This window comes from Canis lupus, chromosome 9, assembly GCF_048164855.1.
Source record: "Canis lupus baileyi chromosome 9, mCanLup2.hap1, whole genome shotgun sequence".
Taxonomy (NCBI): Eukaryota; Metazoa; Chordata; class Mammalia; order Carnivora; family Canidae; genus Canis; species Canis lupus.
Window position 1 is genome coordinate 76,780,503 of NC_132846.1, and position 72,089 is coordinate 76,852,591.

A 72,089-nucleotide genomic window follows, 5' to 3' on the forward strand; every position below is an offset into this window, starting at 1 on the left:
TTTTGTATTTCTTGGCGATATCACAGCCAAAATGTGGAACTTCGGTGTCCATCAAAAGATGAATGGATAAGGAAGATATGGTATATGAATACAATGGAATATTACTCAGCCATTAAAATGACAAATATGGGGATCTCTGGGTGGCTCAGCAGTTTGGCGCCTATCTTTGGCCTAGGGCGTGATCCTGGAGTCCCAGGATTAGTCCAATGTCGGGCTCTTCACATGGAGCCTGCTTCTCTCTCCTCCTGTGTCTCTGCCTCTCTCTCTCTCTATCATAAATAAATAAATATTTTTTTTTAAATTTTTTTTTATTTATTTATGATAGAGAGAGAGAGAGAGAGAGAGAGGCGGAGACACAGGCAGAGGGAGAAGCAGGCTCCATGCACCGGGAGCCCGACATGGGATTCGATCCCGGGTCTCCAGGATCGCGCCCTGGGCCAAAGGCAGGCGCCAAACCGCTGCGCCACCCAGGGATCCCAATAAATATTTTTTTAAGAAAATTTTTAAAAAGTGACAAATGCCCACCATTTGCTTCGACGTGGATGGAACTGGAGGGTATTATGCTGAGTGAAATAAGTCAATTGGGGAAGGACAAACATTATATGGTCTCATTCATTTGGGAGATATAAAAAATACTGAAAGGGAATAAAGGGGAAAGGAAAGAAAATGAGTGGGAAATATCAGAGATGGAGACAGAACATGAGAGACTCCTAGCTCCAGGAAACGAACAAGGCATGGTGGAAGGGGAGGAGGGCGGGGGTGGGGGTGAATGGGTGACGGGCACTGAAGGGGGCACTTGATGGGATGAGCACTGGGTGTTATTCTGTATGTTGGCAAATTGAACACTAATAAATATAAATTTATTATTTAAAAAAACAGAATCAAAACTAACAAAAATATATATAAATAAAATAAAGTAAAATAAAATAAAATAAATAAAATAATTGGCTGAAGCAGAATATTTATGTAATCTCAGAGCATCTCTCCAAATATAGTTATTGGTTACAAAGGGAAGAATAGTAAATGTACAGTGGAAAGACCCAACACACATTACCTTGATCAAGAATATCCTGAGAGAAAAAAAAATCATGTATACCCTGATATGATACATTGTCAAGAACACAATGTCACTTCTGTGATATTGCCAAGACAGAGATTCTTACAGTTGCTTACTATTTTCCCTAAATGCCAGTTAATTGCAAATATCTCCATGTACATTAACTAAGCATTTCCCTGATCCGCACTTGCAATCATTGTGCATTACAGGACCACTCAGCTCAGGGAGAAATTTGGTAGAAGCAGCATAAACTCCATGTTGGACATGAGGCTGCAAATGCATCAAATATCTAAAGCAAACGAAGACCTACCCCTAATGGGGTCAATATCATGATCCACACACACAGGATCCATGTCAGTGACAGCCTGGGAAGGAAGCAGGATTCACACCAGGAGGTTCTGTGGATGTGGAGTCTGAGCATCAACACACACACACACACACACACACGAGTATTAAAATGTTTTCAGCTTCATCATTGTTTCAATTAAGAGCAGGCAGGTCTCTCAGCAATCAGATATGTTTGGATGGAGCCAGGGAAAGACACTGGCTCAGGGTGTGTGTTGAGGGAAAGTGGTGATGATGAGGTCTTGATCCAGGAGGGGATTATATGGAGTCAGTTTCCTACCAGTATCTGGGAGACAGAACTCAAGGGCGCTTGCTGGATTTCCCATTGGTGGGGCAGGAGTAGAAGAGGGAGGATTGGAGATCAAGGAGACAGCAGGTAATACTCAAAAATATGGTGTGATGACAAATTCCACTAAACAATTATGAAAACTGAGAGAACAAAAGTGGAGGAGGACCTTCCACCTGCAGGGAATAACTCATGAATCCTTCAGATGCTCTTATCAGCTCACTGTTGAGTCCTCTAACAGCCACATGTTGGAACCTAATGTCCATGTGATGGGAGGAGGAGATGGGGCCTCAGGGGACCACTTAGGTCAGGAGATGCAGCCTCATTATGGGATCAGGGCCCTTATACACCAGGACTGGGAATGCTTCCTGCCCTCTGGCCCCATGTGAGGCCATCTGTCTGGGTGTATGTCATACAATTGTTATTAATATTGCAGTAGAAATGGTTGAGTTTTGTGTTCCATGAAAATCACCTCACTGATGGGTGACAAAGAGAGAAAACACTTATCACCATGTGACATGGGCTTCAGGCAGGAGTTCAGGCAACCTCCCCAAGGACAAGAAATGCAGGAATATAATTGTAATGAGTTATATGTCTCCCTACAGTCGATGTGCTTGCATTTTGGATGGGACGGGCTGCTGGCAGTCTCTGTGATGCACACGACCCATTCAAGGATGGAAACTGCTGGATCTGGAGGCAGAAAAGAAGTCTTGTCTCATTTGGCAGGGTCAAAGGGACTGACTTGAGAAAACCAAATTGAGCTGGTTCCAGGCAGCAAACTGGAATTGAATTCCTTAGTCTTGGATTTTTATCTAAGTCTTTATCTTCCTCTGTGTGTACAAATGCCAGTTATACATCCCGCTACAACTATAACAGTTTTATGAAGAAGAGGTCACATAGGGTGCTGGGTCTGGGTCTTCAGAGAGTGTCTGTGGTGTGTGCTGCGTGCACTGTGCTGTACTGTTTTGGTGCCTCTTTCCTTCAGGTCTGGCATCTATGCATGCTCTCCCTGCCTGCAGGGGACAGTGTGGGGTCCTTGGGAAGAATGTGATGAGTTTTAACTGGGTGTGCTCTGCTCAGCTCGTTAAATGAGCCATGAAACCACCTCCACTAGAACCGGGGCCCTGCAGAATTCTCTGATCAGGAGATGTGGGTGGGCAGGGGTGCAGCCGCTCAGAGAAACCGTATGGTGTTGCATCAAATAGGTAAATGTAGACCTCCCCTGTGATCCAGCAACTTCCCTACTGGGTATTTACACTAAGATTACACAAGTGCTGATTCAAAGGGATACACGCACCTCGATGTTTACAGCAGCATTATCTACATTAGCCAAACTATGGAAACAATCCCAGTATCTGTCAACTGATGAATGGATAAAGAACATGTGAGATAGATAGATAGAGTTAGATACATAGGGATTTTACTAATCAATGCAGTGGAATTAAATCTAACAATTTAGAAGTATGAGGATGGAGGTAGTATGCATAATGCTAATTGACATGCCAGTGAGAAAAAGAAAATACTGTATACTTTCAGTCATAGTTTGAATTTAAGAAACAGAACAAATGAGCAAAGAGATTGATGCATAGCTCAGGAAATAGTCCCTTCAATACAGAGATAAGACTGATAGTTACCAGGTGGGAGGAGAGTGGGGGATGGATGACCTGTCAGATGGGGCTTAGGGAGTGCACTTGTCCTGATGAACACTGGATGATGTATGGAAGTGTTCAATCAGCATGTTGGATCATGAAACGGATGTTACACTGGAAGTAACCTGTACTGCAAGTCATTTTTTTGAATGTTCATAGCAGCTTTATTTGTAACAGCTGAAACTCAGAATCAGCCCAGATATCCTTCAGCCAATGAATGGTTAAACCAACAGTTTACATCTACATCATGGGATACAACTCAGCTATGAAAAGAAACAAATTATTGATACACACAACAACTTGGATGAACCAAGAGGGAATTATGCTGAATGAAAAAAATGCAATCCATAAGGTACATTGTGTATGATTCCAATTTTATAACATTTTTGACATGAAAACTTTATAAAGATTAATGGTTTCCAACAGTTAGAGAAGTGACTGGTATTGTGGTGACTGACTATAAAAGGATTGCATGTGGGATACTTTCTATAAAACAGTTCTACGGCTTAGTTGTGGTGCTGATTACACAAATATCAAATATATACACATGTGTATAATTGAATAATACTTAATTACCACACATGTGTACACACACAGCTGTGTTTACTGCAATTCAAATAAAAATTTTAAAAAGAACTACTACTGGAAATTTTATTCATTGTCCTATGTTTCATGCATAATTCAGGCAGTTTTTTTCTATTAAGCAAAGCTGATAGTATTCAGGGATTTACTAATTACCACTTATGTGAAAATGAAATTTAATAATCTATAAAAAATGGAAATTCTGGACTTTATAATCTAACAATTGGTGTAGTGAAAAGTAGGATAAAATTAGATTATTGTGCAGCCAGGGTAGCTCAGCAGATTAGCAACCCCTTCAGCCCAGGGTGTGATCCTGGAGACCTGGGATCGAGTCCCACATCAGGTTCCCTGCATGGAGCCTGCTTCTCCCTCTGCCTGTGTCTCTGCCTCTGTGTTTGTGTGTGTGTGTGTGTGTGTGATGAATAAATAAATAAATTCTTTTTTAAAAAATGTTGATTATTAAGTCTTCTTTTAGCCCAGCTCCTCGCTGGGGCCCCTCCACATTGGATGCTGTTTTATTTATTTTTTCCCATCTTCCTCCCTTGGTAGAAGCATGAGCTCTTCTCAGTGTAGCATTCCAGCTCTTCTCTCTTTAAATCTCAGGCCGAATTTTAGGTGTTCAGGAGGATTTGAAAGTGATCTAGGTAATTTGGTGGGAACAGGTGACTAAGAGACCCTACTCTTCTGCCATCTTGCCCCTCAGAATCTTGTATGACCTGGGAGTAGATGACTTATTCTTAAATTTTTGCTCTGGAATATGCTTGTGCTTTTACTCCTGCCTAATTATCCTGATGTTATTTGCTTCCTACATGAGGGATGAAGAGGATATACCTTGAAAACATTAGCATATTATCTGTATCTTTACTCAACTCAAGTATATCAATAACCATGGGAGCTCTTGCAAAGGCCAGATGATATGCGACCAGCGGTAGGACTCTGGTTGGTTCCTGAGCCTCTGAGCCTGGAAGGGCTGACCCACATATCAGGTGTTGTGGAATCAATGAGGTTCTGTTGTAGGTGCTTCAGGGTGACAATTTCCAGTACATATGCCTAACAGTACTGTGCTTTACACCTCAAGAATTTTAAGATTCACTCTGTGTACTATTTCTAAAATAAATATAAAGCGGTTTAACTGACAGAAAATCTACCGTATATTTATAAATGTCTTTTTAAAGTTTTCAGAATAATTTTATGATCATTCTACTTTCAGGAATAACGAGAATTTTGCCTCAAAGGACGTAGCCAAAGGAATCTAATTAAATAAGTCTCTCTTTTTGCATTTTATAATTTTATTAATAACAGATAAAGGACATTGGTTAACTAAACTATAGGGACTATCAGTGTGGTGTCCCATGGGCTAGACATCGATCCAAAGCTGCCCATCCTAGATCATCTGTGCCCACACCTCACGGGCAGCTGATCCAGGCATGGTCTCCCACAACCTGCCTGCTTGGGGTCATACTGAACTCCTGGACCAGACTGGTTCACACAGGCTGCTGCTGGATCTGCAGAAGTCACAGACAAGTGTCAGCTGGCATTCCCATTCACCTCCCTTTCCTCTGTTGGAAACAATACTGAGCTTGGGGATGCCTGTTTACCAGGAGTGTACCCTGGTCTTCACCCCCTGACACCACGGATGCATCCCAGCACTGGCTCCTAGGGAGAATTATCAGACCAATGGCAATCTCATTAGTGATTCACACTGAGAATGGTGGGGAACAAGTGTGGAAACCATATCAGGTCTTATCTTTAAGGGAAGAGGACATTCACTTTCACTATCAGAACACAGATCAGAGGTTTATACCAGGGACAAGATCCCAGGAATGAGTCCTTCCAGGATAAGCAGGGCCCCTGAACTTACTGAGAGAGGCTACATTTCCATCCAATAGAACCTATGGCAATGAAACACTTGGAGAGAAACAACTTAGAGGCTCGATGGCTCCACAAAAATATCAGGGACCTAATGATTGCTGGTAAGAGACACGCTGTGGACACCCCTGCGTCTAATCACATTCACACTGAGGATGGTCATGGGTTCTGGCAGACATCCCAGAGCTATGTTTTTAGGTATAGCTCCCTCCTCCACTGACAAGTGTCCTGCATCATCCCATCAGGCCTGCAGAGAACCAGGTGCACACCAGATTCAGGCGCAATGACAAATTTAGGGACCTTTTTTTGTTTATATGGCAAAGTCTCTCTCTGACTCATGGAGTTTTCCATCCATCCATGTACACGTATCTGAGTTCAGTTAGACACACAAAACCAGAAAGAGACCTGGAGTTTATAAAGGAAAGTGGCTTCACCTGGTTATGAGGTTTCCCTGCCCAATTCACAGATTGAAGCCACTCATGGATGTTGAGTCCTCAGTCCCCCGCATCTGGATACATGAGATGGACAGAAGGTGAATGTCACTCAATCCTCCAATGTCCAGATCGAAACTTGCCATCATGGTGATAATATCAAGATCTCTGAAATTATCAACCATGACAATCCGTTGGGCCACAAAGTTATCAACCAAAGATTCAACAATGACCTAGATAAATACAGCCCATACTCAGACATGCAAATGTTCACCTTATTCTCACATGGCATTCACAGTGACACACATTGGCATCACCCTAAATGGCAACCCATAACAGTAATGACCCAAGGCCAAATTTTACCTACATATAATTTATATCGCCCCAAATCTAATCATCTAACTCATGTATCATGATATTTGGGTTCCTTCTTCTGGTGTAAATTCTTTTCTAGGAGGTGATAGATCTATGAATCTAACAGACACACACACAAACTGGAAACAGGGCTGCCCCGGTGGCCCAGTGGTTTAGCGTCGCCTTCAGGCGGGGTGATCCTGGAGTCCCCAGATAGAGTCCCAAATGGGCTCCCTGCATGGAGCCTGCTTCTCCCTCTGCCTGTGTCTCTGTCTCTCTCTCTCTCTCTATCATGAATAAATAAATAAAATCTTATAAAAACACTGGAAAAAAACAAACAAAATGCAAAAGCAAACAAAAAATAAATTAAAAAAATAAAATAAAACACAGATCACCTCCTTATGAACACAATTCCCCACAAACATAAAAATGTTCTCATTCATTTGGGGAATATAAATAATAGTGAAAGGGAAAATAAGGGAAGGGAGAAGAAATGTGTGGGAAATATCAGAAAGGGAGACAGAACGTAAAGACTGCTAACTCTGGGAAACGAACTAGGGGTGGTAGAAGGGGAGGAGGGCGGGGGGTGGGAGTGAATGGGTGACGGGCACTGGGTGTTATTCTGTATGTTAGTAAATTGAACACCAATAAAAAAATAAATTAAAAAAAAAAAAAAAAAAAAAAAAAAAAAAAAAAAAACAGGTGCTGACATTCTTGTTCCAGAGGAGGTAAAATATAAGTTCAAAAGGCATCGCCAACACTAAGCAATGAACATCCATTTGGGCAACATTCCATTAGGATCAAGGCTTCAGAATGTTCTGAATCTCAGACTCCAACTACTGTGCTGTTTTGTTTTTTTTTAAATCTGGTTCAACCCTTCCTTTTCCTTGAAGTTGGTACATGTTTGAGGCAGAGCACTTTATCTGCCTGTTTCAGTATAATTTTTGAGTCCTGAAAGCGTCTTTCATTTTCTTCTCACTTTTATCAAAGAAAAAATGCTTCTGTCTCTTAAATGTGCTAAGGAATACTTGATACAAGATTCCTGGACACCTCTGAATACAGTAAGGGTAGCTGGATATTTGTAGGCCAGGAGCAGAGTGAGGAGGCAAAGATGGGAAATAAGTAAGGGGAGACATTCTCTGAACAGGAGGCTCCATGGTGCTCATGCTGCAAAGTTCTCTATGTTGATTGTGGATACAGGAGAAGGGAGGAAAACAGGTCCGTGAATGTCTGCTGGGATCCTGGGATCCAGCATGTGCACTTGGACCATCAGAGGACACTCACCCTCACCAGAGAACACAAGATCTAGGGATTTCTTAATCCAGGGAAGGAGGTCAGTTGAACAGTCGTCTCCTCTTAGGGTCTTAGCATCATGCTCTGAAAACTTCTTCCATGACATAAACACTGTGAAGAGATTCTAAAGGTGATAAGGTTCCTCTTACACTGCTGGTGGGAGTGACATTGGTGTAGACACTGTGAAAACAGTATAGATATTCCTACTACAGTTAAATATAGAACTACTGTATGAGCAAATAGTTGTGGTATAGTGTATTTACCCCCAAAAAATAAAGCATTAATTCAAAGAGAAATTTGCATCCCTTTATTTATAGGAACTTTTTGTGCTATAGGCAAATGAGGTAAGCATTCCAACTGTCCATTACTGATGAAAGGATGCAGAAATGCGGATATACACAAAGAAGAATGAATCCTTGCAATTTGCAGCAGAGTGTGGAACTAGTGCGTGTAATGTTAACTAAGTCACAGCAAGACAAATACCGTATGACTCACTCATATGCAAAATTCAATTAAAAAACACAAATTAGCCAAGAGGTAAAATATATTGAGACAAACCAGTTTCATCAAGATGGAAACATATTGTTGGTTATTAAAGGGGGGGTGGGAGGTCCCGAGTGACATAGCAGATCAGGATAAGGGAGAACACTGGTCCTAAGGAGCCATGGGGGATGGATAGAAGTGTCATCACTATATTGTACACTCAATATCACATGGCGTGTTATCTACACGGGGGAACATGGTAGATGGATTGGGATTGCATTGATGTGTAGACTGCTCTGGGTAGCAAAGGCATCTTAAAAATATTTATTCTTCCATTTTATGGGCATGGAATTTTTTCCCTTTCTTTGCGTCTTCTTCAGTTACTTTGCTGAGCATTCTACACTATTTATTGATAAGCCTATGTGTTTTCCATTGCGCATTCACTCTTGATTCTGGAGGATTAGTTGATCATAGAGTTGATTGTCCATTTCTGGCTTCTCTATTCTGTTCCATTCATCTATGTGTTGTTTTGTGCAGGTACCAGGTTGTATTGATGATAACGACTAAGTAATACAGCTTGACCACCAACATTGTGATGCCCCCTCCTGTCGTTCTTCGAATTTTTCAACACTTTTCTACTTATACAGTGTTTCAAGAAGTAAACTGAGGAAAACACAACGAGATAGAAAACTATTGCATGCTTATGTATTAGAAGAATAACTATTGTTGGGACACCTGGGTTGCTCAGTGATTGTCTTCCTTTGGCTCTCATCAAACTCAAGGTCCTTGGATGGATTCCACAATGGGCTCCCTGTAGGGATCCTGCTTCTCCCTCTGACTATGTCTCTGCATCACTCTAGGTGTCTCTCATGAATAAGAAAGTTATGAAATAATTTTAAAAACAAGAATGTTTTAAAAATATATGCTACCCAGAACATTCTATGCAGTCAGTGCAATCCTTATCAAAACATCACAGACTTTCTTTACAGAGTTGAGACAGACATTACTAACTTCTGTAGGCACAGGCAAAGATACTAGTGACACATGAATCCAACGCTGATACTCTGGCATTTTCAGACTGCATTTGTTGTATAAAGAACCGTTTAGGCTCCCTCAGCCAGTTAAATAAATATTTGGTGGGATTCACACTTTCTCCGTTTCAAGAGAGGAAAACCTGCCTCCAAATCATGGTAACAGGGCTCAGAAGGCTCTGCAAACAACCCTTGTCATCCGCTCACTCATTCACTAACCCAAACCCAAATCCTGGCCTTAAATATCTACAAACGGAACATCATATTTTCTAAGAACAGAAGTGCTGCCTGCTGTAGTCATGGTCCAGGTGTCGTATTTTACATAGCTCATGCACGTGGAAAATGAAATGCATCTCCCCTTAGTTGTCTTATGTCTACTTAGCTATTAGATGAGGCAATGAATTCAGAAGAAAAGCAGAGCAATTTTTCTGCTCCAACAAGGTGAAGATCTACCCAGGGAAAGTAGGCAATAAAAAATTAATCAGTAGAGAGGAAGAAATATTATTCATTTCCATATGACATGATCTGCTACAGGGGCAATGCCTACAAACTCTACAAATTCTAAGAATCGGTTAAGGATTTCAGGGAAAATTCAGGATATAAAATAAATACAGCTATGATTCCACACACTAACAAAAACTATCTATATAAAATTAACAAAAATATCACTTTAACTTGCATCAAAAATAAAAATTTAGAAATAAAATAAAAAAATTATTTAGAAATATTTTCTAAATTTTATTTAGAAATAAATTTGAATAAAAGATAAAATACTATACTAAAAATGGCCTATTTTGATGAAAGACTTTTTAGAAAGCAAACAGAAATGAAAAGATTACACCACTCACAGATGAGAACTTGATATTTCCTGAGTGACATCATCACAAAATGATCTGCAAAGGTAATGCAATCCTTGCTATAAACTCGTTAGAATCGAATTGTAGTCAAGAGCTGAAGATATAGTTAGAGGACATACAAATATGGACCTCCCTCCACTAATTAAAGCAAGCCAGCCCCGACCTCGAGCTGGGAGAGTAGACCAAGCCCCAGTATCCTCAGGTGACCATATTCAGTGATCAGGACGGAACACAGACAACTCACCATGGAGTCCGTGCTTGCCTGGGTTTTCCTAATCGCTATTTTAAAAGGTAATTCATGAAGTATAAGAGACCTTTAGTATGTGAATGGAGGTGAATGAGAGAAACAGAAGATGTGGGATAATTTTCTGACCAGGATGCCTTGTGTCTGCAGGTGTCCAGGGTGAAGTGCAGCTGGTGGAGTCTGGGGGAGACCTGGTGAAGCCTGGGGGGTCCCTGAGACTGTCCTGTGTGGCCTCTGGATTCACCTTCAGTATCTACTACATGCACTGGGTCCACCAGGCTCCAGGGAAGGGGCTGCAGTGGTTCGCATGAATTAGGAGTGATGGAAGTAGCACATACTACACTGATGCTGTGAAGGGCCGATTCACCATCTCCAGAGACAATTCCAAGAACACTCTGTATCTGCAGATGACCAGCCTGAGAGCCGAGGACACGGCCCTATATTACTGTGCGATGGACACAGTGACAGGACCTCAGTGTGAGCCCAGACACAAACCTCCCTGTAGAAGGGGATCGGGACCACCAGGGGGCGCACACTACTCAACACTTCTGAATTGAAGGCCCAGGAGCAGGTGCAGATTGAGGTTATCAGCAGATTTCCTGTCAGGGTCTGGGCTTCCTCTCCAAGGAGTAGTTTTCCCTAAGGAGTCTCTCTGGACATAGGATTTTGTGTTAAAGTATTCATTCTCTGTCTTAGAAACTTGGGAAATCAACTCTAGCATCTGTATACTTTTGTTTTTTTTTAATTTTTATTTATTCATGATAGGCACACAGTGAAAGAGAGAGGCAGAGACACAGGCAGAGGGAGAAGCAGGCTCCATGCACCGGGAGCCCGACGTGGGATTCGATCCCGGATCTCCAGGATCGCGCCCTGGGCCAAAGGCAGGCGCCAAACCGTTGCGCCACCCAGGGATCCCACATCTGCATACTTTTGTAAACAACTCTACTACTTTCACTTCTTGAACTTAAATTTCCCTGACCTGGACTATAGATCAATTACAAATACCTCCATACTCATCAACTGAACATTTTCCTGAATCACAACAGCACTCCCTGTGCACCAGGGAGGAAGACACAAAGAGATGGAAAAATATTCCATGCTCATGGATTGGAAGATTTAGTATTGTGAAAATGTCAATGTTACGCAGGGCAGTTTACACAGTCAATGCAATCCCTATCAAATACCATGGACTTTTTTGAGACAGGTGGTACAAATCATCTTAAGATTTGTGTGGAATCAGAAAAGACTCCAAAAACCCAGGGGAATACTGAAAAAGAAAACCAGAGCCAGGGCTTCACAATGTCGGATTTCACGTGGCACTACAAATCTGTGATCCTGAATACAGTGCGTTACTGGCACAAAAACAGACACATAGATCAATGGAACAGAATAGAAGACCCAGAAATGGGCCTTCAACTCCATGGTCAACTCTTATCTGACAAAGCAGGTAAGACTCTCCAGTGGAAAAATGACAGTGTCTTCAATAAATGGTACTGGGAAAATTGGACAGCCACGTGCAGAAGAATGAAACTAGACCATTCTCTTACACCGTACACAAAGATAAAATCAAAATGTGAGACAAGATTCCATCAAAATTGTAGATGAGAACACATGAAATACCCTTTTTGAACTTGGCCACAGCAACTTCTTGCAAGATACATCCATGAGGGCAAAGGAAACAAAAGCAAAAATGAATTATTGGAACTTCTTCAAGATAAATAACTTCTGCACAGCAAAAGAAACAGTCAACAGAAGGCAAGATGATATTATCAAATAACATATAAGGCAAAGGGCTTGTATCCAACATGTGTAAGTAATTTATCAAACCCAACACCCAAGAAACAAGGAATCCTGTTAAGAAATGGGGAGAAAACATGAACAGGAATTTCTCCAAATAAGACCTACATATGGCCAACAAGTCCATGAAAAAATTCTCCACATCACTTTCTGTCAGAGAAAAGCACATCCAAACACAATCAGTTGCTACTTTACACAAGAGAATGGCAAAAAATAATAAAAAATAAAACAACAATGTTTGAGAGGATGTAGAGGAAGAGAAAGCCTCTTTCACTGTTGGTGGGAATATGAACTGGTACAGCCACTCTGGAAAACAGTGTGGAGGTTCCTAAAGGGTTAAAAATAGATCTGTCCTACGACCCAGGAATTGCACTGCTGGGGATTTACCCCAAAGATACTGATGCAGTGAAATGGCAGGATACCTGCACCCCAATGTTTATAGCAGCAGTATGCACAATAGCCAAATTCTGGGAGAAGCCATGATGTCCTTTGAGAGACAAATTGATAAAAATGATATGGTTTATATATACAAAGGGATATTTCTAAGTCATTAGAAAGGATCAATAGCTACCATTTGTATCAACGTGTTTGGAACTACACAGTATTAAGTCAATGAAATAAGTCAGTCCCAGAAGGACAATCCTCATACTTTCTCTCATACAACAAAAGGGAACATAAGGGAAGGAGGTAAAATGAGAGGGGATAAATCAGAGAGGAAGACAAAACATGAGAGTCTCCTATCCCTGGGAGTCAGACAAAGGGCTGGGGAAGAGAGGTGGGTGGTGGGACTTGGTACCTGGGTGATGGGCACTACGGAGGGCACGTGATGAGATGAGCACTTGGTGTTACTCTATGTTGGGAAATTGAGCTTAAATAAATATTGAATAAATACATGAAAAACAAACTATTAAAGAGAGAGAACATTATGAGCAATAACATGCCAACAAATTCAACAATCAGAGAAAAAAATGAATGCCTTCAGGTAAATGTAGAAACAACCCAGTTGGAAACAGGAATGAATAGAAAATATGTAAAGGCTCCAAACCAAGGAATGAAAATCAAACATATTTAAAAGTCTTCTGACAATCAAAAGTCCTGGGATAGATGGCTACCCCTGGGAATGAAGAAGTATTGAAATAGAATTAATACCTACCCTGAAAATTTTCCAAAAAATAGAAATTAAAGGAAACTTCCAAGCTCATTTTCAGAGGGTAGCAGTGCCTTGACCTCAAAAGCAGACAAAGATCCAACCTAAAAGGAGAATTACAGACTAATATCCTTGATGGATATGGATGCAAAATGTCGCCAAGATCCTAAACCAACATGATCCACCAATACGTTAATAGGATAATTCGCCATGACAAAATGGGCCTAATTTCTTGTCTGTAGGGGTGGATCAGCATCTGCAAATCCAACAATGGGATTTGGATCATTAATAAAACAAAGGATAAGGACCATTTTATAATCTCAACTCATGCCCAGAAAGCTTTTGGCAAGAGCGCTTGTATATTCATGTTAAACATTTCTTGCTGTGTAGCACAGGGGAACATATTCAACAAAGAAGCCATCTACAGAAGACACTTGGAGAATGTCTTCCTCAACAGGGAAAAGTTGAGAGCTTTTCCCCTAAGATCAGGAACAGGACAGGGATACCCTCCGTCACCACTGTTCTTCACCATTGTGGTAGAAGGCCTAGCCTTGTCAATCAGACAGCAAACAGAAGGAAATGTCCTCCAACTCAGCAAAGAAAAAAATCAAACTTTCACTCTTCACAGGTAAGTTATTTTAAGTTCAAATCCCAAAGATTCCTTAGAAAAAAAATTCTAGTACTGACACCGGAGTTCAGCAAGATTGGAGCATGTAAAATGAATAGAAGGAAGTCAATGGTTTTCTATATAGTGCAAATGAAATATAAAAAAGAAAAACAAGGACTGGATGCAATTTATAATTGCACCAGAAATCATCAGATAATGAGGGAAAATCCTAACCAAAGAGGGATAGATGTATAGTCTAAACATTACAGAACACTTATGAAAGACAGTATGGAAGACGCAAGTAGATAGAAAATATTTATTCTCATAGATTAGAAGAATAAATATTGAAAAAATAACTATGCTACCAAGAGCAAGTTATCCCTTCAAAGCCAGGTTGATGAAATATCACCAGCATTTGTTGCAGAGCTTGAGGAAACGATCTAAAAACCTTTAGAAATCCACGAAGACCTCCACTAACAAAAGCAATCCTGAAAAAGTAAAGCAAAGCTGGAGACATCGTGATTCTGGTTGCAAGGTAAATTATGACGTTGTGATCACTAGAATAGTATGGCCCTGAAAAAAATACAGACTTATAGATAAATAGAAAACTCTAAGAACCCAGAAATGGACCCAGAATAATATGGGCAAAAAATCTTGACAAAGCAGGAAAGAATATCCAATGGAATAAAAGAAAATCTCTTCAATAAATGCCATTGGCAATATTGGAGAGCCACATGCAGAAGAATGAAAGTGGACACGTTTTACATCATTCACAAAAATGGACTCAAAGTTGATGAAAGACCTAAATGTGAGTCAGGAAACCATCAGAATCCTCAGGAGAACACAGGCAGCACCTTTTCTACCTCAGCTGCAACCACTTCTAGACGTTTCTCCAGAGGCAAGGGAAAACAAAGGAAAATGAACTATGGCGACTTCATCAAGGAAAGAGCATTTTCACAGGAAAGGAATCATTCAAAGTAACTAAAAGGCCACCTAGAGAATGCGAGAAGACATTTGGAAATGTCTTATCAGATTAAAGGCTCGAATCCAAATCTAAAATGAACTTATCAATCTCAACACACACCAAAGATATATATCTCCAATCAGAATTGGGCAGAAGTTGTGAACAGACTTCCTGTCCTTCGTGAGGTCCCGCACCACACCATATATTAGGCAGCTGATCCACATGCAAAAAGAAATTGATTTGCTCTCCTAGATCTGCTATATATCAGACAAAATATTAAAGAATCTGACAAATAACAGGGAAAATATTTATGCACCTAAATCTAAGATTCCCCTTGAAATTAGGCAATAATAAAATAAAAGATATTAAAATCAGTCAACAGGAAGTTAAATAATTTGTTTGCATATACATAGTCAAAGAGGAAAATTATTTCAAACACCAATTACAAGTAACTAATGAGCTCAAAGAAAATTCAGGATATAAAATCAACATAGACAATAAAGTTAAATCCTGCACACTAACAACAAATTTCCTGTATCAAATTTACAAAACAATCACCTTTATACTGGTACCAAAAATAAATATTTATGATTAAACTTCATTAAGCAGAGAAAATACTGTTTAAAAATGAGCTTTTCTAATGAAAGACATTTAAAAAGGAACAGAAATGCAAAGATAAATACGTTGATGTATTAGAACATCATAAATCCACAGTGAAACCAAAAAAACTGATTTGGGGTTGTGAAGCAATCTTTGTATATAAATTATTAAGAATTGAATCTAAGTTGGTAGGTGAGTATATAGTCCGGGACATGCAAATAGGGCCCTCCCTCCACTGATTAAACAAGCCCAGCCCCGACTCTGCAGCTGGGAGAGGAGCTCCAGCCCCAGGATCTCCAGGTGACCCCATTCAGTGCTCAGGGCACAACACAGACAAACCACCATGGAGTCTGCTCTGCTGGGTTTTCCTTGTCGCTATTTTAAAAGGTAATTCATGGAGAACCAGATACCCTGAGTTGGTGTGTGGAGGTGAATGAGAGAAGCAGGATGTGGGACAGTTTCCTGACCAGGATGTCTTGTGTCTGCAGGTGTCCAGGGTGAGGTGCAGCTGGAGGAGTCTGGGGGAGACCTGGTGAAGCCTGGGGTTCCCTAAGACTGTCCTGTGTGGCCTCCGGATTCACTTTCAGTAGCTATGCCATGCACTGGGTCCGCCAGGCTCCAGGGAAGGGGCTGCAGTGGGTCGCAGTTATTAGCAGGGATGGAAGTAGCACAAACTACGCAGACGCTGTGAAGGGCCGATTCACCATCTCCAGAGACAACGCCAAGAACATGCTGTATCTACAGATGAACAGCCTGAGAGCTGAGGACACGGCCATGTATTACTGTGCGAAGGACACAGTGAGTCGACCTCAGTGTGAGCCCAGACACAAACCTCCCTGTAGAAGGGGATCAGGACCACCAGGGGGTGCACACTCCTCACCACTTCTGTCTTGAAGGCCCAGGAGCAGGTGCAGATGGAGGTTCTGGGCAGGTTTCCTGTCAGGGTCTGGGCTTCCTCTCAATGGAGCAGTTTTACCCAAGGAGTCTCTATGAACACTTGGTTATGTGTTTACCTCTTCAGTCTCTTTCTTAGAGACTTAGAAATTCAACTATAGCACTTGCACTTACTTGTACTTAACTTTTCCTGACCTGAAATATTAATCAATTACAAATAACTCCATTCACATCATCTGAACATTTTCATGAGTCCTAGTGGCACTTCCTGTGGATCACAGGAGCCCAAACTAACATGCTGTCTGCACATGATGGGATAGCGGAATCCTCAATCAACCTCAATCCTCAATCAGTGGAAAGAGACATTCTATAAAAATGGTAATAACGTCTGCGGAGTGAGAAAGATTCCCAGCATGAAATGGTAAGGAGGTGGACTCAGAGGTCATTCACACACACACACACACACACACACACACACACAATCACGAGAGTATAAGCTTTTATCACCTTCAACTTCATGTCTGATGAGATCTAATCTGGCCTCTCATCACATAATGCCAGGAAGGTGCCAGGAAAGACACTGACCCTAGCTCTGGGAGTGCTGTGAGTCAGTGGTGGGAACAGGATCCTTCTCCATGCATTTTGGGAGGAACTGGGGGCCTTAGGGGAGCACTTAGGTCAGGAGGTGCAGCCTCATGATTGCATCAGAGCCTTTATACACAAGGGCTGAGAATGCTCCCTGCACCCTGAACCCATGTGAGGTGATGGGGAAAAGACGGGCAAGGTGTGGGTGCTCTCCAGACAGCATATCTACCTGCACCTGGACCTCAGTCTTCCCAGACTCCAGAATTGTGAGAATGAGTGTCTGTTTTTTAGTCCACCCAGTCCATGATGGATGTTCCAGCAGGGGGCACAGGCTAGTCTCAATTATTTTTCTCTGATTAAATTGAATTTACCACATTTACTATGAACTCAATGCTCATCACATCATATACTCCCCTTAACTTCCATCTCTCAGTTATCCCATACTCCACCCTCTCCTTTCTAGTGACCCTGTTTATTTTTTCCCAGTTAAGTGTCTCTCAAAATTTGTTTTCCTCTGTAGTGTTATCCCACTAAGTTTTACTCCCTCACTTATGGTCTCTTTCAATATTTCTTATATTTCACATATGAGTGAGGCCATATCATTGCATTTTGGTGATTGATTTATTTCTGTCAATATAGTGCCTCCAGTTACATCCATGGTTAAGGAAATATTATTTTATGACATCCATCACTTCTGACGGTTGTGCAATATTCCACTGTATATATAGACCACATCTTCTTTATGCATTCATCTGCCAATGAACACCGAGGCGCCTTCTACATCTTCTTCATCACTCTTCTGTAGAAGGGCATCATGACTCCTCCCAGAGTTTTGCTATTGTGGCCTTTGCTGCTGTGAACTTTGGGCTACAATTGTCCCTTCACTTCATTAAAATGAACATCCTGAGAGGCTGACTGATTCTCACCAGGAAATGATATGAATATGGAACCCGAAGGACACACACACATAAACACTCTCTCACACGCACACCACACACACACACACAAGTGTATAAAACCTTTATCAGCTTCCACCTGAGGGTATTATTTATTTCCCTTAACCTTTTCTCATGATCTTTTAATAGTTTTTCTCTTTTTTCCTCAGCTTCCTTCCTTAAAATCAACTTATGTTCTATGTTGCTCATTCTTTCTTCCACCACATTAACCCTCATTGTTAGGAACTCCAGTTCGGATTGCATCTCATCTAATTGATTTTTAATTTCAGCCTGATAGATCTAAATTCTGCAGTCATGAAGTCTCTTGAATCTTTTATGATTTTTTTCTAGAGTCACAAGTAGCCTTATAATAAAAGATGAATGGATAAAGAAGATGTGGTTTATGGATACAAAGGAATATTTCTCAGGAATTAGAAACGACAAATACCCACTATTTGATTCGATGTGGAGGGACCTGAAGGGTATTGTGCTGAGTGAAATAAGTCAAACAGAGAAGGACAAACATTATATGGTCTCATTCATCTGGGGAATATAAAAAATAGTGAAAGGGAATAAAGGGAAAGGAGAAAAATAAGTGAAAATATTAGTGAGGGTGACAAAACATGACAGACACCTAACTCTGGGAAATGAAGAAGGGGTAGTGGAAGGGGAGGTGGGCGGAGGATGAGGGTGACTGGGTGATGGACACTGAGGGGTGCATTTGGCAGGATGAGCACTGGGTGTTGGGCTATATGTTGGCAAATTGAACTCCAATAAAAAATAGTAAAAAATAAAATAAAACAAAGCCTGTAATAAAGGATGAAGAATACTATATCATAAACATGGCTTATCCAAAAGATCTTTTTTTCTAAAGTTTCCTACCGCTAACTTTGGAGAAGACAAGTGCACAAACCAATTAACCCTAATTTTAATGACACTCATGGCTACTATTATGTTAACAGTGGGGAGTTCAATGTCCCCCTAACATCAGTGAGAATCATCCAAGCAGAAGCTTAACAAGTAAACAAGGGATTTGAGAGGCATACAGGATGGGACATATGTAACAAATGTATTGGAGCATTTTTCATAAAGCAGAATACACGTTCTCAATTGTTTATGGAAATACTGCAGACTTGATCATATACAGGTCACAAGTCATCTACCAAGTGGTACAGAATGGTTGAATTCAGTCCATGCATATTTTCAGACAAATATGCTATGAAACCAGACGGCAAACTCAATAGAACAAGGAATGGCCCGAAGCAAGTTATAAACCACATTACACCAGTGAGAATGGTGAAAATCAACAAGACAGGAAACAAGTGTTGGAGAGGATGTGGAGAAAGGGGAACCTTCTTGCACTGTAGGTGAGAATGTGAACAGGTGCGGCCACTCTGAAAAACCGAGTAGAGTTTCCTCAAAGAGTTAAAAATAGATCTGCCATAAGACCCAGCAATTGCACTGCTGAGGATTTTCCACAAAGATACAGATGCAGTGAAACACCGGGCCACGTGCACCCCGATGTTCATAGCAGCAATTTCTAAAATAGCCAAACTGTGGAAGGAGCCTCGGTGTTCATCAACAGATGAATGGATAAAGAAGATGTGGTCTATGTATACAATGGAATATTACTCGGCCATCAGCGAGGAGGAATACTCACCATTTGCCTCAACATAAGTGGAACTGGAGGGTAATATGCTGAGTGAAGTAGGTCAATCACAGAGGACAAACATTATACGGTTTCATTCATTCGGGTAATATAAAAATTGTGTAAAGGATTATAGAGGAAATCAGGGAAAATAAGTGGGAATAATTAGAGAGGGTGACAAAACACGAGAGACTCCTAACTCTAGGAAATGAAAAAGAAGTAGTGGGAGGGGAAGTAGGTTCTTGGGACTCGAATCTCCAAAGGGAAGTAAAACAAAGTCAAAATAACTCTATGGATTACATCAAGGGAGGAGCTGTCGTACAGCTATGGAAACACTCAACATTATTAAAAGGCAACCTAACGAATGGGAAAAGTTAGGGACGCTGGTGGATCTTGAGCATCTATTTTTGGCTGAGGGAATGAGCCCAGGGCCCTGGGATTGAGACCAACATCAGGCTCCCTGTGGGGAATCCACTTCTCCCTCTGCCTATGTCTCTGCATCTCTGTCTCTCATGAATAAATAAATAGCATCTTCCAAAAAAATGAATGGGAGAAGATATTTGCAAGTCTTTTTTTAAATTTATTTTTTATTGGTGTTCAATTTACTAACATACAGAATAATCCCCAGTGCCCGTCACCCATTCACTCCCACCCCCCGCCCTCCTCCCCTTCCAACACCCCTAGTTCGTTTCCCAGAGTTAGCAGTCTTTACGTTCTGTCTCCCTTTCTGATATTTCCCACACATTTCTTCTCCCTTCCCTTATATTCCCTTTCACTATTATTTATATTCCCCAAATGAATGAGAACATATAATGTTTGTCCTTCTCCGACTGACTTACTTCACTCAGCATAATACCCTCCAGTTCCATCCACGTTGAAGCAAATGGTGGGTATTTGTCATTTCTAATAGCTGAGTAATATTCCATTGTATACATAAACCACATCTTCTTTATCCATTCATCTTTCGTTGGACACCGAGGCTCCTTCCACAGTTTGGCTATTGCGGCCATTGCTGCTATAAACATTGGGGGTGCAGGTGTCCCGGCGTTTCATTGCATTTGTATCTTTGGGGTAAATCCCCAACAGTGCAATTGCTGGGTCGTAGCGCAGGTATATTTTTAACTCTTTGAGGAACCTCCACACAGTTTTCCAGAGTGGCTGCACCAGTTCACATTCCCACCAACAGTGTAAGAGGGTTCCCTTTTCTCCGCATCCTCTCCAACATTTGTTGTTTCCTGCCTTGTTAATTTGCCCCATTCTCACTGGTGTGAGGTGGTATCTCATTGTGGTTTTGATTTGTATTTCCCTGATGGCAAGTGATGCAGAGCATTTTCTCATATGCATGTTGGCCATGTCTATGTCTTCCTCTGTGAGATTTCTGTTCATGTCTTTTGCCCATTTCATGATTGGATTGTTTGTTTCTTTGGTGTTGAGTTTAATAAGTTGTTTATAGATCTTGGAAACTAGCCCTTTATCTGATATGTCGTTTGCAAATATCTTCTCCCATTCTGTAGGTTGTCTTTGAGTTTTGTTGACTGTATCCTTTGCTGTGCAAAAGCTTCTTATCTTGATGAAGTCCCAATAGTTCATTTTTGCTTTTGTTTCTTTTGCCTTCGTGGATGTATCTTGCAAGAAGTTACTATGGCCGAGTTCAAAAAGGGTGTTGCCTGTGTTCTTCTCTAGGATTTTGATGGAATCTTGTCTCACATTTAGATCTTTCATCCATTTTGAGTTTATCTTTGTGTATGGTGCAAGAGAGTGGTCTAGTTTCATTCTTCTGCATGTGGATGTCCAATTTTCCCAGCACCATTTATTGAAGAGACTGTCTTTCTTCCAGTGGATAGTCTTTCCTCCTTTATCGAATATTAGTTGACCATAAAGTTCAGGGTCAACTTCTGGATTCTCTATTCTGTTCCACTGATCTATGTGTCTGTTTTTGTGCCAGTACCACACTGTCTTGATGCCCACAGCTTTGTAGTACAACCTGAAATCTGGCATTGTGATGCCCCCAGATATGGTTTTCTTTTTCAAAATTCCCCTGGCTATTCGGGGTCTTTTCTGATTCCACACAAATCTTAAAATAATTTGTTCTAACTCTCGGAAGAAAGTCCATGGTATTTTGATAGGGATTGCATTAAACGTGTATATTGCCCTGGGTAATATTGACATTTTCACAATGTTAATTCTGCCAATCCATGAGCATGGAATATTTTTCCATCTCTTTGTGTCTTCCTCAATTTCTTTCAGAAGTGTTCTATAGTTTTGAGGGTATAGATCCTTTACCTCTTTGGTTAGGTGTATTCCTAGGTATCTTATGCTTTTGGGTGCAATTGTAAATGGGATTGACTCCTTAATTTCTCTTTCTTCAGTCTCATTGTTAGTGTATAGAAATGCCACTGATTTCTGGGCATTGATTTTGTATCCTGCCATGCTACCGAATTGCTGTATGAGTTCTAGCAATCTTGGGGTGGAAACTTTTGGGTTTTCTATGTAGAGTATCATGTCATCGGCGAAGAGGGAGAGTTTGACTTCTTCTTTGCCAATTTGAATGCCTTTAATGTCTTTTTGTTGTCTGATTGCTGAGGCTAGGACTTCCAGTATTATGTTGAACAGCAGTGGTGAGAGTGGACATCCCTGTCTTGTTCCTGATCCTAGGGGAAAGGCTCCCAGTGCTTCCCTATTGAGAATGATATTTGCTGTGGGCTTTTCATAGATGGCTTTTAAGATGTCGAGGAATGTTCCCTCTATCCCTACACTCTGAAGAGTTTTGATCAGGAATGGATGCTGAATTTGTCAAATGCTTTCCCTGCATCTAATGAGAGGATCATATGGTTCTTGGTTTTTCTCTTGCTGATATGATGAATCACATTGATTGTTTTACGGGTGTTGAACCAGCCTTTGCAAGTCTATCTTTAGATTAAGGGTTTCCAAATTTGACAAATTATCAAAATAAACCAAAAAGTGAAATCTACAATCAGAAATGGGCAGAAGACATGAAGACACACCCTTTCCTGGTATGAGTTGCTGACTCTCACCTTATATTAGGTAGGTCCTCCACATGCAAAATGAAATCTATTGTCTCCTCCAGGTCAGCCTTATATCAACTGCATGATTAGACCAGACAATGAATCCAAAAAAACAGAGGAAAATATTTCTGCCCCAGACTGAAGGATCTAAAAGAAAACCTGGCAAGAAAACTACATAAATGAAATGAAACGTGGTAAACTGGAAAGTAATTTGTTTGCCTATGACAATGTCTTAGTAGAGTCAATGAGTAAAAACCTCACATAAAAATTGGAAGAGGAGATCGCTGGGTGGCTCAGGGGCTTGGCGCCTGCCTTAGACCTGTGGAGTGATCCTGGAAACCTGGGATTGAGTCCCATGTTGGGCTCCCTGCTTGGAGCCTGCTACTCCTCTGCCTATGTCTCTGCCTCTCTCTTTCTGTGTCTCTCATGAGTAAATAAATAAAATCTTTTTTAAAAGTGGGAGAAATAATGAATGAGCTGAGGAAAAAATCAGGATATAAAATAAGCAAAAAAAAAAGATATGTTTCTACAAACTAATAACAAATTACCTATACAAAATTAACAAAATCATCCGCCATGCACTGGCACGAAAAATAAATATTTAGGATTAAAATTTACTAAAGAGATAAAATATTCTATGGAAATGACCTACATTGATGACAGCCTTTTGAAACTGCATCCTGAAATGCAAAGATAACTCTGCTTACACATTAGAACTTCATATAGTCATAGTGCCATCTACACAAATTGCTAGAGAATTGTGGCGCAACACTTGTGTTGACTTTTAAAGACTCGAATGTAAGCCTGGAGCTGGTTATATAGTCAGAGGATATGCAAATAGGGCCTCATCTCCACTGATTATACCAGCCCAGCCTTGACCCTGCAGCTGGGAAAGGAGCCCCAGCCCCAGGATCTCCAGGTGATCCCATTCAGTGATCAAGACAGAAGACAGACACCTAACCATGGAGACTGTGCTCAGCTGGATTTTCCTTGTTGCTATTTTAAAAGGTAATTCATGGAGAACCAGAAACCCTGAGTCTGTGAGTGGACATGAGTGAGAGAAACAGGGGATGTGGGACCATTTTCTGACCAGGATGTCTTGTGTCTGCAGGTGTCCAGGGTGAGGTGCAGCTGGTGGAGTCTGGGGGAGACCTGGTGAAGCCTGGGGGGTCCTTGAGACTCTCCTGTGTGGCCTCTGGTTTCACCTTCAGTAGCAACGACATGGACTGGGTCCGCCAGGCTCCAGGGAAGGGGCTGCAGTGGCTCACACGGATTAGCAATGATGGAAGGAGCACAGGCTACGCAGATGCTGTGAAGGGCCGATTCACCATCTCCAGAGACAACGCCAAGAACACGCTGTATCTGCAGATGAACAGCCTGAGAGCTGAGGACACAGCCGTGTATTACTGTGCGAAGGACACAGTGAGGCGACCTCAGTGTTTGCCCAGACACAAACCTCCCTGTAGAAGGGGATCAGGACCAACAGGGGATGCTCAGTACTCACCACTTCCGTCTTGAAGGCCCAGGAGCAGGTGCACATGGAGATTGTGGGCAGGTTTCCCATCAGGGTTTGGGCTTCCTCTCCAAGGAGTATTTTCCCCCAGGGAGTCTCTACTGGGCATAGGAATCTGTGTTTATGTATTCAGTCTGTAACTTACAAAATTTTTTTGTCATAGAAAGAAATATGCCAACGTCCAAAAATGACAGTTTCTCCCTCTTTGCTTAATCCTTAAGCAGTTTCTGATTTGGAAACTTTTTTGGTTTTAGTCAACAACTATTCTTACATGGGTAAGGGCAGAACTGCTTAAGTGTTCTTACTACTGTCCCGAAATACCAGTTAATTATCCATATCTCCATGTACTGTAACTTCTCCTTTATAAGGGGAGACCCAGCTGTATACATGGTACATGAAATAACCACCCAGCTCAATGTGCTAAGATTTTATTTTCTTTTATTTTGTATATTTGTTTTTGGAGTTTTATTAGCCAACATATAGCATAACACCCAGTGCTCATCCCATCAAGTATCCACCTAAGTGCCCGTCACCCAGTGACCCCCACTGCCCGCCCACCTCCCTTCCACTACCCCTTGTTTGCTTCCCAGAGTTAGGAGTCTCATGTTATGTCTCCTAACCTGACATTTACCACTCATTTCCCCCCTTTCTACTTTATTCCCTTTCTCTATTTTTTATATTCCCTAAATGAATGAGACTGTATAATGTTTCTCCTCCTCTGATTGAGTTATTTCACCCAGCATAATACCCTCCAGTCCTATCCACATTGAAGTAAAAGGTGGGTATTTTTCGGTTCAAATGTGCAAGGATTTTAGAAACAACATAAAGTACATGCTGGTGATGACATTACATAGGGCTCGAAAATCAAAAGGAGACAAGAAGGATTGGAGGTTTGACCTCAGTCTTCAACCGCACTGACAGAATCAATATTAGCATCAACCTGGGAAAGCAAGGGACGCCAAGAAGTACGTTGTGAGGGTGTGTAGTCTGAAGAGCCCCCCCCCATACACACACACAGACAGTAGAGTGCAAACCTTTTTCACCATCATCCGGTCTGTTGAGAGCAGGGCAGACCTCTCAGCAAGTCATAAGTGCTTGGATTTGGGAAGGACACTGGCTCAGGGTGTGTGTTGTGGGTCAGTGGTGGAGATGAGGTCCTGCTCCAGGAGGGGCTTGTGTGGAGTCAGTGTCCCACCTGCTTCAATGGAGGAAATTCAAAGTCTCCTGCTGGATATCCCATAGGTGAGGCAGGAGGAGAAGATGGAATACTGGTGATCACAGGAGTTAGCAGTGACACTCAAAGATATGGTGAGATGACAGATTCCACTAAACTATTATGAAAAATGAGAGAACAAAGTGGAGGAGGACCTTCCACCAGCAGGGAATAACTCATGGATCCTTCAGGTGTGGATATCAGCTCACTGTATGTGACCTCTACCATCCCCATGTTGGTACTTAGTGCCCTTGTGATGGGAGAAGAGGTTGGCCCTTAGGGGAGCACTTAGGTCAGGAGATGCAGCCTCATCATGGGATCAGGGCCTTTATACACCAGGACTGGGAAAGCTCCCTGCCCTCGCCCCCATGTGAGGTGACAGGAAATGATGGGCTGGGATGTGGGCGCTCTTCAGATACCACATCTGCCTGCACCTGAACCTCAGACCTACCAGACTCCAGAGTTTTGAGAATGAGTGTTTGTTGTTTAATCCACCCAGTCTGATGCGGTGACATCACGCAGACACACTAAAACAGGGACTCACCTCTTATTTGTTCTTTACAACCTGGTCCCAGTAGAACTGTCAGGTTAGGAAAAAACAGCGTAGGAAATCCACACCTAGATCACTGTCCTCAGCCACTGTCCATGTCCCTGTGCTTAGTAGTTGTGCATCACGTTGATGCCACACATTCTTCCTACAACCCTGGGGATCTGGAGAACCATTAGTATCCTAGGATTTTTCCCTCTTTACTACCAGGGTACCTTTAAGCCAGCACATCCCCATGGAAGCAGACATATAAAGTTCAGATTATCCTGTCTGCTGCTCATAATACTATAGAGGATATAGCTAGATCAACCTCGCTCCTGTCATCATCACCACAGCTATATCTCTCAATGACAATGTCCACACCTCCTACATACAAAAGGTGGTCAATTTTCTATGAGTTTTTGCAGTTTCTATACAGTTTTTGTTCTCTCAGGCCTCTGAGGGTGATCAGAATGATTTAATAACTGTCATGTTCCAGGAAGGAGACAAGCTCACAGACCCTGATCCAGCATCTTAAGTCCTCCCTGCCAATGCTGTTAGAGCAAAGACAGTGTGGAGAATTCCCTCTGCTTTATATGCTGAAGATCAAATTGCAATTCTGGAATTTTATGTCAAAATCACCTAAATTTATTTCCTTCTTAACTCTTATCTCAATCCTGTGGATTCATTTGTGTTTGAGTATATGTTGTACAATTATTGTATTATTTTTCAGTAAGTAATGGTGACATATGTGGTCCATGCACATAATCTCACTAATGAATGACATAGAGAGGAAAGCACCTCTTAACATGTGACACGGGCTTTGTGCAGGATGTCGGGCATCCTCCACAAGGACAAGAATTGTGGGAATATTATTATCACAACTCTTTCTTAATGCCATTGAGGTAATGTACTTCGGATGGAGTGGGAAGCTGGCATTCTCCGTGATGTACAGGATCCCCTTAGGGACAGAAACTGCTAGATCTGGAGACAGAATAGAAGTCCTGTCTCATTTGGCAGGGTCAAAAGGATTAACCTGAGAAACCCAAAATTGAGGTGGATCAGAGCAGCAAATTGGAATTGAGTTCCTTAATCTTGGCATTTTCTCTAAGTCTCTGTCTCCCTCTGTTTGTACAAAAGTTAATTATAGTTCCTGCTCCAGAATAACAGCTCTATGATAAAGAGTTCACATAGGGTGCTGGGTCTGGGTTCAGAGAGTGTCTGTGGTGTGTGCTGCATGCACTGTGCTCTCCTCTTTTGGCTGCTATTTCCTTCAAGCCAGATGTCTCCACAGGGTCTCCTTGCCTACGGTGGGCAGTGTGTGGTCCCTGGCCAAGATGTGGTGGTGAGTTTTTTAAGGGGTGCGCTCTGCTCTGCTTGCTAAATGAGCCCTGATACCACCTCCACTAGACCTGAGGCTCTGCTGAATTCTCTGGTTAGGAGATGTGGGTGGGCAAGGGTGCAGTCATTCTGGGAAACCATATGGTGTGACATCAAATAAGTAATAGTAGACCTACCTTATGATCCAGCAACTGCACTACTGGGCATTTACTCTAAGAATACAAAAGTAATAGGATGCCTGGGTGGCTCAGCAGTTGAGCGCACGCCTTCAGCTCAGGTCAAGTTACCAATCTGGGGATTGACTCTCATATCAGGCTCCTGGGAGAAGCCTGTTTTTCACTCTTTGTCACCGTCTCTTTGTGTCTAACATGAATAAATAAATAAAATCATTAAAACAAAAAGTATTCTGGGACATCTGGGTGGGTCAGTGGTTGAGCGTCTGCCTTTGGCTCATGGCATAATCCCAGAGTCCGGGGATCGATTCCCACATCGGGCTTCCTGCATTTATTCTGTTCTCCCTCTGCCTTTGTCTCTGCCTCTGTATGTGTGTGTGTCTTTCTCATGTATAAATAAATAAAATCCTCAAAAAATAAAAGAAAAAAGAATACAAAAATACAAATTCAAAGGGATACATGCACCTGGATTTTTTTTAATTTTTTTATTTATTTATGATAGTCACAAAGAGAGAGAGAGAGGCAGAGACATAGGCAGAGGGAGAAGCAGGCTCCATGCACCGGGAGCCCGACGTGAGATTCAATCCCGGGTCTCCAGGATCGCGCCCTGGGCCAAAGGCAGGCACTAAACCACTGCGCCACCCAGGGATCCCCTGCACCTGGATTTTTACAGCAGCATTATGTACATTAGCCAAACTATCAAAACTATTCATACATGGAATGAAATCTAATCCATTTGTAGCTATGTGGATGGAGGAAGCAAGTATAATGCCAGGTGAAGTGAGTCCGTCAAAGAAAGACAATCGTATGATTTCAGTCATATATTGAATTTAAGAAAGAAAAAGAATATGGGCAAAGGGGAATAAAGTCGATATGTAGACCAAGTAATAGCCCCTTCATTACAGAGTACAAGCTGATGTTTATCACATGGGAGGTAAGTGGGGTATGGGTGACCTGTCAGATGGGGACTAGGGAGTGTATTATTGTGTAGGACACATTGTGAGATCCCACATTCTGGGAGTGTCAGAAAACCTGGTGAGAGGAGAGCTGTGGGGGAGGGCTGAGGAGGTGACAGGGACAGGGTTTCTCTTGACTTCCTCACACCAATGAGTCAGGGGTTTGGGACAAAGATAATGCTCTGTGTGCACACCAATCTCTCTAGGACGGTTTGAAGCAACAGCAACAATGAAAGAATGATACAGGTTAAACACTTTGCATCAAGAAAAAATGTATTACTTTTTCTGGGGGAATATTTGCAATCTCTATATGGACAGAAAGAGAGAATGTCCCTTGAGGCATCATCTGGGAAGAATTGGGAGGTGTCAGGCTTCAGAGTCTGGATAGTAGATATGTCATTAATGATCTTGGAATATCTCCTTCTTTTTTTGAAATGTGAAAACGTGCTTGGGGTAAAGAAATGATGAGAATCCCATGGTTTGCCACTTTTACTTCCAGGATCCATAAGGTGCTGTCTGTGTACATGTCTAGGTATGGTCACACAGTGATGTCTTGATTTGTCTCTCCAAATATTTATAAAGAGGTAAGTCTGATGCCAGAGGATTGGTCTTTCTTTTCATTATTGTATGGTCACTCTTATTGGATTTGTGTTTCCATATGATTATGGGTATTTTCTATTTATTTATTTTTATTTATTTATTTATTTTTATTTTTATTTTTTTATTTTTTTTAATTTATTTTTTTTTATTGGTGTTCAATTTACTAACATACAGAATAACACCCAGTGCCCGTCACCCATTCACTCCCACCCCCCGCCCTCCTCCCCTTCCACCACGGCAGTCTCTTCAATAAATGGTGCTGGGAAAATTGGACATCCACATGCAGAAGAATGAAACTAGACCACTCTCTTTCACCATACACAAAGATAAACTCAAAATGGATGAAAGATCTAAATGTGAGACAAGATTCCATCAAAATCCTAGAGAAGAACACAGGCAACACCCTTTTTGAACTCGGCCATAGTAACTTCTTGCAAGATACATCCACGAAGGCAAAAGAAACAAAAGCAAAAATGAACTATTGGGACTTCATCAAGATAAGAAGCTTTTGCACAGCAAAGGATACAGTCAACAAAACTCAAAGACAACCTACAGAATGGGAGAAGATATTTGCAAATGACATATCAGATAAAGGGCTAGTTTCCAAGATCTATAAAGAACTTATTAAACTCAACACCAAAGAAACAAACAATCCAATCATGAAATGGGTATTTTCTATTTAAAAAAACAACAACAACAACAACAAAGAAACAACAACAACTAGTATTTTGATTCATTTAAGTGACACTAAAATTATGAGAATGGAAAACGGAAATAGTGACTAAAGAAATACAAATAAGGAGATTTAAATAGTATATTGAAAAGACAAATGAAATTTAAAACTCATAGGTAGTCTAGGAAAATATGTGAGCCTGAAATAATACATTTAGATTTCAAAGTGAAGAAAGTACTGACACTAAAGAAAACAAAAAGTCCATGAAAATTTGGGCAGCCTGGGTGGCTCAGTGATTTAGCGCTGCCTTCAGCCAAGGATGTGATCCTTGAGTCCGGGGATCGAGTTCAGCATCAGGCTCCCTGCATAGAGCCTGCTTCTCCCTCTGACTGTGTCTCTGCTCCTGTCTCTCTCTCTCTCTCTCTCTCTATGTATGTGTTTCTCATGAATAAATAAATAAAATCTTTTAAAAAGCCCATTAAAAAATACAAAGATGATACTACAGCACATATTGAATAACCAAGGCAAATTATAAAATTTCTAGAATTACCAATCCACTAAAAGTTTTCATAAAGTAATAAAACATAAGCAAAACAAATCTAATAAGACAAATGAATGTGTAATCTAAAAGCTATTGTCTCAAAAAAAGACCAATAAAATAAAATAAAATAAAAAAGAACAAACCAAAAAGAAAAAAAATCCAGTATCAGATGGATTTTTCTATGAATTCTACCAAACATTTTCAGAAGAATTAAGGCCAAAACATCTGAACCTATTCTAAAATAATGAGAGTGAAACATGCCCAGATTAGCTTAAGGTGGCCAGGATGACTCTGACAACAAAGCAAGGCAAAGACCCCATAAGAAGGTACTAAAGGTAATATCTCAGATGCACATAAATGCAAAATCCTGGCATCCTGAATGCAACAGCACATGGAGAGGATCACACAGGAGGACCCAGAGGAAATCAGCCCTGCGGTGCAAGGATCCTTCAATATGCCCAGATTATAACTGGGATCCCCTGAATTAGCAGAGTGAAGGATTAGATGTACATGATCCTTTCCTATGATGCCTAAAACAATTTGGCAAAAGCCATTACACTTTATCCTCAAAACGTCTTAAAAATCGAGGCAGAAGATATTGAGTCGAGAGAATAGTGGCAATTTCCAAAACACACACACCAATACCATATTCAACAGTGAAAAACTGAAGCCTTCCTCTCAAGTCAGGAGCCACACAAGGATATGCATTCCCCCCATGATTATTCAACATGGTATCATGAAGGAGAGTAAACTTGACACAGCATATATGTCAGCTGGTCCCCTGGGTTACTGTGAGGAAATGCCACTTTAAAACCCCCAGAGGTCAGACATGGTGAGCCACATATATCCCATTTATATCCCCTTGTTGGCAGGAAATAAATCTTCTTCCGAATGTTTCCTTCCTGTACCAGGAGGGAACAACCAGCCTCAGCACCAGAACAGGGAACACAGGGCTCAGAATGCTGTACAAACAAGTCTTGTCCGTTTCTCAATAATTCACTGACTCAAAAAACTTTGTGGCTTTAACTTTCCACAAATATAAGGTCTTGTTGTCTTAGAGGTATGTGAGCCATCTACTTGGGTCTTTGTCTTGGTGTCATATTCTAGGTAGCTCATGCACAGGTAAAATGAAATACTTTACTCCCAAGATCTGTCTAATGTCTACAGAGTTGTATGTCCAAAGAACTCAGGAAAATAGAAGAAAGATATTTTCACCACAAAAATGGGAATAACTACCCTGGAAATAAAGGTAATGAAAAATTAAAAGATTTATAAATTAGTAGGTAAAGAAAAAAATATATTATCCATATGACATGATCTGCTACAAGGGCAAATGTTTGAACCTCCACAAACAAATGTTTAGAATTAATTAACTATTTCAAGAATGTTCAGGGGATAAAATAAAAATAGTAAATAAAGCTATATTTTAACACAATAACACAAATCACTTAAAAGGAAATTAACAAAATATTGCATTGACATTGTGATTAAATATAATGGGATCAAATATCGGGATGTAGTTAAAATACTACATACTAAAAACTCTCAACAATAATGAGAGATTTTTAAATAGATGCAATGAAAATTCTGTTCACAGAGTAGAACATTTCATATTCTCACAAGATATGAAACAGGGTTGAATGCAGATATAATGCAATCCCTGTTTATAACTAGTAAAGAATCAAATCTAAGTCTGGAGATGACTATTTAGTCATAGGACGTGCAAATAAGGCCCTCCCTCCACAGATTAAACCAGTTCCAGGATGCTCAGGTGACCCCATACAGGGATCAGGACAGAATACAGACAACTCACCATGGAGTCTGTGCTCAGCTGGGTTTTCATTGTTGCCATTTTAAAAGGTAATTCAGGGATCCCTGGGTGGCGCAGCAGTTTGGCGCCTGCCTTTGGCCTAGGGCATGATCCTGGAGACCCAGGATCGAATCCCACGTCGGGCTCCCGGTGCATGGAGCCTGCTTCTCCCTCTGCCTATGTCTCTGCCTCTCTCTCTCTCTCTCTGACTATCATAAATAAATAAAAATAAAAATAAAAAAAATAAAAGGTAATTCATGGAAGACAAGAGACCTTGAGTTTGTGAGTGAGAAACAGGGGATGTGGGACAGTTTCCTGACCAAGATGTGTTGTGTCTGCAGGTGTCCAGGGTGAGGTGCAGCTGGTGGAGTCTGGGGGAGACCTCATGAAGCCTGGGGGGTCCCTGAGACTCTCCTGTGTGGCCGCTGGATTCACCTTCAGTAGCTACAGCATGAGCTGGGTCCGCCAGGCTCCCGGGAAGGGGATTCAGTGGGTCGCATGGATTTAAGCTAGTGGAAATAGCACAAGCTACACAGATGCTGTGAAGGGCCGATTCACCATCTCCAGAGAACGCCAAGAACACACTGTTTCTGCAGATGAACAGCCTGAGAGCTGAGGACATGGCCATGTATTACTGTGCGAGGGACACAGAGAGGGGACCTCAGTGTGAGCCCAGACACAAACCTCCCTGTAGAAGGGGATCAGGAACACCAGGGTGTGCACACTCCTCACTACTTCTGTCTTGAAGGAGCAGATGCAAGTGGAGGTTCTGGGCAGGTTTCTTGTCAGGGTCTGGAATTCCTCTCCATAGAGTATTTTCCTGCAGGGAGCATCTCTGGACCAGGAATATCTGTTTAACTATACAGTGTCTGATTCAGAAATTTAGTTTATATAGGAAAACAGCTAGTTTACATGCGCAAAGAGCTGCTTACACTTATTTATGATTCTCCCTAAAAATGAATAATATACAAATACCTCCATGTTCCCCAACTTCTAGAGGAATCAACAATCAAACATGAAAAATATGTGACGTCCTGAAAATTAGGAAGAATCACAGAGAAGCAACAAACTTATGATATGGTAGTAGAGGTAGACTAGGAAATCACTCAGAATTTCAAGTTGAATTAGTCCTCTCCCTATGGTCATCAGCTGATTCTTAAAGACATCTGTATACTGTGTCCAATCAGGGACCAGAAGATTCTACTGGATCCAGGAAGAACCTCAGGATGAGGAACTGGATTGGGAGAGCCTTTTCTCTGCAGGAAATATATCATTGATACCTTAGGTGCTGATATCAGCTCACAGTGAGTGACCGAACTTCCCCATCTAGAACTAACACCCATGTGATGGGGTTGGAGGTAGGGATTTAGGGGAGAACTTGTCAGGAGTTTCAGCCCCATGATGGTATCAGGGTCCTTATACACCCAGTCCTGACGCCATGCAAGGTGACTGGGAAAGGGCGCCTTAGGATGTGGGCGCTCCCCAGACACCAGATCTGTTGGCATCTGGACCTCAGACTTCCCAGATTCTAGAACTGTGGGAATGGGTATCTGTTGTTTATTCCCCCTGTTCCTATGATGTTCCAGGAGGGGCACAGGCTAAGATTTTAGTGACACATGAACCCAAACAATGATGCTCTGAAATTCTTGCTGCATTTGTTGTGATAAGTCCCTGATAACTTCTGTCCATGAGGTGAAGGGTGGATTTCACACTTGTTCCCTCCTACAGAAAGGATGAACCAGTGGACAATCCTAGGACTCTGTGAACAAGACCCAGCAGACACACGGAGGGAGAACCTTCACATATGGAGCAGGGGACTGGGAGATTGTGGAACTCTACTGTGAGGAAGATTATTTATCATCATTTCCAGAGGAGGGAGATGTGCTGACCCTGTGGGACCTGAGTCTGAGCATCACCATCCAGATGCAGCTATTCTGGTGGCTGTGAGGTTCAGGACAGCAGTTCCCTTGCTGCTTTCAGGATTCCTTCCTTGTCTGCGTATTCTGTGAGTTTGATATTGAAATGCCTTGGAGATTATCAAATTTGTTGAATTTCATGGGAGTATGTGTGCTTCCTGGATTTTAAGGTCTGTGTCCTTCCTGATTAGGGAGTTTTCTGGCTATATTTTGATCGAATAACCTGGAACATTTTCTCTCTCTTCATTTTGTGGGACTCCAATGATAAAAATATTACTGTTTTCATAAGCCACTGAATTCCCTAAGTCTACCTTTAGGTCCATGAGCTTTTATCCCCTCTTCTTGTCAGTCATTGTTATCCACCATGTTATCTTCTATATCCCCAGTGTTTTCTTTCATGTGTTCTTTTTTTCCTGCATATGGGACAGCATGTAGGTAATAGCATTTTTACTTTGGGGCAGCAAAGGGTTTTTTTGTTTGTTTGTTTTTGTTTTTTCTTTTATCTATAGGGTAAGTGATTTTTTTTAATTTATTTTTTATTGGTGTTCAATTTACTAACATACAGAATAACCCCCAGTGCCCATCACCCATTCACTCCCACCCCCCGCCCTCCTCCCCTTCTACCACCCCAAGACAATTTTAATGTGATGAAAATCAGAATTTCAAAATAGAATGTGTTGTACATTTTTTGTTATGAGATGCACACAGATGTTTTCCAATAAGCCTTGCTCATATTTCACTGTTTTATATATATATTTACCAACATACAGAATAACCTCCAGTGCCCTTCACCCAATCACTCCCACCCCCTGCCCTCCTCCCCTTCTACCACTCCTAGTTCGTTTCCCAGAGTTAGCAGTCTTCACATTATGTCTCCCTTTATGTATACAATGGAACACACTCATTTCTAAGGAATTCCAAGGCTTCTGTGAAATCATGTAGGCTCCAGCAGTGCCTGTGGGGGCACGATCTTCTCTGTGGTTTAGGGGGATGATGTCCTTAGTGAAGCAGCTCTCTGAGAGGTCCCAGAAAGGAGTATTTGTTCTGCAACATCCTCCACATTTTATTGCTTCAAAGGATGTGTGAGTTTAAGTCCAATTTGCCAATATATAGTATAATTCTCAGGTTTCATCATTTTATGTGTCCTCCTCAAAGACAGTAGTCCAGTTACTGCATGTGACTCAAAAACTACAGGTATATGTTGGCAAATTGAATTAGAAAGAGAAAAAAAGGTAAAATAATTCCATCACCACTACACACAATAGAGAGGGATTTTTTGGTATATTATTATTGGAATTTGTTTTGCCGACACACAGTATAACATCCAGTTTTCATCCCGTCAATTGCCTGACCTCTCAGTGCCCATCACCTAGTCAGCCCATCCCCCTGCCCAATTCCCCTTCCACTCCTCCTCGTTCATTTCCCAGATTTAGGAGTCTCTCAGGTTCTATCACCCTCTCTGATATTTACCACTCATTTTCTCTCATTTCCCCTACAATTCCTTTCACTATTTTTTATATTCCCCGTATGAGTGAAACCATATATTGTTCGTCCTTCTCTGATGTACTTACTTCACTCAGCATAATACTCTCTTGCCATTGGGCGCCCTGCAGATCAGTGCACCTGTGTCTGCCCCCAGAAGCATCTAGGCCAGTGTGGACTGGGAGACTGCAGTTAGGTTCTAACTGGGATTCAAGAAAGCTAAAACACACTAGGTTATCACTTAGTGTAGAAATTAAGCAAGTTCAGGTGAAAATGAAAAGTGCTCTAAAATGCAGTCTTAACTGTATCCTCTAACAGCTAGGGTAAATGAGTCAGAAGGGAGAAAAGTGACATTGAAGACAAGTTGATGGAAAGGAAGGAAGTTGAGGGAAAGAGAGGAACACAAGTAATGGACCATAAGGAGAAACTCAAGAATCAGCAATGCCATACAAAAAAAAAATTAGAATAATTGGTGTGCATGAGAGAAAATAGAGGACAGAATGTATATTTGAGCAAATCATAGAAGACACTCATTTTCAATACGAAGACACATCCAGATTGAACATGAGGGAGTAAAGAGCCATTTATCATGTCAATGGACATCAAGAGGAGCAAGACTTAAATCAGATGAACTAGAACTGAAAACAAAGACTATAAAAAGAGATGAAGAAGGATACTATAACATTAAAGGATACTATATCATTACTCTAGCTAAAAAGATATCTCTCTTTACTAAATATCCACACCATTAACTAAGGAGCAGCCAATACATAAAATAATTAACCAAAACAATAATGTAATGAATGACTACTAATAACTTAAGAGCAGTGTCTGTAATATCCCTCTGACAGCAGGAATGTTTATATACACAGAAGCTCAACAAGGAAACAAGGGTTTTTCACACCATGTCCACAATAGCCAAACTGTGCAAGGAGACTCGGTGTCCAACGACACATGAATTGATAAAGAAGATGTGATCCATATATACAATGGAATATTACTCAGCCATCAGAAGAGATGCATACCCACCATTTGCTTCAACGTGGATGGAACTGGAGGGTATTATGCTGCGTCAAGTAAGTTAATCAGACAAGGTAAATAATAAATTTTAGGATAGAAATCAAGGATAAAGAAATAAAAAATAACAGAATGTAAACAAACCTAGGAGCTGATATTATGAAAATAGTAGTAAGAGTGAGAAACCACTAGACAGACTTGTCAATATAAAACTGAAAGCACTCAAATTGTTAAAATCATGGATGAATGAGGAGAGATCACATCCAACAGCAAGAAATACAATCAATAATATAAATAAATTATAAGCAGTTATAAGCCAAATAATTGGGCAATCTGGAAGAAATGGATGCATTCCTAGGAACATAAAAATCAACCAAAACAAAAACAGGAATGAAAGTAAAAGCTGTACAGAACCATTATCTGGATATGAAAATCAATCATAATTAAAAGTTTTCTGACAAACAAGAGTCCAGGTTCGGATGGTTGCCAAGTGAAACTCAGCAATAAGAATCTATTCTGATTCTTCTGAAACTATGTCAAGTAATAGAAATTGAAGAAAAACTTCCAGACTCATTCTCTGATGTCAGCATTACATTGACCTCCAAAACGAAGACCGTGTAATGAAGGAGAATTAGAGGCTATTATTCTTGATGAAAATGAATGCAAAATTCTCACCAAGTTTCTAATGAATAGGACCAACAGTATATTATTACTGCTATTTACCACGACCAAATGGGATCAATTCCTGGGCTCTAAGGATGGTTCACTGTCAGCAAAACAATCCATGTAAGAACCACGTTAATAAAAAAAGGACAAGTACCATTTAATCCACTCAACTGATGCCCAAAAAGCATTTGACAAAACATATTATTCTGTCTTGATAAAAAAAAATGCTGTGTTGGGATAGGGGAACATATTCTATATCATAAAATCCATCTAAAAATTGATACAAGAGGGAAAATTGAGATATTTTCCCTTAAGCTCAGGAAAATGACAAGGATGTCCACTGTCACAACTGTTCTTCAGCATAGTACTAGAAAACTTAGCCTCAGCAATAAAAAAAAAAGGCAGAAAATGCATCAAAATCAGCAAATAAAAAGTCAAATTTCACTCAGCACATGCAAAATCTTTTGGAATTTATAAAAAATATTATATTTATTTATTTATGAGAGACACAGAGAGAAAGAGAGGCAGAGACAAAGGCAGAGGCAGAAGCTGGCTCCATGCAGGGAATCTGACGTGGGACTCGATCCCAGGTCTCCAGGATCACGCCTTGAGCTGATGGCGGCACTAAACCGCTGAGCCACCTGGGCTGCTGTCTTTCATAATTTTGGTACAAAACCCAAAGACTCCTTCAAAAAATTTAGCAAAATCTAACCATATAAAATAGATACAAGGAGGTCAGTGGCATTTCTATAAACTACAAATGAAACCAAAGAAAGAGAAATTAAGGTGTGGATCCCATTTATAATTGCATGAGAAACATCAGATAATGAGGAATAATCTTAACCAAAGAGGGAAAGGATCTATAGTCTAAACCTCCTAGCTCACTTATGAAAGAAATTGAGGAAGACACAAATAGATGGAACACATTCTATTCTAATAGATTGGAAGAATAAATATTGATAAAATGTCTATGCTACCAGGAGCAATATACACATTCAATGTAAACCTTATCAAAACACTGAAAACATTTTTCAAGGAAATGGAATAAACAATCCTAAAACTTGAAAGGAATGAAAATAGATCCTGACTAGGCAAAAGAATGTTGAAAAACTCAAAGCAGAAGGCATCACAATTGCAGCCTCGAAGCTGTGATCATCCAGACGGTATAATAGTGCCAGAAAAGAAGGCACATAGGCGAATGACACAAAATAGAGAACCCAGAAATGGACACACAACTCTATGGTCAAATTATCTTTGACAAAGCACAAAAGACTATTGACTGGAAAAAGAACAATCTCTTCAACAGGTGAGGTTGAGAATATTGGACAGTCACAGTAGAAGAATGAACCTGAGACACATTCTTACACGTGACACAAAGATTAACTCAGAGTAGATGAAAGACCTATTTGTGAAGCAGGAAAACATCAAAATCCTAGAGATTCTGTGACTTCAGCCAGAAAAGCTTCTTGCTACCTGACTCTCTAGAAGAAAGGAAAACAAAACCAAAAATAAGCTATATGGATTCCATCAAGGAAGGAGCTGTTGTACAGCTTTGGAAACACTCAACATAGTTAAGAGGCAATCTGAAGGATGGGAGAAGATATTTGCAAATATATCATCAGTCTAAGGATTTCATTAAAAATCTGTAGCAAAACTATTGAACTAAACAACAACCAAACTAATGAAAAACACAATCAGAAATGCACAGAAGCCATGAATAGACACCCTGTCCTCATATGAAATCCCACCTCACACCATATATTAAGTAGCTCATCCACATGCAAAATAAAATACATTGTCTCCTGTAGGTCTGCCTTATATCAACTGCAAGACTTCCCTGTGTGTCCTCTGTATTCACATTCAGTAGCTACTTTATGAGCTGGGTCCACCAGGATCACACTGTATTTGCAGATGAACAGCCTGAGAGCCAAGGACTCCGCAGTGTATTACTGTGGGAAGAGCACACTGAGGGGACCACAGTGTGAGCACAAAGTCCCCCTGTGGAGGGGGATCAGGACCACCAGGGGGTGCACACTACTCATCACTCTGTCTTGAAGACCCCTGATCAGGTGCAGATGGAGGTTCTGGGAGGGTTTCCTGTCAGGGTCTGGGGCTTCCTCTACACAAAGCAGTTTCCCTCAGGAGCCTCTTTGGACATAGGACTCTGTGGTGACCTATCTAGTCTCCAACTTACAATTTTGTTGTCATAAAAAGAGGAATATATCAAAGTACACAAACTACAATGTCTCTTTCATTACGTATTCCTTACTCAGTCTCTGAATTAGGAAATTTGCAAACAACTATTCCTTTTTTGAAAGATTATTTATTTGTTTGTTTGTTTGTTTATTTGAAACAGAGAGAAATAGAGAGAAAGAGACATAGGCAGAAGGAGAAGCAGGCTCCCCGTGAGAAGCCTGAAGTGATGCTCGATCCCAGGACCCTGCGATCATGACCTGAATCAAAAGCAGACTCTCATTCGTTGAACCAAACAGGCATCTTGGTAAGCCACTATTCTTATATGCCCAAAGTCTAATTTGCTTACACTTACTTACCGATGTCCCTAAATACTCATTTATTACACATATCTGCATGTACCTCAACTTCTCCCTTATAAGACTTCCACGTGTATTCATGATGCATGACAGAACCATGCTGCTCACTGGTTAAGGATCTTAGAAACAGTATAAAGTACATGCTGTACATGACGATGCAAAGGGCTCAAGAATCAAATGCAGAGAAAGACCACAGGTAGGACCACGGTCTTGAACCACAGTCATAGAACAATAATAGTGACATCCTGGAGTAGCAAGGACCCCAACAAGTACATGGTGAGAATGTAGTCTGAAGAGCATACACACGAGAGAGTATAAACCTTCATCACCTTCACCATCATGTCAGTTTAGAGCAGAGCAGCCTCTCAGCAAGTCATAAATGCTTGGATGGAGTCCAGGAAGGACACTGGTTCAGGGTGTGTGTAGTGGATCAGTGGGGCCATAAAATGAAACAAAATTAGCATTATTGGGGTTCCAGAGGGAAAATGATGAGAGGTGACAGAAAGTATATTTGAAGAAATATAGAAGAAAATCTTTTAGACACAAAGAGAGATCCAAATGGATGTGAGGGGTAAAGAACCATTTATCATATCAATGTGCTTCAAAAGAAAGTTGGAGTACAACACTTATATCAGACAAATAGACTACCAACTAAACCGTAATAAAAGATTTAGAAGGATACAGTATCATAAAAAAGTCAATACAGAAGTCATCAATTTTAAATATTTGTGTCCCTAAATTTGGAGTAGGCAAGTATATAAACCATTCAACAATAAAATTAAAGAGACTGACTGATAATAATACAACAGTGTGGGAACTTTCACATCCCGCTGATAGCAAGGAAACATCATAAAAGCAGAATCTCAACAAGGGAACAAGTGCTTAGAACAATACACTGGAACAGATGGACTTCAAAGATATATACACAGTGTTGCATCCTAAGGCAGGAGAAAACACATTCTTCTCCAGGGCACATGAAAAATTCTCCAGAATTGATCATACAGAAGGTCACACATCAAGATTCAACTGGTACAGAAAGAGTGAATTTATTCCATGCATATATTCAGACCACAGTGCAATGAAACTAGAAGTGAACCACCATAAAAATACAAAAGGTACATAAATAATGGAGGTAAAGGAACGTCATACTGAAGAGGGAATGGGTCAACCAGGAAGTTAGAGAATTAAAACAATACACGGATTCAATGAAAATGAAAACACAACACTTTCAAAACTTTGGGACACAGCAAAAGTGATCCACAGAAGGGAGGATAGAGCAATACAGTCCTTCCTCAGGGGACAATAAAAGTCTCATAAATAAAAGTAAGGCTTGGACCAAAAGGAGTTGGAGAAAGAACAGCAAAGGATTCCTAAATCCAGGTGAAAGAGGAATAATCAAGAATGGAGAAGAAACCAAGGTTATAAAAAAGGCAGTAGATCAAATCACTCAGGGGATGATTCTTTTAAAGAATAAATAAGATTGTAAGCACCCAGACATACTTGTAAAATAAAACAAATAAAAAGGACTGATAATGATAAAATCATTAATAAATAAGGAAAGATCACAACCAACAGCCAAGAAATACAAACAAGTATAAGAAAATATTCTGAACAATTGTATGCCAATGAATTAAGTAATCTAGAAGAAATGGATGCATTCCTAGAAACATAAAAAATATCAAAACTTAATGGAGAGGAAAGGAAGAACAGCACATACCCATATCCAGAAAATAAGAACACAATCATAATTAAAATTCTCTCAACAAACAAAAGTTCAGATGGCTGGTGGGTGATTTCAATAAACATGTAAAGAAAAATTAATACCAGTTCCTTTGAAAATGTTCCAAAACATAGGAATGGAAGAAAATTTTCCAAACCCATTCTCTGATGTCAACATTACCTTGACCCCAAAATCAGGCAATTACTGCACCAACAAGCAGAATTATAGAACAATATTCCTGACCAATGTGGATTCAGAAATTCTCACCAAGTTTCTAGCCAATATAATCCAATTATATACTGAAAGGATTATTCACTATGACCAAATGAGATTTCTTCCTGACCTGCAAGGGTGCTTCAATGCCTAAAAATCAATCAGCATGGCAAACCACATTAATAAAAGAAAGGAAAAGAATAATTCGAACTCCTCCACTGATGCACAAATAGTATTTGACAAGAGATCATTCTTTCTTGATGAAAAGCTTCTGCTGTGTAAGGAGAGAGGGAATTTACTCAAGATCACAAAAGCATCCTTGAAAACCCCAGAGTGAGAGAGTTTTTCCCATGAGGTCGGGAACACAACAGGGATGTTCACTCGTCACTGTTCAACACAGTACTAGAAGTCTTCATCTCAGCAATCACACAATGAAAAGAAGAAAGGTGCATCTGAATCAGGCAAGTTAAAGTCAAAATTTCATTCTTAACAGATGACATGATACTTTATGTAGAAATCCCAAAACACCCCACCAGAAACTTGCTAGAACAGATACAGGAATTCAGTAAGTCAAATCATAAAAATTGATAAAGGGAAGTCAGTAACGTTTCTATACACTAAAAATGAAAAAAAGTAAAAATCAAGGAATGAATCCCATTTATAATTACACCAAAGCACAAAAGACAAGAAGGAATAAAGCTAACAAAGAAGGAAAAGCATCTTAGTCTGAGAACTGAGTAAGAAATTGAGGAAAACATAGAGTAATGGAAAAAATATATTATCCTCATAGACTGGAGAAAATATTAATAAAATCAGCATGATACTCAAAGAAATTTACATATTCAGTGCAAACCCTATCAAAATACTTCTAGCATTTTTATGAGAGCCAAAATAAACAAACCAATAATGTCTAAAAAACTGTGTGTAGGTTCCTCAAAGAGTTAAAAATAGACCTGCCCTATGACCCAGCAATTGCACTGGTGGGGATTTACCCCAAAGATACAGATGCCGGGGGTATGAAACGCTGGCACACCTGCACCCCGATATTTCTAGCAGCAATGTCCACAATATCCAAACTGTGGAAGGAGCCTCGGTGTCCATCGAAAGATGAATGGATAAAGAAGATGTGGTTTATGTATACAATGGAATATTACTCAGCCATTAGAAATGACAAATACCCACGATTTGCTTCAACATGGATGGAACTGGAGGATATTATGCTGAGTGAAGTCAGTCGATCAGAGAAGGACAAACATTATATGTTCTCATTCATTTGAGGAATATAAATAATAGTCAAAGGGAATAGAAGGGAATGGAGAAGAAATTTGTGGGAAATATCAGAAAGGGAGACAGAACATAAGGCTCCTAACTCTGGGAAATGAACTAGGGGTGGTGGAAGGGGAGGAGGGTGGGGGGTGGGGGTGAATGGGTGACAGGCACTGAGGGGGGCAGTTGACGGGATGAGCACTGGGTGTTATTCTGTATGTTGGCAAATTGAACACCAATAAAAAATAAATTTATTATTAACAAAATGTATGACACCATTAAAGACCCTGAAGATGAAAACGGATGTTGAGGAGATAAAAAGAAAGATACAGAAGACATCACGATGCCTGATATCAAGCTGTATTAGAAACTGTCATCCTCAAGACAGTGTGGTAATGACACAGAAACAGACTCATGGATCAAAGGAACAGAATAGATAATCCAGAAATGAACTACCCCTTCCATGGTCAACTAATCTTATAGAAAGCAGGAAAGAATACCCAATGGAAAAAAGATGATCTCTTCATAAAATAGTGCTGGGAAAATAGGACAGACACATGTAGAATAATGAAACTGGGCCATTTTCTTACACCACACACAAGATAAAGTAGATGACACACTTAATATGAGGCATGACGCCTCCAAAATACTAGAGTAGATCCAAGGGAGCAATTGGACCTCAGCCTCAGCAAAATCTTGTTTGATGTGTCTCCAAAGGCAAGGGAAACAAAAGGCAAAATGAAATATTAGGATTTCATCAAGATAAAAAGCTTCATCACAACAAAGGAAATAGCCAAAGAAACCAAAAGTCTATCTCGGGAAAGAAGAAGATATTTGCATTGGACGTATCAGATGAAGGGCTGGTATCCAAGACCTAAAATAACTTAAACTCAACACCGAAGAAACAAAAGATCCAGACAGAAATGAGCAGAAAACATAAACTGGTATTTTGCCTTATAAGTAGGGATCTCTTGCTTCTCCCTGCTTTAAGGATTTTCTCTTTATCTTTGGAATTTGCAAGTTTCACTATTACTGTCAAGGTGTTGAAAGGTTTTTATTGATTTTTTTTGGGGGGGGACTCTCTATCTTCTGGACCTGAATGTCACTTTCCCTCCCTAAATTAAGAAAGTTCTCAGGTATGATTTTTTCAATCATGCTTTCTGGCCCTTTGGCCCTCTCGGTGCTCACTGGGACCCCAATTATACGTAGATTTTTCCTGCAGAGAATATCATTTATTTCCTTCAACCTTTTCTAATGGTCTTTTAATATTCTTTTCTCCTCAGCTTCCCGCCTTGCCATCAACTGTCTTCTATGTCACTCACTCTTTCTTCTACCTCATTAACCCTCATTGTTAGGATCTCCAGTTTGGATTGCATGTCATTTAATGGGCTTTTAATTTCAGCCTGATTAGATCTAAATTCTGCAGTCATGAAGTCTCTTGAATCTTTTATGCTTGTTTTTCCAGAGCCACCAGTAGCTTTATATTTGTGCTTCTGAATTGGCATTTGACACCGAATTGTAATCCCAATTCAGTAACCCTTTGGCAGCAAGTACTGTCTCTGATATTTCTTCATGGTGAACACTTATCTCTAGTCACTTTGCTGTGTGGAGAGTGGATGTATGCATGGGCTGACTCAAGAATATCAATAACGACCTAAGTAAATTTCATCCTAGATTATTCTGACGTGGTCAGAGACCAGAAAATGAAAACAAAGATCAGAACCAAATAAAATAAAAGGACCACTAAAGTGAAAAAAAATTATTATTTTTATTTTAAATATTTTATTTATTTATTCATGAGAGAGAGAGAGAGAGAGAGAGAGGCAGAGACACAGGCAGAGGGAGAAGCAGGCTCCATGCAGGGAGCAGGATGTGGAACGCGATCCCAGGTCTCTAGGATCACACCCTGGGAAGAAGGTGGTGCCAAACTGCTGGGCCACTCAGGCTGCCCATGAAAAACAAATTTTAAAACAAAGTAGTAAAAAATAAAAGTCCAAAAATCCCAAAGAAGAAGAAAAAAAAGGAAAGAGGAAAAAGGAAGAGATAAAAGGCAAAGAGGAAAAAAGTAGAAAAAAGGGGTGTGGATTTGAGAGATAGTGGTGGTAGCAAAGTTGTAGCCAAGGGAGAATGTAGTCTACCTGAAGGGTCCTAGTGGGTGATCCAAATCCTCCAGTGCAGGAGCCGCAGAGTGAGGGTCCCTGGATCAGATTTGATGAAAAGACTTTGTGTACTGAGGGCTCCATTTCTGAAAAAAAAGAGTGTACTCATAGGATCTGGACATGGATCCCCCATACACAGGTTTACTACCTCAACCCCACATACTCATCCCCATTCTGCAGGGCTCTGTGACCCCCAAATGACACAGAGCATTGATGAAGATTGAAATATCTTCAAATCCCCCTCCTCACAGTTGAGAAGGCAAGCACTGAGTTTAGGGCAATGGCTTCTTTTACCAGTCTGGGTGTCCTGTGCTCCTCACCCCTGCTGCTGAACATCCCTTCCTGTGAGTGCCCATGTATGGGGCTCCCTCTGGGTAGGGGATTCCTGCCCCATCCTGAGGTGGCTTTCTCCACAGGGGATCTGTGCCAGGTCACCCTGTAGCAGTCTGGATCTGGGCTGAGGAAACCCAGGCAGATGCTGACTCACATGTTCCTTCTCTGGGTTCTCACTGATCATGTCAATGTGGGTATCACATGGGCCCATCAGCCCCATGTGCAAACCAACATATGGTGGGAAGATGCTAAATATTAGAACCCATTTTTGAAGTGCACCAAGATGTATAGAAAGTCAAACACCTAAAAGTAAATGTTCATGTTTCACACCAGAAGCACATCTATTCAATGTGATGAACAACCAGACTGAAGAGATAGAGCACAGTCTCTGTTGTGAAATCTAAAAGTCAAATTTGAGCCTGAGAAGAGAATTATATGACTCCACTCATGTGGAATTTAAGAAACAAAACAGATGAACATAGAGGAAGGGAAGGAAAAAAGATGAAATCACAGAGGGAGACAAAACATAAGAGACACTTAACACTAGAAAACAAAGTGACGTTTGTTGGTGAGGCAGGGGGATGGGTAATTGGGTGATGGCATTAAGGAGGTCACATGATGGGATAAGCAGTGGGTGTTTATACAACTGAAGAATCACTACATTCTACCTCTAAATAGAAAAATTCAGTGAATACATAATATTTTACATGGTAATGAAATGATTTTATGTACTGATGAAAGAAAAAATGAGAACAATGGATAGATTATAGATTGATATACATAGATGATATAGATAGATTATTGATAGATAGATGATAAATATAGATACATAGATATATAGACAGATGATTGATGATAGATAGATAGATAGATAGATAGATAGATAGATAGATAGATGATAGATAGATGGTAGTTATGATGCAGCAATCTTGCCATCTCCAACAACATGCATAGGTCTAGAGGGTATTAAGCTAAGTGAATTAAGTCATTCAGAAAAACACAAAACACCATATTATTATACTGTTATGTGGATTTAAAAAAACAAAATATAACTGATCAAAGGGGAAAAATGAGAGAGAGAAGCAAAGGAAAAAACAGACAACAAAGGGAACAACATGAGGGCTACCAGAGGGCTGGAGGTTGGGGAATAACAAATTAGATGGGAATGAAGGAGAACATTACTCTGAGCAGCACAAGTGACGTAAGGAGGTATCGGGTCACTACATCTGTACCTGTAACTAATATCACACACCCTGTTAACTAACTGACATGAAAATAAAAACTATTTTCTTATATTTCTACATATTCTATTTTTATTTAAATTCAGGAAGCAAATACCACTTCCACAGTTTCATAAGGAGCATTCAGTGATTCATCAGATGCATAAACACCCAGTGCTCATCATATCACGTGCTCTCCTTAATGCCCATCACCCAGTCACCCCATCCCCCCATTCACCTCCCTTCCAGAGATCCTCACTTTGTGGTTTGTGTCCTCTGATTGACTTATTAACTCAGCATAATACCCTCCAGTTCCAACCACGTTGAAGCAAATGGTGGGTATTCATCATTTCTAATGGCTGAGGAATATTCCACTGTATATATAGACCACATCTTCTTTATTCATTCATCTGTGGATGGACACCGAAGCTCCTTCCACAGTTTGGCTATTATGGACATTGCTGCTATAAACATTGGGGTGCAGGTGTCCAGCCGTTTCACTGCACCTGTATCCTTGATGCTATTTTATTTTTTTATTTTTTCAATTTCCTTTTATTGGATTTCAACTTGTCAACATATAGCATAACACCCAGTGCTCATCCCATCAAGTGCCCCCCTCAGTGCCTGTCACCCAGCCACCTTGACGCTATTCTAAAAGTTAATTCATGGAGAAAAAGACACGTTGAGTATGTGAGTGGAGATGAGTGAGATTTGCGACTGTATCCAGCCCAGGATGTCCTGTGTCTGCAGGTGTTCAGGGTGAGGAGCAGTTGGTGAAATCTGGGGGAGACCTGGTGAAGCCTGACGGGTCCCTGAGACTCTTATGTGAGTCCTCTACGTTCACCTTTCATAGCTACAGCATACATTGGCTCCACCAGTCTCCCGGTAGTGGCTACAGTGGGTCATATCCAATAGCAGTAATGGAAGTAGCATGTACTATGCAGACGCTGTAAAGGGCTGCTTCACCATCTCCAGAGACAACACCAGGAACATGCTGTATCTGCAGATGAACAGCCTGAGAGCTGAGGACACAGCCGTGCATTGCTGTGCGAGGGACACAGTGAGGGGACCTCATTGTGAGCCCAGACACAAACCTCCCTGTAGAAGAAGATCAAGAGTGCCAGGGGATGCCCACTACTCACCAGTTCTGTTTTCAAGCCCAGGAGCAGGTGCAGATGGAGGTGCAGATGGAGGTTCTGAGCAGGTTTCCTGTCAGGATCTGGGGTTTCGTGTCCAAGGTGAGTCTCTCTGGGCATAGCATTCTGTGTTTACCTATTCAGACTCAATCTTAGAAAGTGATGAAAACAACTATTTCCATGAGCCCAAAAGACTATCACTTGAATTTACATCTTTCTGACCCAAAAATATCAATGTATTACACATAACACCATGTGCATCATCTGAACTTTTTCAGGAGTTGTAGTGGAACTCACAGTACCTTTCTTAAACCCCCAGCAAATGTGCAATCTTGCTAGAAGCACATAAAGTGCATAATGGACATGGGACTACAGAGACTTCAAGAGTCTGAGCACAAGAAAAAAGACCTCTGGTTGTGGTTACTTTCAGTTAATATGGTCAGAACTGCAATTTCTGTAACAGCCTGAGAGACAGAATGATTCCCACTAGGACCTAGTATGAATGTGGAATCGAGAGATCACACACAGAAACACCCACAGACACACACGACAAGTGTATAAAACTTTTATCATCTTGACCATCCTGTTGTAGAGAGCAGGTCAGGCCTCTCAGCAATTTATAAATGCTTGGATGGAGTCAAAGAAGGACAGTGGCTCAGGGTGCATGTTGTGGGTCATTGGTGGGGGTGGGGTCCTGTTCCAGGAGGGCATTGCATGGATTCAATGTCCCCTGAGTATCAAAGGATGGAGAACTTGTGGGTTATTGCTGGATTTCCCATGGGTAGGACAGTGGGAGAAGAAGGAGTATTGGAGATCAGGGAACTAGCAAGGCATAATCAAAGAATTGGCGTGATGATTAATTCTACTACACAAGTATGAAAACTGAGATAAGAAAAGAGACACATGATCATTCTACTGAGAAAGGGCTCCTAATACGTGGAAAATCAGAAGAACAATAAGAGGGAAGAATCACAAACTATAAAATGATCATAAAAATAGACCAAGGCTTTATTCAGGATCTCAGGTGGAAGGTGTCATCTCCCCAAGGTCACCAGCTGGTTCTGAAGGTCATGTGTACAGGGTTGCATGCAGTGACCAGAAGCCTCTACTGGATCCATGAGGATGCTCAGGGTGTGGAGCTGGATTGGAGGACCTTCCACTTGCAGGGAATAACTCATCGATCCTTCAGGTGCTGTCAGCTCACTGTGTGTGACCCCTACCATCTCCATGTTGGAACCTACTGTTCATGTGATGGGAGGAGGTGGGGCCTTAGGGGAGCACTTAATCAAAAGGTGCACCCTCATGATGGGATCAGTGGGAGTTTTCTCTGCTTGTTGGAGTTTGATGTGTGTGTTCCTCCTGAGATAAGGAACTTTTCAGTTCTTATTTGAACAAATAATTTCTGTGTTTTTATCCTCTTTCTTCATCTATTTTGGCTCCTATCATGTGAATATTATTATAACTTCATAAGTCACAGAGATCCCTACATCTAGCTTTTTGTCTTTACCTTTTTTCCCTCTTCTTTTCAGTAATTATTTTCTATAATTATATCGTATCTTATAAGACTCACTTACTCACTTCCCTAATTCATCCACCATCATTACTATGGCCTCCACCTGGATTACATCTTGGTTATACTATCTATAATTTGGCCTTTTTAATTCTCCTTCATTTATCTAAGCAGAAAAGGAAACTCTGTTGTCTTCTCTCCGTTTCCAAGGCTAGCTAGTATGCTTTCAATCATTTTTTTTTTAATTCTAAGTCAGGTGTCTTCATCTATTGATGAAGTCTCTTCTCTTTAGATTAGTATTCTATTCATTCTCATCAGTAAATATTTTCATTGTTCCTTTTTTCCCTATGAAGACATAAATAAAGGGGAAAAGAGAAAAATGTAAAAAAAGAAGATCCCAGATTTGTTTCGTTATGCCTCTTGAAGGAAAACATATCAAGAAAATAAAAATAAATTTAATTAAATTGGAATTAGAAAAAAAATAAGTCTATTATATATAGAAACATAAATCTGAAATAGAAAAAAATAAAAAGAAAAAGTAATAATAAATAAAGAATGATTTGAATATAACTAAATAATTGGAAAAACAATGGAGAGTAAAATTGGAAAGGAAGCTAGGTCCTACCTACCCTAGCGCTGACTTCTAGCAGCACACTCTGACCACCAGCCTTGCTGACATGGAATTGCTGGTCCTGATCCCCTGGGGAGGCTCTGCTGTGCTCACTGTCAGGGGTTCTGCCTTAGTGGACATGCACATCTAGGGGGCAGGGGCTGGGACTCAGGGTGGATAGCTCTGGGCTCTAGCAGGTTGCACTCTTCCGCTCCCTGATGGGCTGGTGAAGGGTGACCATGGTCCCCTACCTTTAGCCTCAGGTTGAATATTCGCCCCCCTCACGCTTCAGGGAGCCCTCACAGGAGAGCCATCAACCCCATTCTGTCCTCCGTTTCCGTCTGAACTCCATGTTCACCCTGCCTATGTCTGAGCTGGTTTATCTCAGGCACATGAGTGAGTGTCCAAGCGTCAATATGAGGGAATCGCCTGGTGTGGACTGGGGATGTTCTTCTGAGGGAGTGTCTCACAGTCTCTTACCTTCTGCCTGCTGGTCTCAGGATAGAGGTCACAGGATCACACAGGGTACAGTTTATGGAAACACACTGGACAATGCCTGTACTCAGACCCACGGTTCACCCCCTCTCGAGGTTCCTGTGCCTCTTAACCATCCCTCACATCGTGCCATATGTTCTTCTTAGGACGCACGGTACCTCATACCCTGGAAATATCCCCACTTTGCTATTGAGCACCATCATGCCAGGCTTGTCCCCAGGATCACACTTCTAAATGTTCACACATTCCTCTCTGGTACTTCTAGACCTTCACAGTAGATTCTGGAAGCTACGACCCTCCATGCTGTCATCCCCAGGTTTATATCTCCCTGTAGAAGAGGATCAGGACCACTAGGAAGTGTATACTACTCACCTATACTTCTGACTTGAAGTCCCAGAAGCAGGTGCAGATGGAGGTTATGTGCAGGTTTCCTTTCAGAGTCTGAGGCTTCCTCTCCATGGAGCAGTTTCTCCCAAGGAGCCTCTCTGAACACAGGGTTCTATGCTTACCTATGCATTTTCTAACTTAGAAACGTAGTTATCATATGAAGACACATCACATAAACTTGCAGAAAACCAAGTAAATTGCATTAAATGACTCTTGTATTTAAAAATGAAAAAAAAATAAATAAAAATGAATGACTTACAAGAATCCTGATGTTTTTCCAGAGAAGCTTCGGAGGAGCCACTGCTGCACTCTCTGTGCATCACAGGACAACTCAGCTCAATGAAGAAGAGAGTCTAGTTTCTGCCTGCTGGTTTCAGAATAGATGTCACAGGATCACACAGCGTTCAGTTTATGGAAACAAGGCACAACTCCTGCACTCAGACCCAATGTTCACAGGTCTATAGGTTCCAGTCGTTCTTATCCATGCATCACGTTGTGCCACTTTTTCTTCTTGGCACTCAGGGGGTCCTTAGATCCAGAAATTTCCCTATTTTTCCATTTAAGCACCATCATGCCAGGTCCGTCCCCCGCAGGAGTACAATTGTACACGTTCATACATTCCTCTCTTGTCCTTAAAATCCTTGACAGTAGCTTCTGCAAGCAACCTCCCTCCTGCTGTCATCCCTACGATTGTATCTCCCCAATGTCAACACCGCACAGCTCCAGCACTCCAAAACCTGCTCAGTATTCTTTTAGGAGTCCTCCTGTTGTTGCTTTTTCAACTCTGATTGATTTCATGGATGTTCGAAATGATTCAATAACTATCCAGCTGTTTCAGGGATGTGACAAGCCCTGAGTGCCCTAAACCTTCTGACATGTTAACTTCTCTCTCCCATATTTTATTATACTAAAGATGGTGTGGTTAATTTTTTCTGATTTATATGTTGGAGGTGAACATTGGACCCTGGTGTTTTGTTTCAGAGTATCGTAAACTTATTTTCACCCCTACTCTGATTCTGGATCCTAAGGACTCATTTTTGTTTGTACAAGCCTACGGAGTATTGTACTAATATTATATTATGTTTCAGGAAGTAATCATAGACATATGTGGTCCAAGCACATAAGGTCATCCAACAAGTGACATAAGGAGCTATGTACCGCCTCACAGTGAGACCAGGGCTTCAAGGAGGGCACAGATGCTCCCAAAGGACCAGAATTGCAGGAATATTATTGGCAGGACTCCATGTCTCTGTGTAGGTGACACAGGTGCCATTTGGGTGGTGGGCTCTGCTTGCAGTCTTCCTGATGCATATTATCCATTGAAAGATGGAAAGAGGGGTACCTGTGTGCTCAGCAGTTTAGGGCCACCTTCAGCCCAGTGCCTGATCCTGGAGATCAGGGATTGAGTCCCACAACAGGCTCCATGCATGGAGCCTGCTTTTCACTCTGCCTGTGTCTCTTCATCTCTCTCTCTCTCTCTGTGTCTCTCATGAATAAATAAAACATTAGAAAAACAAAGATGGAATGGACTATATTTGGAAACAGAACAGAAGTCCTGTATGCAGCCCGCAGGTTCATGAGGACTGATCTAAGAAAACCAAAATTACGATTGATCTGAGGCACAAATTGAAGTTGGTTTGAAATGGAAAGTTTCTGCTGCATTTGTTATCAAAAATACCTGATAAATCCATAGAAGAAGTTCATGGTAGATAGTTTTCTTCTCTTAGATGGAATATAGTATTGGAATGTAAAAATAATTCATGAAAAACTTACAGTTGCAAAGCAGCACCATACTGTTAGTTTAGGAGGGATAAGAAAAATAGAAATATAGGGTATACAATGGAAAATGTTTGTTCTGACACAAGTTTATTATATCCCAATCTCTGCTTGAATGAGCTCATTCTGCATCAGGTAAGCTCATCAACGTGGTTACAGAAGATCATAGAGTTAACTGCAGTGAAACACCGTGACTGAGGTGTTAGAGACTTACAAATAGAACTGCATTACCTGAAACCCTCTGAAATTCAGCTAAATTCTAAATTTAGAATTGCAGGAATATTATAGGCTAGACTCCGTGTCTTTGTGAAGTGGACACAGGCGTCTTTTGTTTGGTGGTCTCTGCTGGCAGTCTTCCTGATGCATGTGATCCATTCAAAGTTGCAATGTGTTAGACTTGGAGACAGAAGACAAGTCCTGTACATAGCCCATAGGGTCACGGGGAATGATCTGAGAAATTCAAAATTAAGGTTGATTAAAGTCATAGATTGAAAAGAATTGAAACTGAATTTTCCTGCCACATTTGTTATTAAAAATCCCTTTCATCAAAATACATCATTTTTTAAATAATAAATTTATTTTTTATTGATGCTCAATTTGCCAACATACAGAATAACACCCAGTGCTCATCCTGCCAAGAGCTCCCCTCTGTGCCCCTCACCCAGTCACCCCAACACTCCGCCCACCTCCCCTTCCAATACCCCTTCTTCAAGAGAGTCAGAGATACTCAGACACTTTGGATCTTCAGTATAAGGATGTTCTTTTAGAACGTTTCCAGAAGATGAGGATATGATGACCCAGTGAGATTTGTGTCTCTCCATCCCCTTACAGGGTTGTGTTGTAGTGATGGTTGTGACATATGTGTCTTGTCACTTGCGAACATGTGGTGCCCTATGTGCTTATTTCAAACTCACCTGCATCAGTGACTCTCCCTCTGGGCATGATTTCAGAATCCCTTTAGGATTTCCTCAATAGAACCCCTCAAGGGACCTACATGACTTATTTACTCTTTCTCATTGTATTTAAATGCAATTATTTTTGTCATGGGATAGGCAACAACCAGGTAACATGACCTGGTCATGTCAATATTTAACAGAGCCCTACCATCCTAATCCATAATTTACATGTGAACTTACATGACGGTGAAGCTGTTTCAGGGAAGGTTAGTCCATTCATGGTCATCAAGGCAGTGGAGCAGCTCCAAATGCCCAGAAGCAAGGCAATAGTTGGCTTTGCCAATTTCACTACTACTTATACACATACCAGCTGTCTCCAACACGCACACTCAGAACATAATGGGAGAGGATGGAGCAAGGGATGGAGCACACATTTCCTCTGGCAGTGTGCAGACCTGGACCTGAGATGGGCTTGGATGAATCTGTAAGTTCACAGTGCAGTTGGCAATGGATTGTTATCATTTGCCATTGGTTTAGTTTCCTCTTTAGATGCTCACACCCTACCTTGTTGAGGCCTGTTTTTGGGATTTTGTGACTCTCTTCCTGGCTGCAACAGAGAGCTGTTCTGAACATGGCCTCCTATCTCTGGCCTGGGGTTGAATGTTTGCACTTCCAGTCTTCAGGGAGCCCTCACAGGAGAGCCATGAAGCCCTTTCTGTCCTCAGTTTATGACTGAACCCCATGTTAACCCTGTTTGTGTCTAAGCTGGCTTATCTCAGGCACATGAATGAGTCACTAAACGTCAATAAGAGGGATTCCTGTGGTGTGGACCTGGGATGGTCCTCCGAGCAAGGGTCTCATGGTCTCTTACTTTCTGCTTGCTGGTCTCAGGATAGAAGGCACAAGACCAAACAGGGTTCAGTTCATGGAAACACAAATCACAATGCCTGCACTCAGACATAATGTTTACCCATCTCCAGAATCCTGTTCTTTTTAATCATCCATCACATTGTGCCACTTTTTCTTTGTAGGACTCAGGGGGACCAGAGATCCTGGAAATTTACCCACTTTGCCACTTGAGCACCATCATACCAGGTTCGCTCCATGCAGGACCAGAATTCTTTTTTTTTAAATTGGTGTTCAATCTTCCAACATACAGTTGGAAAGTGTTAGATTTGGAGACAGAACAGAAGTCATGTGCACAGCCCCAGGGTCAGGGGGACTGATCTGAGAAAACCAAATTTAAGGTTGATTAGAGGCACAGATTGAAATTGAATTGAAACTGAATTTTCCTGATACATTTGGTTTTTCTCCTTTTATTTTATATTTTTTATTAAATTTATTTTGTATTGGTGTTCAATTTGGCAACATACAGAATAACACCCAGTGCTCATCCTTTCAAGTGCCCCCCTCAGTGTCTGCCACCCAGTCATCCCCACCCCCACCCTCCTCCCCTTCCACCACCCTTAGTTCTTTTCCCAGAGATAGGAGTCTTCCATGTTCTGTCTCCTTTTCTGATATTTCCTACCCATTTATTCTCCCTTCCCCTCTATTCCCTTTCCTTATTATTTATATTCCCCAAATGAATGAGACCATATAATGTTTGTCCTTCTCCAATTGATTTATTTCACTCAGCATAATACCCTCCAGTTCTATCCACATCAAATCAAATGGTGGGTATTTGTCATTTCTAATGGCTGAGTAATATTCCATTTTATATATAAACCACATCTTCTTTATCCATTCATCTTTTGATGGACACGGAGGCTCCTTCAACAGTTTCCTGCCATATTTATTATCAAAAATACCCGATAAATCTGTTGAAGGGTTCAAGGGTAGATATTTTTCTTCTCTTCGATGGAATATACTATTTGAATGTAAAAGGAATTCATCAAAAACTTACAGTGGAAAGGCAGCATTACACTGTTCATTTAGGAGGGATAAGAAAAATAGAATATAGGCTATACCATGGAAAATGTTCATCCTGAGACCAGTTTATTATATCCCAAACTCTGCATGAATTCAGCTTATTCTGTTTCAAGTAAGTTTATCAAAGCCATTACAGACAATCACAGATTTGACTGGAGTGACACACAGTGACTGAGTTGATAGAGAGTTACAAATCCAAATACATTACCTGAAACACTGAAATTCAGCTAAAATCTAAATTTAGCAAAATCATGTGATCCTTGATACAGGAGGGGTCCACTTTTCTAAGGAACCCTGCCAGTCTGTCTATCAGGTGTTTCAAGAGGGCCAGTAAGTTCTGTGGAGAGGAGCACAGGCCAAGATTCTGACTCACTGAAATGTGCACAAGGACATATGACAAACACTCTACAATTTAAGGGGTAGGAAAAAATCACTCTATGGGGACACATGACACCTAAAAGCCAAGATTTACATGCAAAAAACATTACAAAATACCACATGGACACAAAGTCTGAAGTCTGGAATATTACTTAATAAAAACATAGTTTCTCAAAGCAGTCAATATGAACACACAAAGGCAGTCCCAACAGTTTGACAAGTAGGGCAAGAGGAGAACAGGTAGGACTCGAGATCCAGGAGTTATCAGGTAACATTCAAAAACATGGTGTGGTGAAAAATGCCACTAAACAATTATGAAAAATAAGGGAAGAAAGTTGGAGGAGGTCCTTTCATTGATCTTCAGGTGTAGATATCAGCTCATTGTGTGTGACCTCTACCATCCCCTTGTTGAAACCTAAGGCCCATGAGATGGGAGGAGGAGGTGGGACCTTGGGGAGCACTTAAGTCAGCAGATCGATCCCCATGATGGCATCAGGAACCTTATTCACCAGGACTAGGAAATCTCCATGCCTCCTGCGCCATGTAGAGTGACAGGGAAAGGATAGACTAGGATGTGGGTGCTCTCCAGACACCACATCTGTGTGCACCTGGAACTCAGACATCCCAGATTCCAGATCTGTGAGAATGAGTGTCTGTAGTTTGATCCACCCAGTCCATATACTCCTCTAGGATTTTGATGGAATCTTGTCTCACATTTAGATCTTTCATCCATTTTGAGTTTATCTTTGTGTATGGAGTAAGAGAATGCTCTAGTTTCATTCTTCTGCATGTGGATGTTCAATTTTCCCAGCACCATTGAAGAGACTGTCTTTCTTCCAAAGGATAGTATTTCCTCCTTTATTGAATATTAGTTGACCATAAAGTCCAGGGGCCACTTCTGGGTTCTCTATTCTGTTCCATTGATCTATGTGTCTGTTTTTGTGCCAGTACCACACTGTCTTGATGACCACAGCTTTGTAGTACAACCTGAAATCATCATTGTGATGCCCCCAGATGGGGTTTTCTTTCTTAAAATTCCCCTGGCTATTCGGGGTCTTTCCTGATTCCACACAAATCTTAAAATGATTTGTTCTAACTCTTTGAAGAAAGTCCATGGTATTTTGATAGGGATTGCATTAAACGTGTACATTGCCCTGGGTAACATTGACATTTTCACAAGATTAATTCTGCCAATCCATGAGCATGGAATATTTTTCCATCTCTTTGTGTCTTCCTCAATTTCTTTCAGAAGTGTTCTATAGTTTTGAGGGTATAGATCCTTTACATCTTTGGTTAGGTTTATTCCTAGGTATCTTATGCTTTTGGGTGCAATTGTAAATGGGATTGACTCCTTAATATCTCTTTCTTCAGTTTCATTGTTAGTGTATAGAAATGCCATTGATTTCTGGGCATTGATTTTGTATCCTGCCACGCTACCAAATTGCTGTATGAGTTCTAGCAATCTTGGGGTGGAGGCTTCTGGGTTTTCTACGTAGAGTATCATGTCATCTGGGAAGAGGGAGAGTTTGACTTCTTCTTTGCCAATTTGAATGCCTTTAATGTCCTTTTGTTGTCTGATTTCTGAGGCTAGGACTTCCAGTACTATATTGAATAGCAGTGGTGTCTTATTCCTGATCTTAGGGGAAAGGCTCCCAGTGCTTCCCCATTGAGAATGATATTTGCTGTGGGCTTTTAGTAGATGGCATTTAAGATGTTGAGGAAAGTTCCCTCTATCCCTGCACTCTGAAGAGTTTTGATCAGGAATGGATGCTGTATTTTGTCAAATGCTTTCTCTGCATCGAATGAGAAGATCATATGGTTCTTGGTTTTTCTCTTGCTGATATGATGAATCACATTGATTGTGTTATGAATGTTGAACCAGCCTTGTGTCCCGGGGATAAATCCTACTTGGTCATGGTGAATAATTTTCTTAATCTGCTGTTGGATCCTATTGGCTAGTATCTTGTTGAGAAATTTTGCATCCATGTTCATCAGGGATATTGGTCTGTAATTCTCCTTTTTGGAGGGGTCTTTGTCTGGTTTTGGAATTAAGGTGATGCTGGCCTCATAGAACAATTTTGGAAGTACTCCATCTCTTTCTTTCTTTCCAAGCAACTTAAGTAGTATAGGTAAGATTTCTTCTTGAAACGTTTGATAGTATTTCCCTGGGAAGTCATCTGGCCCTGGACTCTTGTGTCTTGGGATGTTTTTGATGACTGCTTCAATTTCCTCCATGGTTATTGGCCTGTTCAGGTTTTGAATGTCTTCCTATTCCTACTTTGGTAATTTGTGGCTTTCCAGGAATGCGTCCATTTCTTCTAGATTGTCTAATTTATTGGCATATAGCTGTTCATAATATGTTTATAAAATCGTTTGTATTTCCTTAGTGTTGGTAGTGATCTCTCCTTTCTCATTCATGATTTTATTAATTTGAGTCTCCTCTCTCTTCTTTTTAATAAGGTTGGCTAATGGTTTATCTATCTTATTAATTCTTTCAAAGAACCAACTCCTGGTTCTGTTGATCTGTTCCACAGTTCTTCTGGTCTCTATTTCGTTGAGTTCTGCTCGAATTTTAATTCTTTTCTTCTGCTGGGCTTGGGGTCCATCTGCTGTTTATTCTCTAGGTCCTTTATGTGTAAGGTTAGCTTTTGTATTTGAGTTCTTTCCAGTTTTTGAATGGATGCTTGTATTGCGATGTATTTCCCCCTTAGGACTGCTTTTGCTGCATCCCAAAGATTGAACGGTTGTATCTTCATTCTCATTAGTTTCCGTGAATCTTTTTAATACTTCCTTAATTTCCTGGTTGACCCTTTCATCTTTTAGCAGGATGGTCCTTAACCTCCACGTGTTTGAGGTCCTTCCAAACTTCTTGTTGTGATTTAGTTCTAATTTCAAGACATTATGGTCTGAGAATATGCAGGGGACGATCCCAATCTTTTGGTATCGGTTCAGACCCGATTTGTGACCCAGCATGTTGTCTATTCTGGAGAAACTTCCATGTGCACTTGAGAAGAATGTGTATTGAGTTGAGTTTGGATGTAAAGTTCTGTAGATATCTGTGAAATCCATCTGGTCCAGTGTATCATTTAAAGCTCTCGTTTCTTTGGAGATGTTTTGTTTAGAAGACCTATCGAGTGTAGAAAGCGCTAGATTGAAGTCACCAAGTATAAGTGTATTATTATCTAAGTTTGCCTTAACTTTGGTTATTAATTGATTGATATATTTGGCAGTTCCCACATTCGGGGCATATATATTGAGGATTATTAAGTCCTCTTGTTGGATAGATCCTTTAAGTATGAGATAGTGTCCCTCTTCATCTCTCACTACAGTCTTTGGGGGTAAATTGTAGTTTATGTGATATAAGGATGGCTACCCCTGTTTTTTTTGAGGACCATTTGAATGGTAAATTGTTCTCCAACCTTTTATTTTCAGGTTGCAGGTGTCCTTCAGTGTAAAATGAGTCTCTTGTAGACAGCAAATAGATGGGCCCTGCTTTTTTATCCAGTCTGAAACCCTGCCCTTTTGATGGGGTCATTAAGCCCATTGACGTTCAGAGTTACTATTGACAGATAGGAGTTTAGTGTCATGATATCTATTCAGTCTTTGTTTTTGTGGATTGTTGCACTGAACTTCTTCTTAAAGAGGAATTGTAAGAGTCTGCCTTAAAATTTCTTGCAGAGCTTGTTTGGAGGTCACATATTCTTCCAGATCCTGCCTGTCTTGGAAGCTCTTTATCTCTCCTTCCATTTTGAATGAGAGCCTTGCTGGATAAAGTATTCTTGCTTGCATGTTTTTCTCATTTGGGACACTGAATATATCCTGCCAGTCCTTTCTGTCCTTCCAGGTCTCTGTGGAGAGGTCTGCTTTTACCCTAATATTCTTCCCCATAAAAGTCAGGGCTTTCTTGTCTCTTGCTGCTTTAAGTATCTTCTCTTTATCTTTGGAATTTGCAAGCTTCACTATTAAATGTTGAGGTTTTGAATGGTTTTTATTGATTTTAGGGGGGATCTCTCTATTTCCTGGATCTGAATGCCTGTTTCCCTTCCCAGATTAGGAAAGTTTTCAGCTAGGATTTGTTCAAATACATATTCTGACCCTATGTCTCTTTCGGCGCCCTTGGGAACCCCAATTAAACGTGTTTTTCTTCCTCAGGCCGTTGTTTATTTCCCTTAATCTGTCTTCATGATCTTTTAATTGTCTGTTTCTTTTTTCCTCAGTTTCCCTCTTGCCATCAACTTGTCTTCTATGTCTCACACTCGTTCTTCCACCTCGTTAACCCTCGCCGTTAGGACTTCTAGTTTGGATTGCATCTCATTCAATTGATTTTTAATTTCTGCCTGATTGGATCTAAATTCTGCAGTCATGAAGTCTCTTGAGTCCTTATGCTTTTTTCTAGAGCCACCAGTAGCTCTATAATAGTGCTTCTGAATTGGCTTTCTAAAAAAAAATTTAAAAAAAAATGAATTGGCTTTCTGACATTGAATTGTAATCCAGATTTTGTGACTCTGTGGAAGAGAGGACTGTTTCTGATTCTTTCTTTTGAGGTGAGGTTTTCCTTCTAGTCATTTTGCTTAGTGCAGAGTGGCCAAGACCAAGTTGTATTGGGAAAAGGGAAAAAGGGAGAGAGAGAGAAGGAAAGAAAAGAGAAAAAGAAAAAAGAAAAAAGGAAGAAAAAAAGGAAAAAAGAAGAAAAAGAGAAAGAAAAATAAAGAAAGGTGAAAAAAGGGTGGGGGAAGCAATCAGAAATCAAAAAGAAAAAGAAAACACGGGGGAGTATCTTCTGATTCTATATACTTTATGTCCCTTGACTTCCCCTGGAACTTGTCAGTCTAGCTGGTCTTCTGGGAGAGAGTCCTTTTGTGCTGATTTTCAGGTGTTAGCACTTGGGGGAGCTGCTCTGCCCCCTGCCTGGTGCAGGGTTCAGTAGGGGTTGTTTATCCCGTGAGGCTGCAGGAGGAACAATCCCAGTGGCTGTGGCAGCTCAGGAAACCAGGATTCAGCTCCAGCAGGAACTTCTCAGTCTTCAGGGGCCTGGAGGCTCTGTGGGCGTGGCCGCTGATCTGCTCAGCTTGGGTCAGGAGCATCCTTGCTGTCCTGGGCCCTCCAGACCTCTGCCTGTCCCTGTTGGAGTCAGGATCTTGGGCTGTGTCCAGGCGCCCTGTGCTCCGGGGTCTGCGCTGTTGGATTCGTGCCCCTGGCCAGGCAGCCGCCTCTCCGAGGAGCCACTGCCCGAGCCCCTCCCAGCTGCTCTGGGTCCCGCCATGTGTGCTGCAGCCCTTCAAGGAGCTCGTCGGTCTCACCTGCGCACACCACAGGTGTCTGTTAGTGTCCCAGGGAGCCTGAAGGCATCCCTGCCCTCCTGGGGTCCTGCTCTAACTCCCTATGGGTGCCTTTCCACCTGGGAAGGTTGGTGCAGCTCCTGCTTCTCTGGGACGGGGCTCTCCTGTCCTGGGGACACTCACCCAGGCCTTACCTGGCTCCTCGCGGGGCCCCTCCCCCTTGGAGGGCTCTTGTTTCTTTATTTCTTTTTCCCCATCTTCCTACCTTGATAGAAGCACAAACTTCTCACTGTAGCGTTTCAGCTGTTCTCTCTTTAAATCTCAGGCTGAATTCGAAGATTTTCAGGATGATTTGTGGTTTATCTAGGTAATTTGGTGGGGACAGATGATTTGGGGACCCTAGTCTTCCACCATCTTGCCCCTCCTCCCCTTTTCCTGTTGTTACTGCAAAGACTCTCTCTCACTCACAGGGTTTTCCAACCACCAACATGAATTCACCTGGGTTTAGTTCGACACACAGAACTGGAAGGATACCTGGACTTTATACACGAAAGTGGCTGCACCTGCTCATGAGGGTTTCCTTTCCCAATTCACAGAACTTTCTCATTTGACGTCTTTTGCTCAAAGAATGAGGCCAGCCCTCTGGAGTCCCCTGTGTAGGTTCCAGCTGAGATCCGGCCCTCTGAATCACAGGCATTTACTCATGAGAATATTTGATGCCCCTCTGCACACAGAACTTCCACACCAGTGTCTCAGGACGGATTAAAGTTGAGGGGCTACAGGATGCCCATCTGTCTGAGGAAGAGAATGAAGGGTGTACACGGAAAAAGTGACACCAGCTCAAGCACAGTCTCTCAAGATTCATACCGACCCGGGGTCCCTATGTCATGGACCATGGAACCTCCTTTTCATAGGAGTCTTGGCCAATACCTCTCCCTACTCTCGGTCTGTTGGTTTAGCAGGAATGTCTGCTGGCGTTCTGGCAGAAGCACAGATCCAGGAGGACCTGCTGCCTGAGGTGCAAGGAGCAGATGTCAGGAGGAGGGGCAACCAGCAGGATGGAGCCCCATGAATGGACAGAACCAGAGCTTTCTGGCAAAGAGTTCTTATGTGGAACATGGGGTGACTCTCAGGGAGCTGGACCCATTCACCTGCCCCTCTGCTCTCTCACACACCAGGTGACCTGCAGCATCTCCTGAGTCACCTGAGATGATGCTGCTAGATCTGCTCCTTCAATTTTCAGAGTCACCACTTCCACAATCATGAGGTTTCCACGCCCTCAGCTGTAGTCCAGGGATGGCCAATGCATGATGGTTCCTGTCCCTCCTCTCCTCCAGGACTATGTTTACACTTCGTGGTGTCCACCCTAAAGCACAGCAGTCAGCACAGCCCAGAGTCCCTGCACTGACCATGTCTCCTGTATGATGGGGATGAAACCAGTGCCCAGCCCAGGTCATTGGGGATACACACCCTAACACAATAATATGTGATTTGCACAGCCCAATTGAAGAGGATTGTGAGAACAAGCTGGACGATATACACTGTGGCAATGACCAGAATGCCCCCAGGCCCCAAAGCACTGCTCACCATGAAGAAGACCCATGAGTACCATATACACACAACATCAAGCTCTAGTGAAGAGGTATTTTATTCAAACCAGAAGCAGATTCATCTCATCCACTCTGGTTTTTATGTGCAGCTCTTCTCTTCTTGAAACCTGACATACACCTGAGCCCATCTGCACAAGTGAAACAGGAACTGATCTCCATAGGGAAACCACCAGTTCAGAAATCCTTCCCTGTCACTTAGAGGATGCTGATCCAACATGCAGTATTCCAGGAACCTTATTTCTGCATCATATCCTTTATTTGCTTCTGTGGGGAATGCCCTCTCCTGACATCCATGGCCTCAAATCAGGGTCCTGGCTATGCCCTCTGAGAAAGGGGAAATCCAGGGACTCGATGTTTATGGAGACCTCCCTATGGGTATGGGGCACAGTGCTGGAAGCAAAGACAGGGTGAGTCAGCCTGGAAATAATCATCTGAGGGGTAGGCCTGGGCCCTCATATCCACAAACTTGCAGGATCCCAGGCATTTGGAGGACAGACAAACCCAGTATGTACTCTCTTCCCTATCTCTGCTTGAATCATATTTTCTTTAGTTGGGTTGACTTGAAACAAGCCACATGCCCAGGCGCAGCATCCATGTGGAGGACACCGCCCATGAGCTGGATGCAGGGAAGAAGGGCACATTGGGATCTTGGCTGCAAATATCAGCTACAGTGTGTGTGTGTATGTGTGTGTGTGTGTGTGTGTGTGTGTGTGTGTGTTATTGAACAGTGGAGTTGCAGTGCCCTGTGAGCTGCATGTGTCTTCATAAAAAATAATTAGATATGACCTTCAGGAACCTTCCTGGTAACCTAAAGGAGATAAGGGGTTCCACAAAGCCTTGACAGTTCCTGATCTTATGGTGACTGAGAACTTTCAGTGCATCTGGTGCTACAGGGAAATGTCTCCACCAGAAGTTCAGAGGACCCTTGCTTGAGGTCTCCTTGCAGACTGTGCATAGCTAGGAACCCAGGTCACTATTGCAGATGATATCAGAGCACATGGTGTCACTGGAAGAGCTCTCTGAAGGAACAACACACCCATTGTTGGGGCAGAAAGGTTTCTCTCATTCCCTTCTACATTCTTAGGATGGGTTAATAATTACTTGGACATACGACGAACAGGAGAAAAATAGTATTAATCTTGCATGTGTAGCAGCTTGTAAAATATAAAGACACAGAAATGTGAGCAAACTAGAAAGGACTTACATCTCTATACAGGGTGGGGATTGGGAGGCATGACAACAGATAGAAATGTGGGTTTGCAGAAGTAAACTCCTAGAGAAGTAAGGTTTGTTTTACAGCTTCTTTGGCCCTAAAATCTTATTTCCTATGGTAATGAAATGTTTCTTCCTGAATCAGAGAGGACGGCTTTCCTTCGGGAGATTGATTTCACCTCAGAGGTCGGGAGGGTCAGTATATCTCAGCATTGGCTCTTTCTCGAGGAGCATCAATTCCAGAGACACACTTGGGAGGTCATATTCTGTGCCCATTCACAATGTACTACTTGAGTAGAGACACTGCAGTAAATACCCTGTGAGCCCAGACGGGGTCCTACAAGCAGAGTCGGGGTCTGGGCTACAGGGGGCGCTCAGGACCAGGCAGCACAAGGCTCCTGCCCCAGGAGCAGATGCACAGGGATCTGGGGAAGGCTTTCTCAGAGAGGATGGGGTCGCCTTGTTCGAGGAACTACATTAAATGAGGTAGGACAGGGAGTGCTACAGGGTGTGTAATATTTTTTATAAAGAATATTTACATAAATAATACCTAAAAGTAAAATTTATTGATAGACAAAATACTGAAATATGTGATTATGAATAGTTGACTCTATATCAATAACTACATGAATTTATATTTAAAATTTCCTTCAAATGTACTCATTTTATTAGAATATCCCTTAGTCAAAATCATTATCTGCCTGTCTTACATACATGATGATATCACCCTCAGCTCCCATCTACACTTCCCTGTCTGCAAAGTCTAAGAACTGCCCCCCAAGAATGAGCAGAAACTGATTTCTGCCAAGTCAGCCCAAGCCCCATATGTCTCTCCCCTTTTGCATCATGACGTTTCTCCAGGGTTTCATAACTGCTCAGTATCCTCAACCAGCTCTTGTCCCAAACACAAAACATGATCCATTATTCATAGCAATTAGCTTCTCAGGAATTTATAAGATGGCATCTTTCTGAAATTACTTTAACCCACAAGAGGTAATAGCATGAATTTTTAAGAGTTCTTCTGAGGAACTGGACCCATCACATTGGCTCCCATGACTGAATAGGCTGAGAGGTCCTTGATCTACATTCATGAGGTGGGGACCCAGTGAAGCCAGTGGAGTAATTCTCGTCTGACACTGAAGTAGTCTCTCATTGGAGCATCTGGAGACGTGCATGTTTAACTGTCTCCAAGGCAGGAGGACGTGGATATTCCAAATCAAGCCTCCAGGCAGGAGGAATGATGGAACTTTTCATCCTTCTGTTATTTATTCTATTCAGAAAAACTCTGGCATCCTTTTTTCTTTTCTTTTTTTTTTGAAGATTTTATTTATTTTTCATGAGACATACAGAGACAGTCGCAGAGACAGGGGCAGCGGGAGAAGCAGGGTTCACGCAGGCAGCTCAATGAGTGACTCGAACCTGGGACTTGAGGACGACCTGAGCTGAAGGCAGTTGCTCAACCACTGAGCCACCCAGGCGTCCTGAGTGTATATTGTTTACATCCACCCAGTCCTTGCACAATATTACAGCAGCCAGAAGAGGGTACAACCGTAGTGACACATGGATCCAAGTAATGATGCTCTGATAAGTCATGTCTCTGATGACCCTGAGGGATTTGAGTGGTACCATCTCCTTCCAGAGTTGTGTTATACTGACTGCTGGGAGGTGTGTGCCTCACCACTGGGAACGAAGTTGGTCCCCCATGTCCCCAACCTAATACCCACCTGCATCTGTTACTCTCCCTCCAGAGCCGAGGGAGGTTTCCAATGGTGAGCTCATTACTGGAAATCCACAAACACCTACAATACCTGTTTATCCTTTATGTATATTTTTATATGCATTCATTCTTCTAGAGTGTTTCTACACCATCCTGGTGTCATGACCTGGTGTTTACAGTGTATCTCAGCTATCCTGTCCATAGTTTACACGTGAACTCCCTGTAGAGCAACTGTTTCAGGAAGTGAAATCCAGTCATGGAAAGTGAGTCCCCTGACCACAAGAAATAAACCTCCGGTGGGAACAACCGGAGGTTCTCTCTGTATCAGGAGGGAAAAATGATCCTCAGAATCAGAGTAAGGTATGTAGGCCCAGAAGGCTCTGCAGAAAACCCTTTTTAAAAAAGAAAACAGAAATGAAAAGATAATGACAAATACCCACCATTTTTTTCAACGTGGATAGAACTGGAGGGTATTATGCTGAGTGAAATAACTCAATAGGAGAAGGACAAACGTTATATGTTCTCATTCATTTGGGGAATATAAATAATAGTGAAAGGGAATATAAGGGAATGGAGAGGAAATGTGGGAAATGTCAGAAAGGGAGACAGAACATAAAGACTCCTAACTCTGGGAAATGAACTAGGGGTGGTGAAAGGGGAGGACGGCTGGGGGTGGGCATGAATCGGCGACCGGCACTGAGGGCGGCACTTGACGGGATGAGCACTGGGTGTTATTCTGTATGTTGGCAAACTGAACACCAATTAAAAATAAATTTATTATTAAAAAAATAAATTAAAATAATAAATAAATAAATAAAATATTTTCAAAAAGTAAAAATAATACAATAAAATACATTTCTGTAGAGGGATGTTTAATGTCTGACTACTCTTATTTTTTATAATTGTACGGTCAGTATCATTATTTTTCCATATGAATATGGAGTTTTTCTATTATGTAAGAAAATGATTGGTATTTTGATTAACTTAATCAACCTAAAAATCATTAGAACAGACGAGATTGGGCACGTTCAGGGTGGTATGGCCATAGACCCCGAATAGCCAGGGGAATTTTACAAAAGAAAACCATATCTGGGGGCATCACAATGCCAGATTTCAGGTTGTACTACAAAGCTGTGGTCATCAAGACAGTGTGGTACTGGCACAAAAACAGACACATAGATCAATGGAACAGAATCCAGAAGTGGACCCTCAACTTAATCATCAACTAATATTCGACAAAGGAGGAAAGACTGCCCACTGGAAAAAAGACAGTCTCTTCAATAAATGGTGCTGAGAAAATTGGACATCCACATGCAGAAGAATGAAACGACCATTTTCATGCACCATACACAAAGATAAGCTCAAAATGGATCAAATACCTAAATGTGAGACAAAGTTCCATCAAAATCCTAGAGGAGAACACAGGCAACACCCTTTTTGAACTCGGCCACAGTAACTACTTGCAAGATACATCCACGAAGGCAAAAGAAACAAAAGCAAAAATGAACTATTGGGACTTCATCAAGATAAGAAGCTTTTGCACAATAAAGAATACAGTCAACAAAACTAAAAGACAACCTACACAATGGGAGACAATATTTTCAAATGAAGTATCAGATAAAGGGATAGTTTCCAAGATCTATAAAGAACTTATTAAACTCAATAGCAGGGATCCCTGGGTGGCGCAGCGGTTTAGCGCCTGCCTTTGGCCCGGGGCGTGATCCTGGAGACCCAGGATCGAATCCCACGTCGGGCTCCCGGTGTATGGAGCCTGCTTCTCCCTCTGCCTATGTCTCTGCTTCTCTCTCTCTGTGTGTGACTATCATAAATAAATAAAAATTAAAAAAATAAACTCAATAGCAAAGAAACAAACAATCCAATCATGAAATGGGCAAAATACATGAACAGAAATCTCACAGAGGAAGACATAGGCATGGACAACAAGTACATGAGGAAATGCTCCGCACTAGCTGCCATCTGGGAAATACAAACCAAAACCACCATGGGATCCCACCTCACAGCAGCGAGAAAGGGGAAATTTAATAAGGCAGGAAACTACAAATGGTGGAGAGGATGTGGATAAAGGGGAACCCTCCTGCACTATTGGTGGGAATGTGAACTGGTGCAGCCATTCTGGAAAACTGTGTGGAGGTTCCTCAAAGAGTTAAAAATAGATCTGCCCTACAACCCAGCAATTGCACTGCTGGGGATTTACACCAAATATACAGGTGCAGCAAAATTCTGGGATACCTGCACCCTGATGTTTATAGCAGCAGTGTCCACAATAGCTAAGCTGTGGAAGGAGCCTCGGTGTCCATTAAAAGGTGAATGGATAAAGAAGCTGTGGCTTCTGTATACAACGGAATATTACTCAGCCATTAGAAACGACAAATCCCCACTATTTGCTTCCACGTGGATGGATCTGGAAGGTATTATGCTGAGTGAAATAAGTCAATTGGAGAAGGACAAACATTATATGGTCTTATTCATTTGGGGAATATAAAAAATATTGAAAGGGAATAAAGGGGAAAGATAAAAAGAGTGGGAAATATCAGAAAGGGATCCGGAACATGAAATACTTCTAACTCTGGGAAACGGACTAGAGGCGATGGAAGGGGAGGTGGGCATGGGGTTGGAGGTGACTGGGTCATGGGCACTGAGGGGGACACTTGACAGAATAAGCACTGGGAGTTATACTATATATTTGTAAATCAAACCCCACTAAAAAGTATACAGAAAAAGAGAATCCTCTACCTAGATTTATCCCAGAAAAAGAGAAAGACCCCTAATAAATAATATAGAAGTCCATCTGAAGGTCTTTACTCTTATTATTTTCGATGACACATTTTCTATTGTGGCTAATAGTCCCTTTTGTATTTTGGATACTAACCCCTTTTCAGTATAGAGTTGAACACACCGACTCCCAATTCATAATCTACCTTCTTGCTCTGTTATTATTCATCCTAACAGTTTTGCCTTCAATATAGCCCTACTCGTCTCCTTGCTTTTTTGCCTCTGATGTTGCTTTTATAACATGGAAATCAGAGCCAAGCACATGTCATGACGTTTTCCCCTTTTTATTTTTCCATCTACATCTTTTAGTGTTGGGGCTTCTATTTAAAGCTTTAATCCACTTTTAAATATTTTATTTATTTATTCATGAGAGACACACAAACACACACACACACACACAGAGAGAGAGAGAGAGAGAGAGAGAGAGAGAAAGAGATTGGCAGAGACACAGGCAGAGGGAGAAGCAGGCTCCATACAGGGAGCCTGATATGGGACTCGATCCTGGGATTCCAGGATCATGCCCTGGGCTGAAGGCAGGCGCCAAACCTCTGAGCCACCCATGGATCCCACCTTTAATCCATTTTTCCATTTCCATTTTAGATTTAGATTTAGATTTAGATAGATTTTTGTCCATCTATCTGGATGATGTAAAATAAGGACCAAGTTTATTATTTTCCATGTGGCGATCCAACACCATTTGTCATAGTGACAGCCCTTTCTCCATTGTGTACTCTCAGATAACCTGTGGAAGACGTGCTAACTGTATATGCACAAATTTACTTCAGATCTCCATCATGTGCTTCACTGTCTACAAATTTGACGTTAGGCCAGCCATACAATGATGTACTAATTCTGCTCCATAGTTATAGAGCAAAATGTCATGCCTGAAGATTGGTCTTCCTTCCCATAATTGTATGATTACTATCATGTGATTTGTGTTTCTATATGAATATATATATATATTTTTCTGTTATGGAAAAAATGGTGCTTTGATTAATTTAATTAACTTTAAAAGTATTAAAACAGAAAATAAAGGTACTAAACAAATAAAACAAAGACAGGAGTTTGAATTATTTATATGGGAAAGATAAGTAAAATTTAAAATTTATATGTAGTCTAGGAAAACCGATAAGCCTGTAATAAATACTATCAAAGTAAAATACAAGATACTACTGACACCGAAATCATGAAAAGAACCATGAATAAAATATTAGGATGATTATAGAGCAAAATTTGAATAACTAAGGCAAATTGCAAAACATCTAGAATCACCATCAACTAAGACGGTTTCATGAAAAAATAAAAAATGAATAAAATACAACAAATAAGAAGAGTGAACCCATAATCAAAAAACGTCTGACTCAAAAAAGACAAGAAACCAAAATAACAGAACGAAGGAAAAAAAAGTCTAAGATCAGATGGCTTGATCTATTAATTTTACCAAGTATTTAAAGAAGAATTAATGCTGAAACATCTTGATCTCTTCCAAATCTAATGAGTAAGGAACATGCCCAAATATGGTAGGAGGCCAGCATGACCCTGACACTAAAGTCAGGCAAGGACTCTATGAGAAAGGAAACTACAGGCCAATTTTACAGATGAACATAAATGTAAAAATCCTAGCATTCAAATCCAACAGCACATGGAATGGATAATACGGGATGACCTGGAGGAAATCATCTCTGGGATGCAAGGAAACTTCAACATGCCCAAACCATAAATGGGACCCCTTGTATTAATAGAGTGGGGATTAGATTACATTATAATTTCCTTTGATGCCTAAAATGATTTGACAAATTCCAACACACATTTATCTTCAAAAAATCTTAACTGTCAAGGAACAGAAGAAATTGCCTCCATGAAATACTGGTAATTTATGGAAAAACCCACATCCAACACCATATTCAACAGTGAAATGCTGAAGCCTTCCTGTCAAGTCAAGAGCCACACAAGGATGCTTATTCCTACCATGAGTATTCATCTTGGTACCTTGAAGGAGAAGAAACTGTGACACCCCAAATATATCAGCTGGTCCCCTGGGTTGTTGTGAACTAAAGTCACTTGGGAATCAACCAGTGGAGAGACAGGCTGAGCCTCCTATGTCTCCTTGATGGCAAGAAATAAATCTACATGGCATTTTCCCATGCCTATACCTGGAGGGCAGAATCATCCTTAGCACCAGAATAAAACCTTAGGACCCGGAAGGTAAACAACCCTTGTCAGTCCCTCACTAATTCACTGACTCAAGCCAATATCCTGACTTTATATCTACACAAACCCACAGTTTTGTTGTCGAAGTGACACAAGGGCTACATAATTTGGTCACTGTCTGGGTGTTGTATTCTAGGGACCTCATGCACTTGCAAAATGAAATACATTTCACCTTAGATCAGTTTTCTGTCTACCGAGTAATGAGACAAAAGAACCTAGAAGAAACGAAGGAAAATCTTTTTTTTTTAATTTATTTTTTATTGGTGTTCAATTTACTAACATACAGAATAACACCCAGTGCCCGTCACCCATTCACTCCCACCCCCCGCCCTCCTCCCCTTCTACCACCCCTAGTTCGTTTCCCAGAGTTAGCAGTCTTTACATTCTGTCTCCCTTTCTGATATTTCCCACATATTTCTTCCCCCTTCCCTTATATTCCCTTTCACTATTATTTATATTCCCCAAATGAATGAGAACATATAATGTTTGTCCTTCTCCGACTGACTTACTTCACTCAGCATAATACCCTCCAGTTCCATCCACGTTGAAGCAAATGGTGGGTATTTGTCATTTCTAATAGCTGAGTAATATTCCATTGTATACATAAACCACATCTTCTTTATCCATTCATCTTTCGTTGGACACCTAGGCTCCTTCCACAGTTTGGCTATTGCGGCCATTGCTGCTATAAACATCGGGGTGCAGGTGTCCCGGCGTTTCATTGCATTTGTATCTTTGGGGTAAATCCCCAACAGTGCAATTGCTGGGTCGTAGGGCAGGTATATTTTTAACTGTTTGAGGAACCTCCACACAGTTTTCCAGAGTGGCTGCACCAGTTCACATTCCCACCAACAGTGTAAGAGGGTTCCCTTTTCTCCGCATCCTCTCCAACATTTGTTGTTTCCTGCCTTGTTAATTTTCCCCATTCTCACTGGTGTGAGGTGGTATCTCATTGTAGTTTTGATTTGTATTTCCCTGATGGCAAGTGATGCAGAGCATTTTCTCATATGCATGTTGGCCATGTCTATGTCTTCCTCTGTGAGATTTCTGTTCATGTCTTTTGCCCATTTCATGATTGGATTGTTTGTTTCTTTGGTGTTGAGTTTAATAAGTTGTTTATAGATCTTGGAAACTAGCCCTTTATCTGATATGTCATTTGCAAATATCTTCTCCCATTCTGTAGGTTGTCTTTGAGTTTTGTTGACTGTATCCTTTGCTGTGCAAAAGTTTCTTATCTTGATGAAGTCCCAATAGTTCATTTTTGCTTTTGTTTCTTTTGCCTTCGTGGATGTATCTTGCAAGAAGTTACTATGGCCGAGTTCAAAAAGGGTGTTGCCTGTGTTCTTCTCTAGGATTTTGATGGAATCTTGTCTCACATTTAGATCTTTCATCCATTTTGAGTTTATCTTTGTGTATGGTGAAAGAGAGTGGTCTAGTTTCATTCTTCTGCATGAGGATGTCCAATTTTCCCAGCACCATTTATTGAAGAGACTGTCTTTCTTTTTTTTTTTATTTATGATAGGCACACAGTGAGAGAGAGAGAGGCAGAGACACAGGCAGAGGGAGAAGCAGGCTC

The 72,089-nt window shown here is 41.2% G+C and overlaps 1 gene segment (V, D, J or C); it reads left to right on the forward strand.

Annotated features, from left to right (window-relative positions):
• The first annotated feature begins 23,543 nt into the window (after positions 1–23,543).
• Positions 23,544–26,474, forward strand: LOC140639542 (immunoglobulin heavy variable 3-74-like). The segment is given in 3 exon segments: positions 23,544–23,692; positions 23,796–24,106; positions 26,391–26,474. Coding segments are annotated over 3 exon segments (441 nt in total).
• Positions 26,475–72,089: the final 45,615 nt, after the last annotated feature.